We start from the raw sequence: 72,089 nt of genomic DNA, 5'->3' as shown, positions 1-72,089 counted from the left end.
TTAGGCCTAAATATTTCATTAAATTCAGACATTGTATATCTTTTAAGTAGCCCCATGAACACTGCCATGTGCAGTGAAACACATACAACTCCACATGCATTCAAACAATACAATTTATAAGCATCAATAGTTGTATTATAACAAATTATTGTTACTGTAAGTACATGCATACCTTTAGTTACGAATAAGTAATGTATTCACAACACAATGAAATCACATTCGTAGATATAATACTAAAAAATGACACAACGTAACTTCTCAATGTACACACAACACCGCTAAGAGATACGAGCTTTTGAGCACAACCAAAAGTGTGTGAAAGATAAGAGGTCTGCATTACACTGTGCTGCACGAATTTCATGTTCTTAACAGGTTAGGCAGCATATTTTTGTGCACTGGTTACTGAAATTACGAGGTGCTCACAGACGAATGGAGTTACGACATTTTCAGTGTCTACCATCGACGTCCATTTTCATATGATGTGTTGTTGTTGTTGTTGTGGTCTTCAGTCCAGAGACTGGTTTGATGCAGCTCTCCATGCTATGTATGGATTACTGAATCCTCCTACATATATCTTTTCCTGTTTGTGTCAAAACATACAAAATTTTATTTCTTCCTCAGTCAGTTTGGCAATAAGCACAAAGTTTGTTACATACAGTTGTTATAAGCATGCTGTTGGCTTAGTTTTGTTTTGTTTCAAAGTCAACTAACACACTCCCACACCAATGCACTCTACCTCATGAAGAGCTACAATACTTCTATGAAGAGCTCCAGAAATTGCCTATGTGGACATGGTCTTCTTGTCGTCGACCACAATTACCTGATGTGTCAAAAACACAGCAGTGAGATCCTCCAATCCTTTGTTGTGCTATATGTTGGTGCAGTTGTCAGTTATTTTTTTATTTTTATGGTTGGCTGTACTACTTCATCATTGAGTTCATTTGGGGATGAGATGATATAAATGTAGATATCATTCACAAGCCATGACCAGCTTGCTTCCTGGACTAAACTCCTATTGAACATTATTGGCATCTGCATAGGAAGATACAGATACTTGACTATTCATAGGGACTTTTCATATGCTGGCGTAGATTTACTTTTGAAACAGAAATCATTGCTGCAATGTGATCGAATGTACGGATCACTGAGGATGTTTTAAATGAGGAGTAGGAGTTGCATTCCAGGCATTAGATAGATGGGTAAAAGAACGAGAGTTACAGAATAGATTGCTGTTCTACTAGTCTGGGGAAGAAAAATGAATAAATAAAAATGTCATTCTGCCACTCTGGGGAAAATGGTGTGCAAGAAAAATATGGAGCTATATTTCTTGTGCCCCTTAATATCCAAAAGTATGTCCTAGTATTTACATCACTTTATGAGGGGCTGTCCACCCTAGAGAGGTACTGTGCATCACAATGAGGTTTTACTGTTAAAATTCTAAGAGTATACATCTCTATAAGAGTTGATCAGTACATCACTTTTTCCTATGTACATATTGTGAGAAGATCTTAAGGTAAAGTTACAGAGATTTGAGCTCACAAAGAGGTTTACTAACAATCATTCTTCCTGCACATCATTTGAGATTGGAACAGGAAAATGCGAGAGGGGTGGTGGGTGGGGGGAGAAGTGACAGTGATACACAACGTACTATCTGCCACACACCATAATGTGGCTTGTGGAGTATAGGTGTAAATGTAGGTGTAAGTACGGTCAAAGGAAAATATCTTAATGTTACCTTTGTGTGTGTCTCTATTGGTGGATCAGTAAAAAAGGTAAAATCTGTGGTGCAAGCCTGTGACCACACCAATGGCCTGACTTGTACAGGTAGACTGCAGCATTTCTTCACCATGGCAATAGGGAATGGTGGGAGAGGGGATGGTGAGTCCATTGCCCTCACTGACTTTTGCCCCCCCCCCCCCCCCCCCAAGGAAAGATCTTTGGTAATCATTTGCTAGCAGACTGAGTGGACCTGGGATCAACCTGGGGGGTCTGCAATGAGGAAAGATCCCTGCCTCTCTCCAGGTTCAAATGGTTCAAATGGCTCTGAGCACTATGGGACTCAACTGCTGAGGTCATTAGTCCCCTAGAACTTAGAACTAGTTAAACCTAACTAACCTAAGGACATCACAAACATCCATGCCCAAGGCAGGATTCGAACCTGCGACCGTAGCGGTCTTGCGGTTCCAGACTGCAGCGCCTTTAACCGCACGACCACTTCGGCCGGCTCCTCTCTCCAGGATTGAACCCTAAACCTCCAAGGCCAAAACCTAGAATCTAGTGCTGTACATGCTAGACCACCACAGCTGCTCGTGAGTCAGATATCTTTTATAAGCCTAAAACACCTAAGTATGACTTCATGATTACTGTGGGTCATTATAACACAAAACTTAATAAAAAGAGGGTTTTTTATGTGTACTTGGTAAAGACTGCATCCATGAAAAAACAAGCTATAATCACCTGAGAGTAACATAGTCTGTGGCTCCAAATAACCTTAAGGCAGTAAACTCCTACCTTCTGAGGGAAACTATTTACAAAGGAATTGATAAAATCTCATGAAGCAAATAAAACCAACCAAATCAACTATATTCTAATCACATACAGGGATAACAAAGATTGACTCATGAGCTACATGGAGAGGAAGTAGGAATACATTGCATAGGTGAGCAATGAAATTGCGTTAAGAACACATTTTTACACCCAGCACATAAACAATGGGTGAAATTAGCAATAGAAGGAATGGAAACTGGTACATGATGTGTATAGCTATGCATGGAGCAGAAGAAGAAAACACGGCAAAGATGTCTCCAGGGGAATACAATAGACAAACATGTCTTCTACAATGAAAAGAGCATTGAATCAGCAAGAGTGTACACAAGAAAGAAAAAGAGAGGTTCTTAGAAACAAAACAGGAAGCAGAAGAGCACTATTACAGAATGAAATCGGGAAAAATGCATGAAAAGTGAAAAGAAGAGGCCAAGAACACAGCATAAAATGTATTGACTGGAAAGCATGAAATAATGGACAGAAGTGACGAATATTTCAGGATGATTGGAGTGATCCCAAAGAGGATGAAATATTTCTTTATCACAGCAGAATCACACACTGATAAACCTACACTTTAACAAGTACGAGTCACCTAACGCTTGGAAAACTACAAAGCACCTGGAAGTTTTGGAGCTATAGACAAGCTCCTGAGAAAGGGAGGAAGTGCACTTTACAAAAGAATATTTCATCTTTTTTAAGCTGGTAAATGGTACGGATGAAGAACTGCATCAAACAAACTTTGGGGTTGAGCCCAAACAAACAATACAGGAGCAAGAAAATTCCACAGAAAAATGAACCTCTGGAGTCATCCTGCCAATCTATGAGGGTCATTTCAAAACTAATGCCTCCTACTTATTTGTGTCAACTCTGAATGTCTGAGCCAGATTACGCTGATGTAAGACTAACTTTTAAATTCCCAGTGCGATTTCTAGTATATCTTGGAAGAGTCAAAATTTTAAATATTTTAAAAATGTTCATGGATGATTGCCTAATGGCAATTGTTTTAGTATTCTTATTACATAAAAAAAACATTTAAGTAATTTTTTGCAATACTTTAATTTATCAAGAAGATCACACCATAATATAACAGAATGTGCACATTTACATAGTAAGCAAGCAATTCTGTTTCGATGTTACAGTAGTTTCTATGCATTTTTAAGATATTATAGTATCTACTCATTCTTTTTTGAACAAGTTTTACCCATAGTCCATCATCTCTTGGTTGTGCATCAGGGATAGTATTATTTCTTCTACCGATATTTCGGCACGTAATTTCACAACCATCTTCAAGCTGAGTTACTGGAAGACTTTTAACCACTTGACACCATACAATGGAGTAAACGCGTGCACGAGGGACAATATTGACAGCAACAAAGTGTCAGTCATAGATAAAACCTTGTGTCTAAGAGTAAAACAAAGTAAGCACAGAGTCAGCAAATCCACAGTGCCTACAAATTAAGTGGTTGCTTATTAAAATAGATGGAATGTGTTGGAATGCCAGGTAGTGAAGACTTGGAACAATAATTCCTCTGAGAGCAAAGACATGAAATGATTGGTTTCTACGATTTGTCGAACAGCAAATAATTATCTTGGTTAGCAGATTGTCTCCTAATTGCATTTCCACAACACCACAACACATGCCATTCATTCTAATAATCAAACATGTAATTTGTTAGCACTGTGGATTTGCTGACTCTATGCTTGCTTTGTTTTACTCTTATATGTGTCAAGTTTTATCAATAACTGCTCTCTTGTTGCCAATAGTGTTAACTCTGGCACATGCATGTTTCCTTCACAGAACTGTGTCAAGTGATTCAAATTCTGGAAGTGACTTACGCTGAAGAAGGCTGTAAGGTTATCAACCAAAATATCAGAAAGAGAAATAACACTACACTGGATGCACAATGGAAAGATGATTGAATATTCTATCCACAAGGAAAGCTTCAAGAAAAACACATTTTTTTCATCTTAAATAGTCTAGTCCTAGAAACTTACATGTCAGATGTTTGTTCACTGTTACAGTCCACAATTCAAGTATTATACTGCTTCTGGTTTTTGTTCTTATGGCTTCAAAGCTCAAAAATATAGTTTTCTTCTATTTTGCCATCATGTAGTTCTCTTTAAATAACCTCTCTACTTCCTCTTTTGTCTCCAGGACCTTGAGTTATCAGTTGTTCCATAGTGCCCTTTAATAAAATGGCCACTATCATCTGGAAATCACACTGGCTCTACTGTGACTAGTGGTATGGTAAAGCATATACAAAAATAAAAAAACAAAGACAGCTATTTCATTAGACTTGTTTTTCTTGAAATCATTTCAAGCATTAAATAGTGTAATTTCCTAAGCATCAATAATGACTGAACAGATCAAAGGCTTTAGACAGATTTAGAGGGTGTCCGGGAAATAGGTACAACTATTAAAGTGCTATAGAATATATAAAATGTGTTGAAATTTTTTTTTATTTTATTCATTTTATTTTATTTTTTAATAAACACATTAAGTAACCTCTCCCATTTATGCATGAAAAATTACATCCTCCATATGAGACCCCAAGGCCTTGTCGCAACGAGCCAGTGTTCTTGATGACGCATTCACAAACATCTGGTGGGATACCGTTAATAACCCTTTTAATTTCATTCTTCAATTGGTGCATTGTTTGTGGTTTGTTCATATACATTTTTGATTTCACAAATGCCCACAAAAATAGTCACAAGGTATAAGATTGCATGATCTGCTGGCCATTCCTGGTTGCTGCACAAAGAGAGAATTTTTTGAGAAAACTTTTTTTCTTTCAGCAGAGCAATCATTTCAAATGACGTCTGACATGTCATACCATTTTGTTGAAACCAAAAATCATCATTTTCATCAATAAGAGGAAAAAACCAATCAGAAAGCATATTTCAGCAATGGTTGCCATTCACAGTGATGGCACCTCACTCACAATTTTCAAAAATGTACAGGCCAATCACTCCTCCTGCCCAGAACCCACGCCACATATTCGTGTGTTGTGGATGCATCTCATCTTCCACAGTCATTCACAGATATTCGTTACTCCAAATTCTGCAGTTCTGCTTATTGATGTACCCACTGAGTTGGAAGTGTACCTCATCTGAGAAAATTAATCTTTTTCTGAAGTTCTCGTTCTTTGCTTGTTGAGCCAAGACCCATAAACAAATCAACGTCTCTGTTCATGATCTGCAAGTGTCACCTCTTGTGTGGGTTGAATCCTGTACACACGTATTTTCAGATCTTTTGCAAGGATTTCGTGCAGTGAACTTGGTGATAAATTCATTTGTTGAGCTTGGTGGCGAACCAATTTTCTGGGGCTTATAATCACATTGTCATGCACGACAGCAATGTATTCTTGTGTTCGAACAGTATCCACTCATACTGTTTTCTTAACACTTTAAACAGAACTCATGATCTCAAACTTCTGAATCAACTTCCAAACTGATGATTCAGTTAGAGCAGCATTACATCTGAGGGGTAAGGATCACAGATAACAAACATGGAAAAAACCACAGCTACCAACTGTTGTATGACAAAATGGTGCAAAATTCAAATTCATCCTTATTCCACAGACACCTGGTGTATCCATTACACAATTTAGTTAATCTTGGTATACAGCTCAAGAAATTAAGGACAGCTATTTCAGATTTGCTTTCCTTGAAATTATTTGAAGCATTAAATAGTATTTATTTTTACTGAAAAAGATAGATAAGTTTTCACAGTTGACTCTCTCAATTAGTTCAGGAAAATTAAAAGGAAGGTCAGCATTGGCCGTAATATTGATGTTTTATTGATAGCATAATCGATTTTCGATCACATAGTGATCATCTTCAGTGCTGTACAAATTAAACTTAGACACAGGTATCAAGTTATCAATAACCAAAACTCATTGTGATCACTTCTCAGTTTTGGTTATTGATAACTTGATACCAGTGTCTGAGTTTAATTTGTACAGCACTGAAGATGATCACTATGTGATCGAAAATCGATTCTGCTATCAATAAAACATCAGTGTTACGGCCAACACTGACCTTCCTTTTAATTTAACATATATGGTCGTTGTGCGCACAGCACTCCATGGAGTTGCTAATCAATAGTTCAGGAAAGGTACATCATAACAGATTTGCCTATAGATTTTTATGGCTTGCATATCATACTTTTTATGAAATAGCGTTACTATTGATTGTTCTTCTTTCAAAGCACTATTCCTGTAGTAAATGGTACACTGATTGTCTCAATTAAATGTATATTAATTTTGTTTGCACCATATTTAAATGTTGCTATCTGGAATACAATCAGAACCACAGGATGTTTCACTTATTTAGATTACTGGTAGCATTTAATAGCTTTATTTTAATTGTTCGATACAGGAACATGGTAAGATGCTGGTTCAAAAAGTGACATAACAAGTCCTCTGCATGAAAAGGTTCATTTGAGAAATCAAAGAGACACATAATGTTATTAAGGCAATGGTCCATACTACTTTTCCACATAATTGCCATATTCCTCTAAATATTTGTTTCATCAGTAAATCAGTCTATCAAAACTGGCATAACAACATATCAGCACCCAGGCATAGAGGAAAGCAACCAGCAGTACACCCTGCATATTCTAAAAGACTGAGGCTATAAATTTCTTCGCAGCTGCTGTTATACTAAACCACTCGTGAAGGGTGGGAGGAGGGTAAGGGGTGTCTCCACTAACACTGAAGCTTTCTTCATTTTGGATGTCTCATGATGCACCCACTGTTTCATCCCCTGTGTGGATACAGTGCAGGAGTGCAACACCCTCCACATGATACTACAGTAAATGATGGAAGACAGTCCCATTTGCTTGATTTTATTCTTGCCTGAGAATGCAGTGACACCCACTGAGAATATGACATCTTGTAGTCAAATGTTTTGTACAGAATATCAACAACAATGCCAATGAAGATATTGAGTTCATGCGCAATCTGCCTCACAGTGTACATTGGATATGCTTGGCCTCCACTAGCTTTTGCTCATCTCATACATCTGTTCTGTCTTTAATAAAGTCCTGTCACGAAAACCATGTCTGTTTTCATGACCTTACACTTGTTCTGTAAACTTACAACTATCTGGCAATGAAGTGCAGCTGGTGATGTTTTCTTTAAACACAAAAACCTCATAACACTTTGCACTTCAGTCACTCACCACATATTCATCAATGCCTCCATCCTGAAACAGTTTTACTAAGCACAATGCTATAGTTACTTCCCACTACCATGATGTTTGAAAGATTTGGTCATCTCTTCATTAAGTATGTCAAAAATCTGTACTGGATCTTCAACAGTGCTTACTTGACTTTTTATGATGAATTTGTTGTGCCTTACTTTATTTCTGCCCATGTTGTTATCAATAACAGTCCAGATGAATCTCATTTTGTTCCTTCCTTGTTTGATAATAGAAACATTTGCTAACTTTTTTGCTGCTACTATCTTTTCAGTAAAATTTATTCTACATGGTTTCAGAGTTGCATTTTGTTTTGCTATTGTATTAAGCTCTCTAAGAGTGTTTAATGATTTGCTTATTCCGTGTGTTAACCATGCGTTTAACTTTTCTTCTCTTCACTAGAAATATATAATTATAGACAAATGAGTCAATGTCTTGTTGCTATTACCTTGAAACATCTTTCCCCAGTTCCTTTTTATATCATACCACTGAAAATCTGATTGTTTTCAATAATGACTCTTCTTGTGAGAAAGTTGTTATTATTAAACACAAATTTAATTGTCTTGTGATCTGTCACCTCAGAGTCATAATAAATCAGTGTGTTTATTCGTTCATCATTTTCTGCAGTTCTCACCACAGAGAATGCTTAACAAAAGCCAGAGTGATTACAGCTTCGTAGTTCTTACTGGAACCAAGTAACATGCAATTTAACTACTAATATTTTTCATATGCCAGATCTGAAACTTCCATCTCAATTTAATTTTTGCCTTAGTAATACTGAGATCTCCACTGGAATGAAAAATATTTCAAATTAATTAGGATTTTGTTTCTCTTGTAGTAACTAGACCTCCAAAAGAGCAACAAACATAACTCTGAATTTCCATACATCACAGAGTTGTTATACTGATATTTTTCCAAAAATAGACATTATTGAATTTTGCTAAAACCCAGAATAAGACTTCACTTTGGTAACATTATTTCTTTATGTTCTTAGAGGCTCAGACAGTTCTGCAACCATGTAGGTTGCAGATTCCTTGACTTGTGCCATAGGGTGGTGGGGTTTCGGGTTCCGCTAAATAGGTCAGGCGTCCACTACACACAGAAGGCGGCTAGATGGGTAGCAGGGGCTGTGCGGCATGGACCGGGCGGTTTTGTAGGTTAGACAGTCTCAGGAAAGATCAAAAAGGTCTCCAGTCTCACAGGTTACAGGGCAAAGAAACGATGAGAACCGACCAAGCAACAGTCGGTATTGTAGTTGTAAATTGTTGTAGCTGTGCTGGAAAAGTACCAGAGCTTCAAGTGTTGATAGAATGCACTGAAGCTGAAATCGTTATAGGGGCAGAAAGCTGGCTAAAGCCGGAGATAAATTCTGCTGAAATTTTTACAGAGTCACAAACTGTGTTCAGAAAGGATAGATTAAATAAAGTAGGTGGTGGTGTGTGTGTGTCTGTTGGTAGTAGTTTATGTTGTAGTGAAGTTGAAATAGATAGTTCCTGCGAATTACTATGGGTAGAGGTTATACTCAACAGCCGTACCAAAATAATAATTGGCTCCTTCTACCGACCCCCCAACTCTGATGATATAATAGCTGAACGGTTCAAAGAAAACTTGAATCTCATTACAAATAGGTACCCCACTCATACAGTTATACTTGGTGGAGACTTCAATCTACCCTCGATTTGTTGGCGAAAATACGTGTTCAAAGCCGGTGGTAGACAGAAAACATCTTCCGAAATTGTACTAAATGCTTTCTCTGAGAATTACTTTGAACTAGTTCATGAGCCCACACGAATTGTAAATAGTTGTGAAAACACACTTGACCTCTTAGCCACAAATAATCCTGATCTAACAGAGAGCATCATGACGGATACAGGGATTAGTGAACACAAGGTCATTGTAGCAAGGCTCAAAACCATATCAACTAAAACCACTAAAAATAAACACAAAATATATCTATTTAAAACAGCAGATAAAAATTCACTTGATGCTTTCCTAAGAGGCACCTCCATTCCTTCCAAGCTAATTATGTAAGTGTAGGCCAGATATGGCTCAAATTCAAAGATACAGTGTTGACAGCAATTGATAGATTCATAACACATAAGTTAAGAGATGGGACTGATCCACCATGCTAAACAAAACATGTCAGAACACTGTTGCAGAAACAACGAAAAAAGCATGCCAAATTCAGAAGAACGCAATATCCCCAAGGATGGCTAAGTTTCACGGAAGCTCGAAATTTAGTGCGGACGTCATTGCGAGATGCTTTTAATAGTTTCCACAATGAAACATTGTCTCAAAATATGGTAGAAAACCCAAAGAGATTCTGGTCATATGTAAAGTACACCAGTGGCAAAAAACAGTCAATACCGTCAGTGCGTGATTGCGATGGAAATGTTACCGATGATGGTGCCACTAAAGAGGAGTTACCAAATACAGTTTTTCGTAATTCCTTCATGAAAGAAGATGAAGTAAATATTCCAGAATTCAAAACCAGAACAGCTGTTAGCATGAGTGACATAAAAGTAGACATCTTAGGTGTTGCGAAACAACTCAAATCACTTAAGAAAGGCAAGTCTTCCGGTCAAGATGGTATACCAATCAGGTTCCTCTCAGAGTACCGTATTTACTCGAATCTAAGCCGCACTTTTTTTCCGGTTTTTGTAATCCAAAAAACCGCCTGCGGCTTACAATCGAGTGCAAAGCAAGCGGAAATTCTGAAAAAAGTTGGTGGGTGCCGCCACAACTTACTTCTGCCGTCGAATATATGTAGCGCTACACAGGCATGCTTTGTAGGCACAAAGATAAATACTGGCGCCAAAACCTCTGCGTCAGTAAATAAATTAAACAAAAAAAAAGTGAAAGACGAGCTATTTTCTCCGCCCCGACATTCGACCACTGCATTTCCATACATTATCCAACGAAGTAAATACAAATTCTGTATTGTTCATCTTCGAATGTATCAGCATTTCAATGTACTACAAAAATCCGACTGGCAAGAATGTTTGTCAATATGGCCAACTCTACGCTCTGAATTTTTTCCTATCTGTGAGAAGAGATGGTTGCTAATAGGAACTTTTATAAATTGTGAATCACATGCAGTATTCTCGTCACCATAAGAATAATACACATATAAATATTTTGCCATGTATTGTTTCATGTTTGCTGCTATCTCATTTAAATCTGTCTGCCTAATAAACTACGAAACTGGAGTGAGACAACAGCAAACGCGGAAGAATATACATATCATGTCATGTTTATATTCGTATTATTCTTATGCTTAATAGTGATACAGTCAGAAATGAAGCACAGTAATTGACTAGATTTTTAAATTTAAGATGACTCTAATTTCTGTGTGGAATGTAATGTACTAAAGAGGCACCTGCAAAGATTTTCAAACGGAGAAAAATTTTTGTTAAGCTCTCGTTCAGAACATCTTCTATCATACGCAGTCTATTATTTGGTTCTTGTTGATCATTATCAAAGAAAGCAGCAGTGTAAGTAACAATAAATAGCAGTTTCTTGCCATTGTTTCGCTAATGAGACGATTCCTCTCTTGTAGCGGTAGCGCGTACAAAAGGAAGCCATGCCGCGAGCGGCGACAGGCCGTAAACACGCACTATCAGAATGTGACAAACAATGCATGGCACAGTACAGTAATGCATTTTCAGCTTAGAGTGACGTAAACACCTATAACAAAGAAAACTGCGCTTATCAGATCAAAGAAAAATAAGCAATCAATTCAAACCAGACGAAGCACGTGGAAAAGGAAGGGTACCCGTATAAATACGGACGGAGCGCCTGACGCATAGCAATGGCTACCTGGTAAAGCTTTACTGCTAAGCTTATGACTCGAACCAAACTACTGTAGCTGTATCGTCATTCATTCGACCTAAATTGTGTCTCATTTTACAATAGACCAACTTTGTTTCGATTTGGAGATGCGGCGTATAATTTTTTTTTTCCCCTTGAATTTCGAGTCTCAAATTACAGGTGTGGCTTAGATTCGGGAAAATTTTTTTTCCTTGATTTCGAGTCTCATTTTTCAGGCGCGGCTTAGATTCGAGTGCGGCTTAGATTCGAGTAAATACGGTATGCAGACACAATAGCGCCTTTCTTAGCAATCATATACAACCGCTCACTTGATGAAATGTCTGTTCCTAAAGACTGGAAAGTAGCACAGGTCACACCAATGTTCAAGAAAGGAAATAGGAGTAACCCATTGAATTACAGACCTATATCACTGACCTCAATTTGCAGTAGGATTTTGGAGAATATACTGTACTCGAACATTATGAATCACCTTTAAGAAAATGACTTATTGATACATAACCAACACGGATTCAGAAAATATCTTTCTTGTGCAACACAGCTAGCCCTTTATTCCCATGAAATGATGAGTGCTCTCGACAAGGGATCTCAGATCGAAACCATATTCCTAAATTTCCAGAAGGCTTTTGATACCGTTCCACACATGTGACTATTAATCAAATTGTGTGCTTATGGAATATCATCTCAGTTGTATGACTGGATTCATGATTTCCTCTCAGAGAGGTCACAGTTCGTAGTCATAGACAGTAAATCATCGAGTAGAACAGAAGTGATATCTGGCATTCTGCAAGGTAGTGTCATAGGCCCTCTGCTGTTCCTGATTTGCATAAATGATCTAGGTGATAATCTGAGCAGCCTCCTTAGAGTGTTTGCAGATGATGTTGTAATTTACTGTCTAGTAAAATCATCAGACAATCAATTCCAATTACAAAATGATCTAGAGAGAATTTCTGTATGGTGCGAGAAGTGGCAATTGGCACTAAACAAAGAAAAGTGCAAGGTCATCCACATGGGTACTAAAAGAAATCCGATAAATTGTGGGCATACGATAAATCACATAAATCTAAGGGCTGTCAATTCGACTAAATACCTAGGAATTACAATTACGAGCAACTTAAATTGGAAAGACCACATAGATAATATTGTGGGGAAGGCGAAACAAAGACTGCTTTGTTGACAGAACACTTAGAAGATGCAACAAACCCACTAAAGAGACAGCCTACATTAAACTTGTCCGTCCTCTGCTGGAATATTGCTGTGAGGTATGGGATCCTTACCAGGTAGGATTGACGGAGGACATCGAAAAAGTGCAAAGAAGGGGAGCTCGTTTCATGTTATCGTGCAATAGGGCTGAGAGTGACACTGATATGATACGCGAGTTGGGGTGGCAGTCACTGAAAGTCACTGCGGCCAGATCTATTTACGAAATTTCAATCACCAACATTCTCTTCTGAATGTGAAAATATTTTGTTAACACCCACCTGCATAGGGAGAAATGATCATCGTAATAAAATAAGAGAAATCAGAGCTTGAACAGAAAGATTTAGGTGTTCCTTTTTCCCCACGCGCCATCCGAGAGTGGAATGGTAGAGAAGTAGTATGAAAATGTTTCGATGAACCCTCTGCTAGGCACTTAAAATGTGAATTGCAGAGTAACCATGTAGATGTAGATGTAGGATCAATAACAAATTTGATTTTTCAAGTACTCAATATTTTGATGTGACATTTTCCTATCAGTTGGTGCAAATTAAAATGACTACATTCCTATAGCCAACAGTTACTTATCCTATGCAGAACTAGGAAAACTGCAATTATGTTTATAAATTTTATCTGTTCTTTCACAATACATTGCCTTCTACACTTGTATGTTGTCCATCACAAAGCAAAACAACATAGTATTTTATTAAGCAGTGAGAATAGTTTGATGTGAATATCTTCTAGTGGTAAACAGCCTTTCCAATGCTGATGATTTTTAAGACATTTTGATTGTGTGTTCAGTGCTATATGACCCTGATAAGCTGTTGTCCTAGCTGATGTTTAGAAACAGTTGTATTATTTAATAACTCTTGGACAGTTTCAAACTCCTATCCTTGACTACACTGTGTGTTTTGCTTACTGACAGTTTTAGTTAAAATACATTTATGTGTTACATGTGCAGTTATAGCCTAATAAATGAGCTTTACGTTTTTTCAATAAAATTTAGATTTACATGAAAATTTGGAGTTCTCTTTGGATATGCCCAACATCATTTACACTCAATCATACACTAATTTAATGTACTTAGAGCCAATGATTTAAGAAATGAAATAAGTTTCATTTTTATGGCAACTTGCACAAGGAAATCAATACGATACTCGTAAACAAGCCTCTTTCTCAAAGGAAACTCAAACTAGAATACACAGAAATAAAAAAAAATAAAAAAGTCAGGTGTTTGAAAGGAATTTCAAGATTGCTTCAAGCTGTTAAAAATAAGGCAGTGAAACCAAATTCAGGAGAAAACAAATACATGTTTGGGTGAAAAATTACTGCATGCAAAAGTAAGATTGAAAACATTTCCCTAATTCAAAGCAGTAAATTACTTTTTTGACAACAAATGTCTGAAGAAACTTTAAAAAAGTTAATGTAAATCACATCAGTTTGAGGAGTTTGGAAGGAGTTCCAGAAATTATTACGCTGATTCATATGATGACATACATAGCATATGATGACATACATAGTTTTTTCCTATCAACAAAAATTCCTTTGATGATGACATCATTAAACTGAAAACTCTATGGAATGATTTTAAGCAGGGAATAAACAAAGCAGTAATTACCTAATTTAGTTTTAATATACAGTATTCTAAGTACTCTATCAGATTCACACTTTTCGTTTCATCAAGATACATGCTTATGTCTTAAAAATGACGCGACTGTTGATAATTTGGCAACACATCAATGTTTGTATACAAATGCTTCATCAAAGAAGGAAAATGAGTATGTCTCAAAAGGCACCTGTCCTGAGTTCAGAGGAACACAAAAGGTAGCAGAAAATAGTGCAGTAGTTAGTGAGGTGGACTTGCACTGTAGAGGTGTAAGATTCAATTCCTTATCCACTCACTCAAATCTATAATTTCCTTGGTTTCCCAGAATCGCACAAGTGTACTTCCTTAGAAAGGGACATGGCTGATTTGATCCCCATCCTTGTCCACTCTGAGCTTGTGCTCTGGCTCTAAAGACCTCACCATAAACATAATGTTAAACACTAAGCTCCCTTCAATCTGAAATTATTACAAAAATCTGAATCATATAACAAAAAAGGTTAAATTTGTATGGCAGGATTGGCCAGCAATTGCTCGAGAGACATTTGCCATCACTGTTTGCATGTTCTTTCAACTGGATGCCATTTAGGTTTACATTGTCAGCTGCTCCAAGCAGAAGACATGCTTTATTGATGCTCCACAATTTTTACAGTTTTGACTGAGATGAACTGAAGCTGTAGTGTTCATCTTCGGCATGCCAGTGTAGAAGTTGACACAGAATCTGCTACGTAAAAAATCCATGTGACATGCACTTTTATTTACATATAAAAGCCAACTTCTCAAGTTTACTCTGTGTGAGAAAGCATGCGCCACATTCAATTGTGAATTTGAAATTCTAGATTCTAATATTTTATTGTTCATGTCACTTCTGCATAATCCTATACTGACTGTGTCAGTGCTTGCATGTATCGTGATATATTGTGAAATTTCAAACATCTGCAAGTGCTCTGATAAACTCATACTATTATTGTCAACTGTATTCTACACTTAAATTATGCTCTGTTACCTTTTCTTGACAACAGCAAGCCTATTTTCATTTTAAAAAATCGTCCCCTGATTTCACTGTATAATTACGTGAGAAACAGGTCTACTTTGAGAATTTTCATATGTTTACAAAAGTATACTTTTGAAAATTTTCATATGTTATAAGTGTTGTGCATAACTTACTTCATAGCAAATCAGCATTTGTGAGTTATAGTTACTGTCAAAGAATAGTTCACACTGAATTTTAGTGTTTATCAACATGAATACATTTTTGAGAGTTTTTGAAAGTTACGACTGTTGTGTGCATAAGCTATTTCACAGTACATCAGCATTTGTGATTTAGTTACGCACCACATATTATAACTAATATATTGTGTTACATCTAGTTTTCCCTTCTAAGAGGAGTGTATGTTGTCTAATTATCATAGATTAAGGCTGTTTTCAAGATTGTTAGCATCTAAACGCCTCACCTCAGAAAGATTTAAGAAACTAGCAATTTTTACCACAGGTTTTCCTGTCACCTTAATAGAAACCTCATTTTGTGTACTAACTGCTCCAGTTCTTAAGGAAAAATTATTACTTCTTTAAGCTCAGCAGATTGAAAGATAATTAGCAGGCTTAATTTAAAATTATTTGTTCATTGCTCTTTAACCAGCCACAGTGCAGTTCCACTGTGAATACTGTTCTCAAGCATGGGATGTGGTAGCTGATGTTTTTAAGTAGCTAGTAATCGCCCTGACTACTGTCAAAAGATTGATGGCTGCTGAGAGTCATGTACCAGGGGTACCACAGGTTCCTCAAGTACTATCCTCTCCAGCAGATTCTGTCTTCTCTGCAGGAATCATGGGATCTATCATTACTCATTCACTTTGACTGCGAGTGGCATGGTAGTGCTAGGTCTAGGCTTCCTGTACAGGGTAGACAGAGACCAGTGAGGACTCAGGATGTTTATACCAATCTCCGTAATCAACAGGTTCACTGGGACTGAAACTGAGCCAGTGGGACTCATTTCACCCGTTGCGAAACCTTCTTTGTCCTGTGTTGAGGAGGCAAACCCAAAGGGAAGAAGTGCATTAATCATCAGCATTTCAAACATGTGGTACATAATGGTGCCCCTTATGGAAGTGGTTGTAAGGACAGGAAGGAACATCAAATGCACAAAGTACATATGCCTGGCGGCCTTATTCAACATGTTGAGGAGGCTATTCTGGTAGCCAATGATTGAATAAGGTGCAACCAATTGCAGATTGTGTCGCGCATTGGAACAAACGATGCCTGTTACCTGGGCTCCAAGGTCATACTTGGATCATTCCAGCAACCACCCTGGCACATGAAGTTTCAAAGGAGGTCACAATTTGCAGGACTGTCCCCAGTACTGATCTTGGCAACCTGGTTCTGAGTCAAGTGGAAGGATTGAACTATAGACATCAAAGTTTATGTGGCTAGCTAGGTTAAGACTTCCTAGACTTGCACCATATGGTTGACAACAGTAAGATTGCCCTAAATGGGTCAGATGTGCAGTACACATCAGAAGCTATTACCCAAGTAATGGACTTTGTGTAGGGTGCACACAAGGGTTTTTTGGATTAGGTGACTCTCCATCCAGCACAGGTAATAACAGCTGTAGGAAACACAAATATTAGTGTAAGGTCCAAAGGAATTTCCCTCCCCCCCCCCCCCCTCCAAAAAGGTGGAAGTATTAAAATCCTATTAATAAATTCTTGAAACATTCGCAACAAAGTGAAAAAGTTTGACGTGCTCCTGAAAAGCAGTAAAGCTCACATAATACTAGGGACAGAAAGCTTGTTAAAACCTGAAGTCAACAGCAGTGAAATTTTTGGTGAACATTTAAGTGCATCTCAAAAAGATAGGGTTACGGGAAATGGAGGTGGTGTATTTGTCACAGTAAGACAAGACACTCAAATCCACCAAGATAGAAATTTAAGCTGCATGTGATATTGTTTGGGCAAGACTCAGTATCAGGGGTCAACATAAAATTGTAATTGGATCCTTCTATGGACCACCAGATTCACCTCCTGAAGTCAATGAAAGCTTTAGAGAGAAAACCTTAGTTTGCTTGTAAGTTCCCTAATCCTACTGTAGTCATCAGTGGAGACATTAATCACCCAACAATCAATTGAAAAGCTATGGTTTTGGTAGTGGTGGGCATGACAAGACATCCTTTGAAACATTATGAAACGCCTTCTCTGAAAACTAGCTAGAATAAATGTTTTGGAACCACACTCATGACAGGAATATTTTGGCAACAAATAGGACTGACCTCTTTAAGGCAGTCCACATTGAAACTGGTATCCGTAACCATGATGTGGTTGTGGCAACAATGATTAGTAAACTAGATAAAAAAAAGTGGTAGTGTCATATCTCAACAAGGAACTTGAAACTTTTATCACAGGACAGGAACATGTACAAGAACTATGTCTCAAGTTTAAAAGAGCAGTTGACCAAGCACTGGACAAATATGCAACCAGTAGAACAGTTCATAATGGGAGGGATGATCCATGGTATAAAGTCACTGCCAATAAACCTCTAAAGAAATAGAGACATCTGCATAATAGATGCAAAACAAATTGCACAGCTATAGATACAATGAAACAAGTGTAGCTGATAAGAGAACAATATGTGAAGCCTTTAGTGAATACCATGGCAGAATTTTGCCAAATTATCTGTCCAAAACCCAAAGAAATTCTGGTTGTATGTAAAAGCTTCTAGTAGCACCAAGGTTACAGTCCAGATACTCATGGACAAGACAGGAACTGAAACTGAGGTCAGCAATGCTAAAACTGAAATGGGTAACTCTGTTATCAAATGCTCCTTTACTGCGAAAGTCTAGGGGAATCGCTCCAATTTAATGTTTGTACCTCTGAAAATATGAAGAAAATAGTTAAAACTGAACAAAGCTCCAGGGCCTCATGGAATCCTTATCAGATTCTATACTGAATTTGTGGACGAGTTAGCCCCTCTTTTAACTATAATCTGTCATAGGTTCCTGAAACAAAAATCTATCCCAGGAGTTGGAAGAAGGCACAGGTCACACCCGTTTAGAAGAAAGGTGGTAGAAGTGATCCACAAAACCACTGTCCAATATCTTTGATGTGGATTCAAGATTGTTTTCTTTGATGTTTGTATATTTTGAGTGTTTCAGAGATGTCTAGTTTTTTGCCTTTAGGTTGGATATTTAGAATACTGATACTTGTGGTTATTAACGTGGTATTTAGTTTCATACTTTTTTTGATGATGTGTAGTATTTTTTGCTTCTTAGTGCTCCCATGTGTTCCTTGAATCTGTCTGCCCTATGTAGAAACAGCTGCACTCCAAACATTCAGTTTTGTAAACACAGATATTCTTGTGTTGCTGTTGTGAGGTGATTTCTGCCCAGGCTTGTTGTCAGTGGTGAAATATATGTTTATGTCTGTTCTTTTGAACACAATGGCAATCTGATATGCAATACTACCCACAAATGGGATTGTAAGAAAGATCTTATTTTCTGTTTGTATTTTTTGTGCCATGAATGTTTTTCCATTATTGTGTGTTTCAAATTGTCTACTATGTAGATGTTGTAGCCATTTGCAATGGCTGTTTGTTTCACTATTTCCATTTCTTGTTTGTATATAATTTCAGAGGCTGGTAGCTGGACTGCTTTGTTGACCATACACCATTTTGTGGGCAGTGGGGTGACAAGAGGTCTTGTGGATGGTAGTGTGTGTTGTGGTAGATTTCTGATAAACTTCAGATTATTCCAATGGTCACGTCTAGAAAATTTGTGCTGTCATTTACTTGGTGCTGAACTGTGATTTTCATGAAAGCTGTTGAATAGTTGGTTTAACTCATCGATATCATCTTACATGCCACTGATGCTATTATCTACATATTTGTGATAGTAAATAATGTTTTTTAAGGTGTAGTGATTGGAATTCACAATTTTGTTTTCTAAGCTGTTTGTAAATATTTCTGCCTGTAACCACCGGAGGTACTCTATTTTAGTAATTTTACTTTTGCTTTTGCATTTACATTCAATCTGTAGATAAAGACCACCACAGCACCATGCTCTGAAACAGTGTTTTCTTTTTCTCTACCACCACAAATTACCCAAAAGTCATAACACAATACATACATGCCATATTAATCCACACATATCCATCTGATGATGGAGGTTTAAATCTTCAAAATTCACCATGTAAATTAATAAACAGTGACTGGTAAAAGTAAACTTGTTGCTTCATTCAATTCAGTATGCAAACAACTGAATGCAAATATGAAATTGGAGCTATTTAACAACTGAGTTTATGGCAAAGCTCATAGACATCCTTTCATAAAAGATAAATAACAATGAAGGTAGGAGAGCTGATTCACAGACCCACTTCGAGGCTCAGAGTCTGGATGGCACTGTTTTATACTCCTAAACAAAAGAAGCATTACCTAATGCTGTATTACCTTACAGGCATGTAGTGGGAGCTCCTATATTTCTAATGCGTTAACCATATGTAGCAGGAAGCTAACATATCACAATTCATAACCTAGAGGAAACAAATAATTTGGTATCTGTGAAGTGCACTTCTGATTATAGTACAAGGGGCATCAGAAAATAACTGGAATTATTTTATTGCATTTTAATGAACCTGCACTTGAGATAGGTGGTGGCAGTACCGGAGAAGTCTGACCTCGAGTGATGTAATACCATATGCGTCAGTCACCTGGCAGTGCATGGTGGTAGGGAAACAGGGTAAATGTACAGATGCATTCATTGTACCCAACATGGATATCAAGTTGCAGCAGTGTGCGTCAATTAGATTTAGCTTTCTTATTGAAAAAACTCCATCACAAACATTGGAAGTGTTGCAGCAAACCCACAAAGAGCAAGGTGTGGGGAAAATATCTGTTCTTGAGTGGCATAAATGATTTTGGGAGAGTGAAAATGACTTTGCAGACGCTCCACGCCCTGAAGGACCTCAACTTCGAAGACCAATGTCAACACAACTGATGTAATGTTGCAAGAAGACCGTCATTTATCATTAACAAAGATTGCAGAGATTATGAATATATCCTACAGATCAACTGAAGACATTGTACGAAATGTCCTAGCATCTAGAGAAGTTGCAGCAAAGTGGGTGCCTCATGTGAGCAGTGACGAACAGAAGGCTCACTATGTGATTGCGTGCCAACAATGGAAGGGAAGGCTTCAGTGAGAACCAGATTTTTTGGACAAGGTCATCGCATGTGACGCATCCTAATTTCATCATTGTGACCCAGAGACAAAATAGAACAGTGCCCAATGGAAACATTCTTCAAGTCCAAGACCCAAAAAGGCCAAAGTTCAACCAAGTGCAGGAAAAGTCACGCATCTTGTCTTTTTTTATAAGCAAGGCACTGTGTATGATCAAGTGGTGGATGAGTAACATACTGTAACAGCGAATTACTATTGTGAAGTACTGAAAGGGCCATTAAGGGGGAAAACTGCAACAAAAAGACCACATCTTGCTCAAATGGGATGAATCCTTCATAAGGATAATGCACTGGCTATTCATGTCATCAAGACTCAAGAAACAATCACTCAATTAGGCACTGAGGTGATGCCACATCCACCTTATTCACCAGACATAGTGCCTGGTGACTTCAACCTATTTCTTGCAATGAAAAAAGAGCTTTGGGGTCATTATTTTCAGAGTGGTTGAGAGCTAAACAATCAAATTTCGTGTGCAGTCAACAGATTATCAAAAAGGAGCTTCAGGTAGTGTTATGAACATTGGAGTGAATGCTGGAATCATTGTATCATGTCCAAGGGAGATTACTTTGAAGGTCTGTCATGGGATCTGAATAAAGGTGAGCGGTATTTTCCACTAAACAAATAATTGCAGTTATCTTTTGACATCCCCTCGTATATGTACAAAAATAATGCCAGTGTCACTGATTATGATAGTGGTCTTATTAATGGTCAGTTAGAATCAAGAATGCTTCAACTTTTCTCTGATATGGCTATTGGCAGTTTCAATATTCACAAGGGATGCAGAGATTTCTCCAGTTAATGAAGCAGATAAAAAATCATCCAGACTAAAAGGCTTCTAAGTGAGCTAAATCAATTGATCACAATATTAGATTTATAACTGATAATGGAGGTGCTTTGTTCCACATGCATAATCCAGAATTTCAGCAAAGGACATAACCTATTTGAATTAGACATTTCTTCACTTGTGGAGCAATAAAAGCTACTAAAATTACAAGCTCAAGAGTAGATATAGATATGTGTGGCTAAAACATTGTTTACAGCAGGATTTCAGTAGTTATTGAATAATACAGGAGTTTGTAAGTTACTAAAAATATGACACAGTTGATATTTAGAAACATCTATTTTATTTAATAATTTTTGTTCAACACTCAAATTCTGTATTTGATTATTCTGCATCTCACTCTTACTAAAAGTATACTAATATCTTTGTTTTGTGTTATGAATATCTTTTCTTCATGTCATGATTAAACATTATTAAACGTACAATTGTGTGTGTCAATGAACTTATATTCTCTCTGCAGATATTCGATGAATCCCACCATAATTTTGAAAATAAAATTTAAACACCTAGATCATAAACCTTATAAAGAACTTACTTATCAGTAAAACACTTCTCTTTAAAATATATTTCAAGACTTAGTAATTTATGATTTTGTTTTTTGTCCAGGCCTCGAAATGCAGTACTACAGGACAGACATACTTTTTTATACTCCTGTACGTGCAGAAGCTCCAATACTACAGGAATCATTGTTCTCATTGAGAAAAATGTGGAACTATAGAAAAGGATTTATGAACAGATATTACTAAATAAAAATAGCTGAGCTTTATCATGATTCTCATTAAATAATCTGTAGGTAGCTTGTTTCTGGTTTCGATTAATCTCCTAGATTGTAAATATGGAAACATTAAACTGGTAGTTAATGACCAGTGAATGATCAAACTGAAAGCCTACAGAACCTAAACAAGTAGTATACAAAGAACCTTATTGTGAGAAATGATCTACACATTAGAAATGAGAATTGCTTCATGTTTAATATTTTGAGCTTGATGTCCTTCAGAAACAATTTTCGCCCTCCCCTTATCTTTTCTTTTTCCTTTTTTTTCAGTTGGGTGCTTTTGCAAGCATGATCCAAGAAAGTATGAGAATGGAAGTATGCACAGCAGCAGAACTAATTCAAAGTCGACTATGAATGGCCCTTAAAGTATGTTCGTAGTTTGTTCACAGTTAATAAAAGAGATTCCTGTATAATGTTACATCATTCAAATGTATCCCATCCAAATGTGTATCATTCATTTGTGCAGAATACTGGTACAATTAAAATTCTTTATCTTTATTCTTTTACAGTAGTGGAATTGGAAGCAGTCTGTTGTCAAAGTCAACATTGCGTTCAATAAGAACTCTCACAAACTACAGTCCTGAATAATGGTAGAAATTATGTTAAGAGAAATGTGAGAACAAAAATAGTCATTCAATCCTGAATGACTTTCTTCCATAGAGAAATGAGCATTGATACTGTACACTCTTTATCATGTGTTACCAGTTGAACACAACTACATCAAGATGACAAGTTATTTTTATCAGACAACAGATATGGCCAAGTAATATGCTGTGTACCTCTAGGACACCATTCTGTCACTCTTCTTTTTGAGGACACAGATATTTGGACCACACCTTATATTACACGAAAAGGAGAGGGGAATGGATAGAAATCAAATGTTTTGTTTAGGTATGTTTACCTGCTCTGCTTTCATGATGAATTATTAGATGTGATACTGTAAAATGAAACTACCTATAATGAGTTCTTGTAGCATGAAACATTCAGTTGATGTTGTGATGATGACAAATATGACCACCAACAGACATATGCTTAAAAAATCCTAAGTAGATCACATAAATTATAACATTATCTTTTTTATTTTTTCATGGCAGCGTTACCATTAGAATATTAAAATCTTGCAAGAACTCGATAGGGCAACCTCTGAGCTATCTTTGTAATCAATTAATGCCTCAGGATACATTTCCTTAGGGACTTGAAATACTATAAATCTCATCTCTAATTACTGACCCATTTTACAGTTTGTTTGGTTCAAATAGCTTAAAGCACAAAGCGGACTCATTTTTCTAAGTAAAACCATTAACAGCTTCTTAGTTTGGGATCCACATCAGGTTGGACTGAAGGAGAAGCAATTCAGAGGCGGGCTGCTAGATTTGTTACGAACAGGTTCAAACAATACAGAAGTGTTACGGAGATGCTTCAGGAACTCAAATGGAAATCTCTGGAGGGAAGGCAACTTTCTTTTCAGGGAACACTATTGAGAATATTTAGAGAGCCGGCATTTGAAGCGGATTGCTGAATGATTCGACTGCTGGCAACATACATTGCACATAAGGACTACAAAGATACGATACGATGGAGGCATATAGACAGTCACTTTTCCCTAGCTCTATTTGCGAGTGGAACAAGAAAGGAAATGACTAGCAGTGGTAGAGGGTACCCTTCGCCACACACTGTATGGTGACCTGCAGAATATCTGTGTAGATATTCTGATATTATCCTCTACAAAGAAAAGCATGTATAATCTTGCAAATAAACCCTCCTGATAGTATATTCTGTAGGCATTTTGTGGAATATAAAATATTTTATGGCAGCAATTCAATTCCTCTTTCAAATATCTTCACAAAAGAAACCAGATGGGCACACAGGACTAAACTCAGAATAACGGGAATCACAAGTTTTAGTGGTGGGCCTGCTCTATTCTTAACTTACATAAATAATTTTCCAGTGGCTTTAAAGGTGTGCTCTGAACAATCATGTTTGCTGATAACATGAGGACACTAATAAAGAACCCATCTGCCATTACAAAGTACGGATCAGGAATTACTTCAGAGCAAACAAAATTCATAATCTCGTGGAAACTCATATCCAATTTTGAACAAACAGAAAAATAACTTACTGGCACCAGATACAAACATTAATGGTCTTACAATAAATCAAACCTTATGTGGTTCCTTTGGGTCCATGTGGGGAGAGGGGTTAAATAAATAAATTCATTCATTAATTATTGGAGAGTCTGTTTATAAGACTATACATAGTTAAATGTACAGGTTGTATCTGGAGATTTCAATTCTGTCAAATGATACTGATCAACACTTAGAACTGTTGATTTCTAATTTTTGTCTATTTGCCACATTAAAGCTCCCAAATGAACAGAAGGGCACAACACAACTATCAAAAATGTGTGTTGTGTAAAAACTATGAACATTTATTTATTTATTTATTTATTTTTTTTTTTTTGGGTCCTGTTACTTTTACTGATTTTGACGTATGAGCTGTTATAAGTGGTTTATTTGATTATAACATCCAAATGTTAATAATGGAACAATCTTATCTCTTTGGTACTGAGAATAGAAGTACAGCATTGTGTTAAAATAACACAGTGGAAATTAATATGGAAAGTGTTGTAAAATACCGACAAAAAGTAAAGGCACCAGTGTTTGACTGTGAATTAGCAGTTGACCATTTGAGAGAAAAACTACACTAATAAGAGTTCTAATCACCAAGGCAGTATGTAAATACTAGCTATGGATAGCCCTGACATCTAACTGCAGGATTGTAGTAGGGCATATACAAGGCATCATGGGATAAAATGATAGATGTTTAGCTGAAAGCGTGTATATGCTAATCTGTTTTGTGCAGGATTCCTTATGAATTTTGTTAAGGACAAGGTGTAATCAACTGTTCTTCCATGCTGTTAGTGTTGACTTAGGATTTTAGCACAAGCATTACCGTAAAAAGGTAAGTTATTTTGAAGGTCATGATATAGAAATAAACTGCTAGCAGCCAACAATGTACACAGTCAAGCTCTGGTCAACTGCTAAATTAAAATGACAAACTTTTCATTAATTGACCAGGCGGTCAACTAATGGTGAAAGTTGTTATGATTTAGTAATGCTTTAAATATTTTAACTTTAATGGTGAGAAGAAATAGACTAGTAGTTTTATTTCTTGAGACTCTGCATTGGGTGCATCCTGTGGATAACCAGGTGGTCAAGTACTGGTAAACTCAGTGGTGAACTTCTGACGAAATTATATTGTGTCTTTATTTAGAATTTTTTTGTCAGCTGTAGACCTGTCAAGATGGCTCCTATCAAAGGCAAGTTTCGTAATTGCTCAGAAGAAGAAATGAAAGCAGCAGTTGAGGTTGTTCACCTCTATCATACACCAGTTCGAACAGCAGCTAAAAAATGGGGGGGGGGGGGGGGGGGGGTCATAAGAATATCTTTATAATACAAAGTGGAAGGTAAGAAGAGCCTATTGAATGACAAAATTGTTCCATATTCAATACTTACTGAGAAAAAAGAGGAGGGTCTTTGCAACTGGGATTCCCATGACAGTAATACAATTACAAGACAGTGTTCAATGAATCATAAATCAGCTTAATAGAAGTAACCCATTTGCTAATAATCATCTTGGCAGAATGTTGGTGCATGCATTCTTAAAGAGAAATCCTATTACAGCAAAAAGAATCAGCCAGAATTAAATCACAACAAGAGCTGCAGTTAGCAAAGATGAATTAAGAAGGTATGAAGGCTTTCACGACCGGATGACATATCTTCTGGTAAACCTTGCGGGATGTAAGGTCGTGGTCCATGAAACTCTTCAGCTCCTAACGTTTCGTCCAGTGCTTCACTGGACATCATCAGAGGGGTGTTTCTCCTCCGGTGAGTCTTGCCGACTGACGGGTCGGACGTCTGAGAGCGACTTATGTATCGTAGAAAGTGGGCGTGACCAGAGTTACACGTGATATGCAGAGATAACCTTTGTCAGAGATAAAACTTAACTATCGATCGTAATCAAAGGTTATATCTGCATATCACGTGTAACTCTGGTCACGCCCATTTTCTACGATACATAAGTCGCTCTCAGACGTCCGACCCGTCAGTCGGCAAGACTCACCGGAGGAGAAACACCCCTCTGAAGATGTCCAGCGAAGCACTGGACGAAACGTTAGGAGCTGAAGAGTTTCATGGACCACGACCTTACATCCCGCAAGGTTTACCAGAAGATATGTCATCCGGTCGTGAAAGCCTTCATACTATGATCAGAAGACTCTACGGGGAGCAATTCTCAAAATCAGTTAGACGCCTGGAAATTTTACGTAAGAAGAGAGCGCATTTAATTTGTACTTTAACATTCTTGTTGCGTTGTAGGGATTCGTCTACCATACTGAATTTTCTAAAGTTGAAGAGGATGTTCCAGACAGCCCGCGTTCATCGGATATTTGATTATACAGAAGCAGCACTACTTCGAGAGAGGATACATTATACAAGACGAGAGATGGATTCTGTTGACCGTAAGTTACTGCAGTTACATTTATTCCTTGCTAGTAAGATACAGAGAGCCCTATGGAATAAAATAGATTGCCTTACATTTCGATCTATGGAAACCATGATGGAAACGACTACTAGAAGGCATAAGAAGAAGTTCGAAAAGTTACAAACTTATGCAGAATCTACAAATAATATAGTGATGTCCGAAACTGTTATTAATAAGTCAGACAGAGTTTTATCTCAAGACGAAATTTCAGTTCTTGCAAAAGGAGGAAACTACTCTATAACACCTCCGAAAGTTCCTGTTGAGGATATTATTGCAAATGTAGAAGCAGGTATACGTACTCTTCCCAAAGAAACTGCAAATGCAATCCGGATCGAAACCACCAGAGTATTATGCCGCAGTAAACCTCTGGAAAGTAATTTAACCAATGGCGAAAGAAAGGCTCTGAGAGATTTAAATGCAGATGAAGACATAGTGATTGTTCCTGCTGATAAAGGGAATGCTACGGTTGTTTTAAATACAGAAGATTATCAAAGCAAAATTTTGAATCTTTTAACTGCAGGGCAATACAAAAAACTTAAGAAAGATCCTACAGCCAGCGTACTACGGAAAACAAATAATTTGATAAAATCGGCCACTTCTATTCAAAAAGAAGAAAAAAGAGCTTTATTGAAGACTGAAGCTATGTGTCCTAGACTCTATGGCCTACCCAAGGTACATAAGAAGGACCTTCCTCTGAGACCGATTGTTAGTGCTATCAATTCTCCTATGTACGAAATAGCAAGATATCTAACAACTCGCTTACAACCATATTTAAAAAAAAAACGGACTCATATATAAAGGACTCACGTCATTTTATAGAGAAAATTGAAGGTTTAATTCTGACTCCTGAAGATATTTTAGTAAGTTTCGATGTAGTATCTTTATTTACTATGATTCCAGTTAATGAAGTTATGGATTTTATAACGGATATTTTTCCAGAAGATCTGACTGCTCTTTTCAGACACTGTCTTACTTCCAGTCATTTCCAGTGGAATAATGAGTTTTACGAACAACTTAATGGCGTAGCAATGGGTAACCCATTGGGTCCTGCAGTAGCTAATTTCTACATGGAGAAATTCGAACAGTCAGCCTTGGAAAAAAGCAGATAAGAAACCATCTCGCTGGTATCGGTATGTAGACGATACATTTGTGGTCTGGCCACATGGTAGAGAAGCCTTAGGCGAATTTTTTGATTACCTTAATAATATAAATCCAAGAATCCAGTTTACCATGGAGAGAGAAAATGATAACAAAATACCGTTTTTGGATGTTTTAGTTATGAGACAGACGGATGGAAGCTTGAAACAACAGATTTTTAGAAAAATAACGCACACAGACAGATACTTACATAAAAACTCTAACCACCATCCAAAACAAAAAAGAGGTGTGATTACAAGTCTCATTGACAGAGCCAGACGGATTTGCACGCCGGAGTATCTAGACGACGAATTAAAACATCTGAAGCACGCTTTTGAGAAAAATGGCTACTCAAAGAAAGAAGTAAGCAGAATACTGCACCCAAACAACAAAAAGCTTAAGGACAAGTCCAAAAAACGATGGAAGAATACAGTCTCTCTCCCTTTTATAAAGAAAGTAACGGATCAGATTGGAAAGATTTCAAGTAAACATGATATTAGACCTGTTTTTAGACCAACGAAGAAAATTTGTCATGTTCTTCGGTCTGTAAAAGATAAACGCGCTCCTCTATCAGCCAGTGGCGTATTTAAAATTCCGTGTACATGTGGTAAAGTTTATGTTGGAACAACAAAAAGAAGCGTAAATACAAGGTTAAAAGAACACAGAAGTCTTTGCCGATTAGGAAAAACAGATAAATCGGCTGTAGCAGAACACGCTTTTCAGCCAGGAAATCATCAAGTGAAGTTTTCCGAAACAAAAATTTTATCTAAGACGACGAACTATTACCCACGGCTTTGTAGAGAAGCAATTGAATATATAAACATAGGGATAATTTTAATCGGAAAGAAGAGACCATGAAACTTGGTGATATTTGGACAACAGCACTACAGAATTGCTAGACAGTTTTATCCGTGACAAGATTACGATCGATAGTTAAGTTTTATCTCTGACAAAGGTTATCTCTGCATATCACGTGTAACTCTGGTCACGCCCACTTTCTACGATACATAAGTCGCTCTCAGACGTCCGACCCGTCAGTCGGCAAGACTCACCGGAGGAGAAACACCCCTCTGAAGATGTCCAGCGAAGCACTGGACGAAACGTTAGGAGCTGAAGAGTTTCATGGACCACGACCTTACATCCCGCAAGGTTTACCAGAAGATAATTAAGAAGGTAGTTTGCTGGTGTATAAAAATACTTTCAGAAAAAGGATTTACTAGATGTACTGAAAGACCCACCTAGAATTTTTAATTGCGATGAGACAGCCTGTTTTCTCAGTCCTAAAGGCAATAAGAAACTGGCTCGTAAAGGAGATAAAGCGATTAACTAGAAGGTCACACCAGATTCCATTGCAAACTCATTTTATCCATAGTTAGTTGAGGGGAAAAAAAGTTTTGCCTGTTGTACTGTTTGTGGATGGCCATTCATCTCATTTGAGCCTTCATATAAGTCAGTTCTGCGACAAAAAGAAAATATTTTTTTTGGGTATGCACCCAAATGCCATACACATTCAGTGTTTTGAACGCTGCAAGAAAGCAAGAAGAGAAAAGTTCACCAATGGCGAATTTATAGTCCTGAGGCTTTTATTTTAAAGAAGAAAGGTTTTACTAATCTCTGAAAGAAAGTACTAGACAAAATAGTTACACCATCTGTTTTGGCCAGTGAGTTTAGAAAATGTAGGCTCTCTCATGGAACCCACAAACTGAACGTATTCTGGACAAGAACTCAGCTGTCAAGAGAAATCAAGTAGAAATTCACAATAATTATGAAGAGCAAACAAACAAATACTGGAACAGAGACTTGAATTACTGAATTATAGCATTGGCAAGGCAAAATATATTGTCTTCTCAAATTCTATTGATGAATAGCAAGGTGATCCTTGTGATCAGTCTCTTTTTATACTTCGGAAGAAAACAAAGCACCAGAAATCAGCTTCTTTTCAACCTCCCCATTTCCTGAATGACGACAGCAATAATGATGTTTCTATACAGATGTTAAAAATCTCCCATGACTATGAACCAAACCATATACGGTTGTACATGAACATGATGCAGAGCTGTGTGACATACCAGGACCATATAACAATCATCTTTTTCATTCCTTTGAATCTAGTCAAACTCATTAAGAAGAAACAGAGAGAAAAAATTCATTCTGCTGTTCTGATCCAGCAACATTTTGAAAATAAATTAAGGAATGAAATAGAAGCAGAAGAAATGAAAGAAGAACTGAAAGGAAAAGAAAGAGGAGAGGGAAAATGATAGAAAAAATGAGTTCAGGAAAAGGCAAAAATTTAAAGGTATAAAACTGAATTCTGAGTTTTGAAAAATACAGGATGGAATAATGATAATATTATGAAAAGGGTAGACTGCTACTCACCATATAGTGGAGACAATGAAGTCGACAGGCACAGCAAAAAGACTGCTTTCAGTCAAAAGGTTTTCTTCTGAGATAGATAGACAGACAGACAGAGAGACAGACACACACACACACACACACACACACACACACACACACACACACACACACACACATGGCTGTTAAACAAGTAAGCTTTCAATGAAAAGGCCTTCTGCCGAAATAGTCAACAAACAAACAAAGCACACACAAACACACATTCAAATAAACAAAGCACGCACACACACACACACACACACACACACACACACACACACACACACACACACGACAACTGTCTCTGGATTCCACCACCAGACTGCAAGCAACAGCACATAATAGGAGAAGCAATTTGAGTGGTGAGGGTAAGGAGGAGGCTGGGGCAGGGAGGGGGGAGGGATCGGTAGGGGCGGGGGGCAGTGAAGTGCTGCTTGTGGGAGAACACGGGGTTGAAGTGGGGCGAGGGCCAGGCAGCTAAGTGCAAACAATGAAGAACATTGGGGTGGTCAGTGCATTCAGCAGCTGGTTGGTCCAGCTGTTTCTTGGCCACAGTTTGTTGGTGGTCATTCATGTGGACAGACAGCTCATTGGTTGTCAAGCCTAGATAGTACACAACACAGTGGTTGCAGTTTAGCTTGCAGATCACATGACAGGTTTCACAGGTAGCCCTGCCTTTGATGGAATAGGTGGTGGTGGTTGGAGGATATATGGGACAGGGCTAATAAAGGGATATGAGCCATGAGGCCAGGGGTTGGCAGCAGGGGTGGAACACAGATGGACGAGGACATTGTGAAGATTTGGTGGGCAGCAGAATACCACTTTGGGAGGAGTGGGAAGAATAGTGGGTAGTACATTCCTCATTTCAGGGCACGGCGAGACATAGTCAAAACCTTGGCGGAGAATGTGATTCAGTTGCTCCAGTCCTGGTTGCTACTGAGTCACGGGAAATCCATTTCTGTACAAGGTAGGGAGGGTAATTTTGCTCTATGAAGGTCTCAGTGAGGCCTTTGTTAAAGTTCTAGAGGGTCTGCTCTTCACTACAGATGCAATGGCCATGGATGGCTAGGCTGTATTGAAGGGCCTTCTTTGTGCTGAATAGGTGGTAAGTGTCGAAGTGGAGGTATTGCTGGTGGTTGATAGATTTGATATGGACAGAGGTACTGATATTGGCTATCTTTGAAGTAGAGGTCAACATGAAGGGAGGTGCCTTGTTGGGATAAGTAGGACAAGGCCATGTGAATGGGGAGAAGTTGTTGAGGTTCTGGAGGATTGTGAGTAGGGTTTCCTCACCCTTGATCCATATGCAAAGACATTATCAATTAATCTGAACCAAGTGTGGGGTTTGGAATTATGTGTGGTTAGGAAGGATTCCTCTTGATGACCCAAGAATAAGTTAGCATAGGATGGCGCCATGCAAGTACCCATTGCCACACCACAGATTTCTTTACAGATGATGTCTTCAAAGGTGACATAATTGTGAGTGAGAATATAGTTGGTCATGGTGACCAGGAAGGAGGTTGTGGATTTGGAATCTATCGGACAATGGGAAAGATGGTGTTCAATAGTGGCAATGCTATGGGCATTAGAGATATTAGGGTAAAGGGAGGTGGCATCAATAGTGTCAAGCAGGGCAGCATGTGGTGAAGTGAGAGTAACTGTGAAGAGTCGCTGGAGGAAGTGATTGACATATTTATATAGGAGTGTACTTTGTGGGTAACAGACCGAAGATGTTGGTCTATTAGAGCAGAGATCTCTCAGTGGGGGCACAGTAACTGGTCACAATGGGACACCCTCGGTGGCTGGGTTTATGGACTTCATGAATCATGTATGGGTGCTGGGAGTAGAAGGGCAGAGGAGAGAGACAGACTCAGGAGAGAGGTTCTGGAATGGGCTTACGGATTTGAGGAGAGACTGGAGACCCTGTTGGATTTCTGGAATGAGGTCACTGTGGCAGGGTTTGTAGATGGACGAATATGACAGCTGGCGGAGTCCTTCCACCAGGATTATAAGCAGGTAGGATTATAAGATCAGGATCCCATACTTATACTTCTACCTACTAACAAAGGCTCCACCACTGTGGTTTTGAACCACAAGGATTACTAGGCAGAAAGACACCATCAGCTGTCGTGTTCATCTACTTACAAATCCTGACACATTGATTCCATTCCAGAAATCCAACAGGATCTTCAGTCTCTCCTCAAATCCTTAGGCTCATCCCAGAACATCTCCCCTGAGTCGATCTCTCTTCTCTTCCCTATCACTCTCTGCACTCCTACCGTCTACATGCTTTGTCCTCAAGCCCATAAACCCAACCACCAAGGACGCCCCATTGTGACCAGCTGCTGTGCCTCACTGATAGTATCTCTGCTCTCTCAGACCAACACCTTCAGTCTATTACCCGCAACATACCTTCCTATATAAAAGACACCAATCATTTCCTCCACTGACTGTTCACAGTTCCTGTTCTTTTACCACACAGTGCCCTGCTCATCACTGTTAATGCCTCCTCCCAAACACCCACATTGAACACTATCTTTTCCAAAGCCCGATGGATTCCAAACCTACAATCTCCTTCCTGGTCACCATAACCAATTATGTCCTCACCCATAATTACTTTACCTTTGAAGGCATCATCTTTAAAGAAATATGTGGTACGGCAATGGGCAACATCCTGCGCCAACGTATTCATGGGTCATCTGGAGGAATCCTTCCATGACACCTCTGTGACCTGGATCAGGGTGAGGAAATCCTGTCCACATTCCTCCAGAACCTCAACAACTTCTCCCCCATTCGCTTCACCAATCTTCCTCAACCCAACTATCCACCTTTCTTGATGTTGACCTCCACCTCAAAGATGGCCTTATCAGCACCTCTGTCCATATCAAATCTATCAACCACCAGCAACACCTCCACTTCTACAGCTACCACCCATTCTGTACCAAGAAGTCCCTTCCATACAGCATAGTCAACCATGGCCGTTGCATCTGTAGTGAAGAGCAGTCCCTCTCGAACTTTACCAAGGGTCTCACCGAGGAATTCACAGACCGAAATTACCCTCCCTACCTTGTACAGAAATGGCTCTCCTATGCCTTTTCTCTCCAGTCACCCACCACCTCCCAAAATTCCACAGTCCGGCCACAAAGGGGCATTTCCCTTGTGACTCAGTACCGTCCAGGACTGGAGCAACTGAATCACATTCTCCGCCATGGTTTCGGCTATGTCTCATCATGCCCTGAAATGAGGAAAGTCCTACGCACTATTCTTCCCACCCCTCCCACAGCGGTAGTCTGCCACACACTGAATCTACACATATCCTTGTGTATCTGTACTCCACCCCTGCTGCCAACCCGTTGCCCCATGGCTCATATCCCTGTAATAGATCTGTCCCATACCACCAACTAAACTCCAGTCAGGTCACAAGCATCACCTATTGTATCAAAGTCAGTGCTACCCGTGAAAGCAGTCATGTGACCAACAAGTTAAGCCGCGACCACCATGCTGTGTCTACGTGGGCGTGACAACGAATGAGCTGTCTTTGTACATGACTAGCCACCACAAAACTGTGATCAAGAAACTGCTGGGCCAGCTGCTGAACACACTGCCCAACACAACATTCTTCACTTCAATGACTGCATCACAGCCTGCACCATCTGGATCCTTTCTACCAATGCCAGCTTTTCATAACTGCGCAGGTGGGGACTCTCCCCGCAATATATCCTATGTTTCCGTAACCCCCTGAGCCTCAACCTTTGTCACTGTCATTCACCCACCTGTCTCCAACCCTGTTCCCACTCCAGCACTGCACAGCCTTAGATTACAACACTGCACCCACAGTCTTTCTATTTCTCACCTTTTCTGCTCCAAACCCACTCCCCCACACCCTCTTTCTAACCTCTTGTCTACACCTAGCTGCCCACCACTTGTTTACACCTAGCTGCCCACCACTCTCCCACACCCTCTTTCTAACCTCTTGTCTACACCTAGCTGCCCACCACTCTCCCCACTACGCCCCTTTATGCATCCACAAGCAGCATTTCACTGCCCCCACCCCCACACTGCTATCCCTCCCTGTTCCCACCCCAGTCTCCCCATATGTAGACTGCTTCTTTCATCATGTACTGTTGCTTGCAGTCTGGCCTAAGCAGCCAGAGACAGTTGTCATATGTATATGGCTTGTAATGTATATATGTTGGCTATTTCAGAAGAAGAATTTTTGGCTGAAAGCTTACTTCTTCAGCAATCTTTTTGTTGTGCCTGCTTGCAACTCATTGTCTCCACTATATGGTGAGTAGCAATCTATCCTTTTATAACACTGTCGTGATTCCGAGTTTTCTATTTCAGTTCCAGAACTCTCTGATGACCATACTGAAGGCTGTGATGTGAAGTTTAGTGATGTGGAAGAAGGGATAGACTTCAGTTTAAACCATAATGACTATGTCAGTGTTGAATATAGTGGGTCTTACGATACAGGAAAAAATATTAATGTTTTAGATGGCTCTTACAGTGTCATCCATGACTAAGAGTGGAGTTCCTACTTACATATGGACAGTAAGAGAGGACAAATAACATACTCAAGGGATCAAATAGCAATGACGTGTTATCTTTCCGAGGAAAATTGGCAGTAAATGACAAAATTCCCTGAGTTTTGTTAACTTTTGTCAATAAAGGTATGCATGGTTGTACATTTCAGAATGAACTTGTATTATGTACATATTTCAATGAAACAAACATATTCTTTATCCTAGCCTGTTGAATAAAATTGCTGTCTTCATCTACTGCAACAGTTTGTGGTCAACTGCTGAAAAATTTGGATTTTGAGGGGTCAACTATTATAAAAATAGACTTTTTAAAGTTTTGAAAAAAAAATTAAGTTGTCAAATATACAGAGACAAATGTTCCTTAGCTGGTCAACTACTGGTGCCTTTACTTTACCAGTAGACATAGTCTCAGCAATTCTGTCACTGAATATGAATAATACAAAAGAATTCAGAGTCTGAGGAGCAGAACAGCCCTTCAAATACTAACCAAGCAATTCACTAAGCATATTTACTTTCACTTACTATCAATAATGGTTTTAAGTTTAATACCTCATTGTTTGCCGATAATCAGATCATAGAGATAACAATGAAAATCAGTCCTAAACAGTACTGCAGTACTGCTAGATATGGTATGATAGTCTCGACCAATAAAACTGAATTACCACATTTAGAGCATTGGACCTTATAGCACGTAATATCACTATAAACAAATTATTGAACAAACACATAAATTTAAGCATACTGGGCGTTATTTTAAACATATTAAGTTTGAAGATGTGGACATGAAGCTCCACAGATTAGAGAAATCCTTCGGTACAATACAGTGAACACTGAAACATAAAATCCAAATGACTTCATTTGTTGCTGTCATCTCATATGAATAGGACAATTGTTGCACATGTAAATGTTATGAATAAGTTTTTTATTATGTGTTTCATGTGGATTACAATATTCAATGCTTTGTGTTTCAGTATTCATGACAAATGAAATGCTTTACGTGATTTTCATACCATATGATGGCTTACAGCTGAAACTGATAGTAGTAATAAAATCCAGCTAATGCAATTCAGTGTCATGAGTTTTTGAAACATATTTCGACTGCTGAAAATGGCCTGAAAAAAAAAAAAAGTCCTATCCAAAAGAAGAGACTGGTCAAGTTGTATACAGATATTGTTTCATTGTTACTGCAGTATGAATACAAGAACTGGACACTTAACATCTGAACAAATAAGATTGAGCGAATCTTCTAAAATATGGCTTCTTTTTTGTAGCAGGACAGTCATTCAATAACAAGATGAAAAGCTATTGACTTAAAACAAATAGATCATGTACAGCACATGAAAGATGACAGAAGTATTAAAATGATCAGGGGAAATAAAACATGATTAACTTACAAAAAGATGACACGAACAACTTTTAATAAAGAGCATGGCAACAGGTCTAATACTTGAGGTTGTTGCTGATGATGACGATGATGACATACTGTCAAGTGTGTTTGCACTTAGAACTCTCCCATGTTGCGCTGAATTGAGGACAAGGGTACTAACTTCCTTTGCATTATTTACTCCCTCTTGACTAATGGCATTACTTAGCGACAACATGAAGCTAAAGCAAATCAAGTGTTCTTCAGTAAAAGTCAGTAACATAAATAATGTGTGCAGTACAAAGCTGTATGTCTTGCAAATCCCTCTAAAGGATTTTGGAATTCTTACACTTGCTTCCCACTACATTCGCTATTTAACAGTGTTGGTGCTAATAAAAAGAATGAGTTTTAAGTGAAATGTGACTCACACAACTACAATACAAGATACAAATCTGATAATCATGTAGACTTTGCATTTTCGTCTAGTTATGAGTGGAGTTCTGCATTCTTGTGCAAATGTCTTTAATGAGTTGCCTTACTCAGGCAAAAGGGACTCAGTCTGGGAGGACACTTATTTCCCTAGCTGCTCATGAGACAGAGATGGAAACCTCAATGTTTAACCACCCACCTCGAAGCAGAATGGGTGTACTGCTAGTAGGTATCAATACCTAACCCACAAAGAGAGCTTGTGTCACCAGTCCTCCTGATACAAGATTTATTTTAAACCATTCAGTTTATAGTAATAGAACATAGGCTGCTTCACAGAGTGCGGTTTTGATAATTACAAGAAAAGAGGGCAGCTTTGAGACAGTTTCACCTTTATAGATTCAAAATGGTTTACCAGGCATTGCTGGCACCTTAAAATCTATAAAGTAATTGAGGAATGGGACACTGTTAGTTGAAACATCTAGCTTCCAAAAGCAACAAACTTTCAGACAGATAAATGCCTCTGGGAATATGCAACTGAATTCTGCTCAGTGGGTAGTTATTGATGACCTTCACTTCGGTGACCATTTCTCACCTTGAATTTGCTTACCAAATGGGGCAGTCCTCTAAAGGAAGCCACCAAAATTGGGCATGGCCATGGGTATTATAGGCAACAAAATGACAAATGTTAGCAGCCAAAGTGGCATATCACAATACTCAGATAGTTCAGTGTGCCATCCAGCTCCATGCTATCACCTACCTGTTGAGGTACTGAGTCATGCATAAACGGGAAGAGTAGTTGGAAGCGATAAACAATGAGCTGCATTGAATGAGATCCTTCTCACTTGTCTTCACATAGGACATAGCCCTGTGACATAAAGGCTTCTTGCTCCAGCAAGAAGAGCATCCAGTGTGTGGTGATTGTGGCATAAAGATCAAAGTGAACCACATTTCAGAAGACTGTGTTTTATATTCAGAGAAGATGGAAGCATCTAATTTACTGCCAGATTTTAAATAACAATCAAACTAATGTGGTACATATTTTAACGTTTTACGAAGTGTCCGACTTGTTCCCTAAAATTTATCAGGCTCATCCATGTTTCTTGTAAGTGCTCAGCCAGCCACATATTCCTGCAGATCTATTTTAGTCTTCCTCTTGACTTTCTTGTGTTTTAATTGACAATTTTAGAACACCTGACCAATTTAAACGATATCTTACAGGATGTGAGCTAGTGTGCAGTTTATCATGGATGATCTAGGGGGAGAGTGTATGCAATTTTATATCAAAGTGTTTTTACTTCTTTTATCACACTTTTGATATTTCAACTACATTTTTTTCTGCTAAATAAAGGTACTTATAACCTCATCACCGGATGACACCCCCTCTCCCCCGCACACACACACACACACACACACACACACACACACACACACACACACAAGCTGCCAGAAAATATTAAAAAACAAACTGCGAATGTCTGCAGATTACAACCAAGAAACTATCTTAGTAACTGTTCATTTTACAAATTATTAAATTCAAGAATTGAAGTTATTGCTTACTGCATAATATGCGTGAATATAAATGCACCCTGTAGAAAAACCACTTTTTGCGGTTTGAAAAGGATCAATGTAGTCACATCAACACTAAGCATGCACCAGTAGATAAACAACTGCCACTCAGTGTAAGTAAGGAAACTGTTGCGTCTTTTCCTTTGTGCCGATGGTATCATTGCCACATGTCCGATGCCTTTTAATGCCGCACACAACCTTCCCGCGCTGGTACTACAGTGTGACACATCCAGCACCACTCAGGTGTTTTTCTCTACCGACTGCCATGAGGGATGGCCGGAGCCAGCTACGGGAGAACAGTTGCAACCAGGGAGTGAGACGGAAGAGCGGAGCCCCGGACTGTGTCAACCTGCTACACGACGTGTTTCGGACAGAAGATGCCTTTGTTCAGTATCGGTGACACTGTGGATAATACCGATAATTAACGTTTTTGAGTTATAGTGAGCTGTGGTGATTGGAATAGTCGTCGCCCAAGGATCTGAATACCGGGCATGTTGTATGTGACTCAGCTGTGGCGTATATTTAACTAAGAGAACTCTGCAGGAGGGGGAGTCCGAAAACTTGTCATGCTACTCATATGTACTGTATTCATATGGTTATTTTCATGTCCCTTCCAGAGACAAGTTCTGATAGTTTTGTTTTCTTTGGTACCTGTTTGCAAGGAGCAAAGATAAATGAATGATGAACTGCAGTAATTTTGATAGGGTTAATGCATGTGTTATATTCACTTCTGATTGTAAAGTTTTCTTGGCCAAGATACCACATTAATTTAAATAAAATGATTCACTGCAAAGTTTTTTGACATATTGTTTTAAATCAATTATTTTGTGTCATTTTTAAAAGTTTGGTTTTAAGAGTATTAGTGGATTTTACTGGATGGTTAGTTACAATAAAATTATGCTTAGAACTGTTGTATTGCACCTATCTCCTCACCTCCAGCTCTTCCACTTAATGCTCTGTTACACTAAGGTAGCAGAGAGCATCATTGTTATGTGAGGACATAGAAGTGGTATGAATTATATCATTTTTTAATGACAGTTCACTAAGATTGAGCTGTGTTACATTTTGTAAAGCCAATAGTACTTTGGTGTTGTATTGTTTCAGCATGGCAGCCAGAAAGGTGTCGGAGTTGCGGAAGGAGGAACTACTGTACGAAGTAAGTGTCAGGGGTGCTGATACATTGGGCAGTGTGGCTGAGTTAGCGCGGCAGCTGCGGGAAGTCACCGACCATTCAGTTGTACTGCCGCAGGGAAAGCGAGGTGAGTGACGCCGTATCCAGCATTAAGTGTGCACTAGGCGAGATGAAGTCAATAGTTTCCTTCTATGAATTCAGTGAACCGTCATGGTCACAGGTTAAGAGTGAGAGCTCGGATTATACAATATATTGGTAGGGCGCAGGTTCTGTGTACTGTCAGCCCCTCCACGCCCAGTGTAAAGAATTGTCTGAACAGTTAAACACATTATTAGGACGTACACAGGGAATGTTAGTACGCGGAGGAGATGCCATGGACAGGGAATTATCTCAGCCTACCTTAGGACAAGTTGCGAGCGAGGCCCCTTCTATTCCTTCTATAAAAGGTAATAATACTTTTGCTAAGTTGCCCAACCCTTTCAAAAAATTACTACTGGAGGCAAGTACGTTATCATTAGATTCAATTGATCAGGTACTAAGCACTTTGCATTTTCTATCGAGATTAGAGGATAGAGGGGAATTTTTTGACTTGACTGCTTGTCATCTTTATCAGTGATTGAGTCCAATAGTGAGTGGGCATCTGGAACAACTGTTAATGGACGCTAGGCATCATGGGTTGTCATTAAGTGCATTTCGGGAGTTAATCTGCCGTAATTATTTGTCCCCCCGAAAGTAACATGAAGTTATTGGTAAAGGATATCTTGAAGTCCAGCACAATAACAAGCCATTAGAGAAGTATGTTAAAAGGGTAAAGGATAGTGCCAGAAGTTTATGTCTTTAATTATAGTGAAGCGGAAGTAGTCAAGAATATTCTCCAGCAAGTGCGTCCTAGCGACCGTTGCAGAGCTCTGTTTCGTGAATGCCCACAGAGCTTTAGGCAATTAGATGAATTGATCAATAGTGCACAAGCTCTCATCTACGCCGACCAACAATGAGGTAAGGAACAAGTTTTTCAACAGCAAGAGCTAGCCTCATACGACAGGCAGGTTCCATGGGAGTAAAGTACTTTGAGTGTAAGAGCAGTGGGCAATTGTTGGGAACTGTCCTACAGTAAGGTGTTTCAAGTGCAAGAACAGGGGACATATTGCCGAGAATTGCCCTAAAACAGGGAAGGACAAGAATTTATTATGGTACTGTAAGCGGGGATCGCATGTTAGGGGGTTGTGTATAAGAATTGAAGCAGCTCCCAGAGATAGAGTTCCTTTTGTTTGCACAGCACTAAGTGAGGAACCTGTGTGTGCTCTGCTGGACACCAGTAGTTCCACATCTTTAATGGATGAAAGATGGGCGTCGACACTGCATGTTGCCAGACTTATCATACAAAATTGGCTATTGCCTACTAGCCAACTCAGAGCAAATGCAAAATTTTGGGGACAATTAAGTTTAAGATCCGAATTGGTGAGTTTACATGGAAATTTCCTGTCCAAGTGGTGCGTAATCTGTCGGTACCAGCTATACTGGGTGCCGATTTTGTCGGGAAGGTAGGGCTGGTGCCCCAGTGGTGTTGGAGGAGGTTTTATTTCAAGTTAACCAGGGAAAAGCCTTACAAGTTCTGTAAACATCGTGTACATTGCCGGATTAATGGTTCCAGACATGTAATGAATGCAGTGGAAACCATTTCCGTGTATGACCTGGAGCATTTGTTGCCAGAGCAGAGACAGCAGATTGTTGAGTTGTGTACCGAGTTCAGTGATGTACTAACCGATCAATTAGGTGAGATTAAAGAAACTGAACGTAAGACCGGATTAACGGACAATGTTGCCTTAAGGTGCCTACCATATAGGTTATCCCCACATCATATGAAAGCATTGAGGGAAAATACTTGGGAAATGTTGCAGGACAAAGTGATTAGACCATCTAAATCTATATACTCTTCACCTATATTTGTGGTACCTAAACAGCAGGGGGGAGTGCATCCGGTGGTGTATTATTTTTCAGATCTTAAGTTTGAGTGTGTGTATCATTATTTGGGTAGTTTGGTGATTTTTAGTGAGAGTTTTGAAGAGCATGTTCTGCATGTTTGTGAGGTAGTCCAAAGGCTGTGAAGAGCTGGATGTACTGTCAAACCATCTAAAGTTAAATTCGCACAGCCTGAAATATCCTTTCTGGGGCATATTGTCTCGCCGCAAATAGTAATAGCCTCACATAGCAAAGACATGTGGCCTAAATGGAGGCACTGGAAACAGCACATGTGAGGTGGGGTATAGAACTTCACGTCACAATGGTAAACCATAACTGTGACTTTTTCCAGAAGGGCTTCTCCCTGAAAAGCCAAGATGCAAGCACTGGTATCAATACAATTGTCCTTAGGACTTCTCTGGACTTACTGGATGAAATGAACACTATGCCATTGCAGATTAGTCCCGAGTTCTTCATCAGTTTGAAGAAGGAGGTCGAATAGAAAATAATGCCCTCTGTCATATTTAAGGACTGGTGAGGAGTAATGCCCACCAGGATGCCTCCTAAGTGCTTGCAAGCACAAAAGGAAGCCAGCAGACTGATAGAAGAGCTTTTCATCAGCAGGGGACCGGGTTGCTTCTTACTAAGGGAGTCTACTTCAGCAACCCTATCTTCAATATCTTCTACAAAAGAAGAGTGGTTTGGTAATGGCCACAGTCTCCCCATCTGTCCGGGAACAAACCAAGTAAGAGGAAACTTTTGTCCTAAGCTGACAGGCCTGGCCCTCCTACCAGGGAGTGCTGAGGTAGGAGAAGGCCAAGAAAGTAAAAGTAGGAGCAAAGAGAGAACTGATCCTATCTGAAGAGATGCTCACAGAAGAGCAGCCAGAACTGTGAAGCTTAGCATGCTTGCCCTGGTACCACCCACTCTGTTCAGGGGCTCACCCGAGCAGGGCCTTCGTGTTGAAGCAAGGGCCGGCCGCCTGGCATAGTGGTCGCTGCCCCAAAGAGATTAGCAACCACTCCTAGTCATGCATGAGGCAGTGATCGCGCAGGTACCAGAAGTGTGATCCCTTTGTTTTCAGGAGGCTCAGCCAGATGTGTACATGACAGCCCTATCACACAAACTGGCTATCTTACTAGTGACCTAATGGAAGGGAGAGGTGTAGGCAACGGTGGGGGAGGAAGGAGGGGGAGGGAGGGGAATCCATACCTGAGTCGCTAGGGAGGGAGTTCTTCCCCAAAACTGAAACAATTTAGAGAGGGAGGTCAAACCCCAAGAGTGATCAGAAAAAGCTGAAAAAAAAATGGAGAGCAAAAATGCAAGACAAGACTGTAAAGGAATAGCAAAATTGAGGGAATAGATGAATTGTTGTACAGGGAAACACCGAGGAAGAAAGTGGTGTGTGTGTGGGGGGGGGGGGGGGGGGGGAGGGAGAGGGGCTAGGATGGAAGGGAGTGGATATGGGGAAGGGAAAGCAGCCCTGTGGGACTGTGGGATGAACACTTATTTGAAGGCAAAATGTTTAGTACTGCTGACAGACACATATAAAAGCAAAAGTGATGACACACTCCTATCTTTTGGAATTATTAGTTCCTTCTTCAGGGAGGAGAGAAGTATAGGTTGGGAAAGGTTAAGAAGGAAAAGCATTGCTTTCACTAGTATTTTTTTCTTTCACCAACCTCACCATGTTGACTACAGATGGCTCCCTCTCATCCTGGTGTCTAAGTGACTTGCCCTTCCTTCACAACTTTTCCCACTCCATCCCTCTCCCCTCCCTGATGATGGTACAAACAGTTAGGATAGTGTTGTTATTTTTATTTTTATATGTTTCTGATATTTAAACTTTTTGCCTCCTGGAGTATGAGTACTTGGATGTACAACTGATGGAGCTGTAATCCATGAATGCTCAATATCACACATTTTACATACAATTAATATCCACTACACCTGGTATTATTTAAGTCCTTTGTGTAATTCACATGCAGCAGTACCTCTTTGTTAAATATATAAGTAAGTGATTGCATGAATCTCTGCACTATCTTAAGAAGACAGGCTTACATTCTGTGAATAATCATCTACTCTACAAGTTCTGTAAAGAAAATGATGATGTATTTAACTTCTTCTCTTACGCACTAAGTTGAGGTGACTATCACAAGGAATTTTTTTTTTTAAATATACAAACCTTTTGGTACAATAGTTGGGTTTCTTCAGCCAGCTGACCTAAGTCTTGGTGCTGCAGTCAAACTACAGTGCCCTTACACTGTGCATTTAGCAGATATATTGGACAAATTCAACAAGGTCAATACAGCCCTGAAGAGAGACAAAATGAATTGCATTAGCCCATTAGTATTCAGTGTTACATTAATGGACAACAACAAACTTCTATAATCATGTTGCACTTATTTACAGATTATTGAACATCTATTCTTCCATTCCAGTTTTAGTATTTGTAATAAGCAGTCTATTAGAGGGGACAGTTGGCAACTAAATTTTAACATTGTTTCCACAGCTTGAATTTCACCACACTATGGATTTAGAGTAAGTATAACATTAAAATATTTCACATTCAAATTTTAAAAAAAACTCTAAATAGTTTTATAATAACCCGACAATTACATGTCATTTATTTAAATTTATGCTACGTTATTTGTACTGCAGAAACACATGGTACATTTTCTGCGTGACATAAAAGTAACACAAAGCACCAATGAGAGCACTTTAATCATTTTCATGCATTATTCTATGATGCCTATTTAGAGGAGTAGCTGAGATTCTACAGCCAGAGTTTATGGTTCAGAAAGTTTTTGACATACTATTCGACAACAATCATCATGTGCAAAACACTTTATTACCCAACCTCATTCAAACATTTTGACTAATGAAGATCACTCAAAGACAAATTCTTGCAGATGCTGGAGTTAGAACTTCATATGGAGAAGAGGCCGTATCTCAGTCACACAATACATAAACATCAATTTCTCAAAAGGAAATATTTGCTCAAATACAGCTGCCACCAAAGCTTACAATAGTTCAGGACAAGTCATACACTCATTGTGATACAATGGATTGCTGGATTGAAGGAGATTTTGTAATGAATTCCAAAAAAATTTACATTTCTACTTTCCCAAAACAAGACACCAGCAGTGTAGTTGAGTAATAACTCTAAGCTATTCTTCGATAATAAAGATCAATGTCATTGCTAATGAAATGAAAAGGTACAATTCATCTAAAAATTATCCTGATCTTTGCACAGCCTTTGAGGAAATCAAATATTTCTTGGCAGTTGTAGTACTTATTGAGTATGGTCAATTGCCAACAAAAAGAATGTACTGGGAGAGCAAAGGTGACATACATTATGAGTTAGTGTATAATGCAGTGAGAAGGAACAGATTTGACATGATCCTTCAGTTCATTGATTTTTCTGGTACATCTATATCTACATGATTAATCTGCAATTCACAATTAAGAGCCTGGCAGAGGGTTCACCAAACCATCGTAAAGCTACTTCCTTACCGTTCCACTTCCTTACTGTACTGTGCAGGAAAAACCAACACTTAAATCTTTCTGTGTGAGCTCTGATTTATCTTATTTTATCATGATGATCATTTCTCAGCAAAATATTTTCACACTATAATGAAAAGGTCGGTGATTGAATTATTATGAGATGATCCTGCCCCTTTTAATAACTGTCACTCCAATTCATCTATCATATCCATAGCACTCTCTCCCTTTTTACATAGTAATACAAAATGAACTGCCCTTCTTTGAACTTTGTCGACATCCCCAATCAGTCCTATTTGATGTGGATCCCACTCTGCACAGCAACAATATTCCAGAAGAAGGCAGACAAGCATAGTCTAAGCCATATCTTTAGTACGCCTGTTACATTTACTAAGTGTTATAATAATAATGTTGACTATGATGCAAACAATAGTGGTAAACTGTGGAAAATTTAGCCTCTTATTATTCATTGTAAGGGACAATTTCCCAAATATTGTGTGTCAGAAGAGAATCTGTCCTACAATGAAAGAACAGTGAGCTATTTTCAGAGGTGTAGCCTGAAACAACATATCTGTGGTAAACCAATCCGCTCTGGATATAAGGTCTGGTCACTGAATACACCTTGTGGCTACTTTGTGAGATTCGATACCTATCCTGGCCAGATAACTATTCAGATTTCAAGGCAGAAGTATTTTAACAAAGCAACTGTGCGTCTCATAAAAATGATTTAAAATCCACCTCCCAAAATGAAATCACTTCCATTTCACATCTGTTTTGACAACTTGTTTACAAGTTTTCTTTGGTCATTTTTTCTTAGGTTTTGGGGACACCAGGAATGTGATAGAAAATAATATCCCAAAAACTGCTCGCTTCCAAAGAAGAAGGAAATAGAGAAAGTGAATGGTGCTATATAAAAGGAAAATAACCTGTTTCTGTGTAGATTGCATAACAACTTTGCACTGCATAACAACTGTTTCTGCAGCATCAAATACAACTGGTGTTACAGGACATTTTCAGTGGTCATGGAAACACACTGAAGTTCCTTAACCCTCTGTCCTGACAGAATACAGTAAGCTCATGTGCAGAACTGGCTGAACAGATGAAAATGTGAAATACTACAGGATAAATATCCATAACAAGAAATGGAACGGAGATCTTTTCAACTGGATATTGGATGTCGCTCTACACAATGCCTGGATGCTCCACCTCAAAAATGGAAATACAATCTCTTGTGTAAAATTTTGATGAGAAATTTTACTTCAGAAGGTATGCCATGCTACTTAGATGACCAGGACAAACCTCACACTACAGTACTGTAGCAGATGAGCACCCGTTTAATGGAATGAACCACCTGATTGTGAAAATACCGAAACTCTAAAGAAGACAAGGTGTTGGAATAAACTATACATCAGCATACACCAAGTGCAAGATGTGTAATGGGGAATTATGTGTTCAATGTATTATTGCTAATCTTAACAAGCAATTAATTGCTTTTGCTTTGTACTCACATTTAATTTGTCCTCCGAGTCTTCCACAGTGGTACGCTTCAACAAAATCTCGATTTACAAGCCGCATCACTTCGAGTCATACGTCATACGCTTGAGCTTTTGATTGCTCTCTCTGCCTTCATCATCACTGACTGGCAGGGCTGGCATGGTGTTCTGCTTATATAGATGTACTGGCAGTGTCAGGAACCTTCCAGAAAGAGTCAGAGTGACACATGTGTGATAGAAAAATTGGGCAGCTCCTAGCAGCTCCATCCCACTGTGGGACTGAGTGACATCACATGGCTCAAGGCCTGGCACCAGGTTTGAAACTGCCAGGCCCACATCCCTACAAATGTCAAGCCCACGTCTTTGCTTTCGCTCAATGTCCAAAGGCAAGCCCCATGCCCTATTAGGTGTGTACCCCTAGTATTTGTCAAAATTGTTGCCGATTATTCTACTTTTGACCATTTCTTTAATAATAGTATCCCAGTGTGATGGTGTTTCAGGCAATACTCTCATCTTATCAAATTGTATTTTATGCCTGTTTTGTAGGCAATTTTCAGCTTCAGAGCTGTCTTCTCAAGTTCCCTAAGTCTGAGATGTTGTGGATGCTCTGTGCAACACTCAACAACAGTGTGAATAGTTAGACTTATGTAAATGCTAACACATTCACAGGGGACACCATACATGCCAGGAACATGAAGACTTATGTTGCCTCTAATGGGACATAATATATCTCTACCTTGGAGGCAAGTCTTAACACTGGTGTTAGTCCGTGTCTCTTCAGCATGCATTGCAGCTTGCTTTTAGTTGCTCCACAGTATGGAAGGAATGCAGCTGGTTTAGCCTCTTCTGCTGATTCATATGGTATCTTTTGTCCATGCACTTGAAAGCTTTTGCAATTCCCCCTTGCTGTAACCATTTTCTGTAAACATGACCTACAAATGCTGAAATTCAGACTCTAAATGGTTGTCATCCAAAATAATGTTTGTCTTGTGTACTAATATACTCATGACCACTTTTTTGCGTACAGGATGAGGAACACTGTTGGCATTCAAACACCGGCAGACATGAAGACCTGCCAGCCCCAGCAGTCAGTGATTTTAAGTCCTGATGATGATGGCGGACACAGCTATTGAAAGCTCGAATGTTTTACTCAAAGTGACGCAGATTACAAGAAGATTTTATTGACATACTTATTTCTTTCAATTAAAAATATGTACAAGTGCTCTCCACAGCACTTAGCATTACATCATACAGTAAATTAATTAGAAACATTAGCTAAAAATTGCTATTTTGCCTTGAACTGTTCTTTTTCAATGTAGGAAAAAATGTAAAAGTAATAAATATATATATAAAAAAAATTATTTGGGCTCTATAAGGTAAAGGTATTAGCATCTTCACTCACTGACAAAGTGAACCTTCACATCAATATAATTTGAGCTGACACGAATTCTGTCATTCTACAAATCTTCAAGAAATTGCATGCAAAGTTTGGGACAACAGAAACAGACTTAGATGCTTTTCATTCATTAACAGGATTCCTTCAATGCCGCCAAGAAGACAAACATACAAGAAAGTGGATCAATTCACAACTCAAACAAGCCAGCTAATATCATAAAAGTATTCATTCTACAGTGGTGTGCTGTAAGAATACTGTGTAAAGTTGATAACCAAACATCATGCATAAGTCTCTTCTGCGACCTTGTTTTTCTTATACAAACATGCCAGTACCAATATGCCTTAATGACATGTGTGGTTAACTGAAACAGTGAATTTAGCATTCACAATCACAATACTAGAACTAAAAATAATTTTCATACAAACTACACATCCCCATCTAGGATTTAAAATGGAGTTTTATATTGTGGTGCACGAGACTGTAAAAAGTTGCTGGTAGACATCAAGCAGAAAACTAAAAATTCTCAGACTTTCAAAAACAAAGTGAAAGAATAACTTTTTAGATATTCCTTCTACAACTTATCAGAAAATGTGACCTCAGGAGCGTAAATTCCACAGAACCCAACTGTATGTGTTAAAGAGATCTTGATTTTGCCAGTATTCAGACAGCTGATGGTGTTTTGCGTAATATTAATTAATCTCTTTGTTCAGTATATCAGATGAGAGCAGCTGCCAAGAACTCCAAGAGAAAACACAGAGGCTTTTTTCAAAGTTGCAGTTTTTCTCTTAATATACAAGAACCATTTCCCACAATCACCAGTTTGGGCAGATTAGTAATAGTCATAAGTTGTTACTAGTGCTACGTTATAATGACAGCTATGTTTGCTAATGTATGTCTCCATAACATTATATTGAATGCACTTCAGGATGTTCAGTGAACATAACCAGTGTGGGTAGTCATTGGCGAGAAGTAGACAGCAGTGGCAGCAGTACTTAGTTTATATCGAGTCCCTAGTTTAGTCACTTTATTACATGGTTCTCCTTGTAAGTGATGAATAACCGTTTATTGGCTCTGATGATAAATGATTTTCATTCCTCTAATTTTTGTGTATCTTTCAAGTATTATTCTGCTGGTGGTGTTATATGAAGTTGTCATGTAGTTTCACACAGACAAAACATCACAGTTGACTGACTGAATTAGAATTAGCAGCCATCACAAATATTCAGTAGTGCTCTTCTCCTTAGTGAATAAGACATAACTAGGAGCTCCCTAGCTGCAGTATTTAGACTGTATCTAGTGACTGCTTGGGTCAGTAATGTGTTCTTGCTTATAGTTGAAAACAGGTAACGATGGAAAAGGATTGTGTCAGCTGCGCACAGGTGCAAGGAGAACTAGCCACTGTCTGGAAGAAGTGTGAATCTGCATTAGCCATGATCAACAGACTTTCAGCTGCTGCCCTGGGCTGTAGTGGTGGTGGTGGTGGTGGTGGTGGTGGTAGTGCTCTGACACGTCTAACCTGGCCGGTTGACAATCACTTGAAGGTGAATGAGACACAATGACAGTATTATCTCTAAAAGGAAGGCAGAATGAGATACTGGCTGCATTGAATGCCATGAAAGGAAAGGGAATGAGACAGTGTTGCCACATATCACCCATATTAATCAACAAGTAAACAATGCAAGCAGTGAGAAAACAAAAGATAAATTTAGACAACAAACTAATTTCAAGGTGACAAAGTATATACTATAAAGTATATACACCTACATGATAACTCTGCAGTTCACAATTAAGTGCCTGACAGAAGGTTCATTGAACACCTATAAGCTATTTCTCTACTGTTCCATTCTCGAACAGCACACACAAGAAATGAACACTTAATTTTTTTTGTGCAAGCTCCAATTTCTCTTATTTTGTTATGACGACCATTCCTTCCCAAGTAGGAGAGCGCCAACAAAATACAGGGTGTTTATAAATGAACATTGGGGTTTGAACGCTTTATAATATTTATTATATTAAACTTACAGTTTTAAATGATATATCAAATGAAAGAGCACCTCAAACAGTTTTACCAAGAACCTTATAAATGTTCAATGTGAGTCCATTTGTCGCGCAGCACACATCAAGTCTATAGCCGAGTTCTTCCCAAACGTTGATAAGTGTGTCTTCAGTGATCGTAGCAACAGCTGCTTCACTGGTTTCTTAATTCAGGGAGGTCTGCTGGTAGCGGAGGCACATGCACACGATCCTTGATGAAGCCCAAAAGGAAAAAATCGCATGGCGTTAGGTCGAGTGAACGTAGAGGCCATGCAAAGCAAGCCCTCTCATTGCGCCCCTTGCATCCTATCCAGCCCTGGGGTAAGGTGAAGTTTAACCAATCATATACTTCGCTATGCCAGTGAGGTGGCACACCATCTTAGTGGAAAATGAAGTTCTCTGGCTCATCTTCTTCCAACTGATGGAAGAGTCATTGCTCTAGTGTACCACGGTAAGAAGTGCCAGTTACTGTACACAAGTGCTGGATAGGCCTAAGGCTTTACTTTTCTCTTCCCTAAACAGGAAGCCCTTATATTCACTACAATAATTCAGTAAAGATTTTACCACACTCAATAGCTGTCCATCAGATTTAAAAAATTAACAGAAACTTTATGGGATGAAAGACGGTGTTTTCAGTTTTGCCTTAATATAAACATTATCAGAATTATTTATTGACCTAAACAGTAATTTACTGAGTAAAAACATTGTTCAAGTAGAAATTCTTCAAATTCTACTTTAAATCTGTTTTCATCTTCTAACTTTCTGATGTTGGCTAGCAGTATGTTGTAGAGTTTTGTACCAATATGGCTCACATGCCTTTGTGTGTGTGTGTGTGTGTGTGTGTGTTCTTTTTGTTCGCTGAGTATGGAGTGCTGTGCTATTTCGAGTGTTGTAGTTATGCAAGTCAGCATTCGTCCGAAAATCTGCATTTGTATATATATAAAAGGAAGGTATTGTTAGAACTTTACGCTTGTTGAATAAGGGTTTGCATTGTGTCTGTGGATGACTGTGTGGTGTTATTCGGATAGCCCTCTTCTGTAACAGAAAGATTTGTTTTAGGCAGCAAGTGTGGAACCCCAAAATATTATTCCGTAAGTTGCAAGATACTGAAAATAGCCAAAACAAGCCATCCTGGCACCCTCTGTAGTACAAACATTTGCTATAATTCTAAGAGCAAAACAGGCTGAGTTAAGTTTCTGCACAAGTTTCATTACATGATCATTAAAATCACGATTTTCATCTACATGAATCCCCAGCAATTTTGCTGATGCCAAAATTAGTACAGTTCCCTTCTGAATTGTCTCCAGTCCAATCACATCACTACCAATTCCACTGGAATTTCATTTTAGGAAGGGAACACACAATGACTAGTGGAAGAAATTTCTTGTAATAATTCTACAAATGTTTAAAAAATGATAACAATATTGCCTTCACGTTTCTGTGAACTTGGTGCTCTTATTTGAGTAACACAGAGAATACAAAGAAAACCTTGGTTTATTTCATTTAGTAGAAACAGAAAACAAATAATATTGGTAATAAGAATGAGATTCAACCATTATTCATTTTATAGCCATTTCCATCAAATCAAAGTTACTGATTTCCAATATGGTGAGGTTTAATGGAACATCAATTACTTGGCTGAATCACATGTCTGATTTTTTTTTCTCCTGTAGGTGGTTCAGCAGCCACCAATAAGATTTACTGACTCTTTTATTAAAATTTGGACAACAGCAGCCAAGTGCAGTCAAATATAAAACATTAGCCAAAATTTTTGTGTGAATGTAACATATTCATTTAGAGAAATCAGTACTATAAGCAAAAAAGAAAATGTTATAGTATATTTGTATTATAAAATCTGCTAAAATACAGATGACTGTAAGGTCAATATGATCAAATATCAAAATAAACTGTTGGCCAGAGTGCTCAAGTTATAACAATTGTACATTACGTTAATACTTGTACCACAGATCATGAATATGACTTTTTGTAAAGATGTGAAACATGTCAGTTTAAAACAAGCTTTCTTCACATTCCGAAATTCTTTTAATTTGTTTTTAAATCCTGGTTGGCTATCTGTCAGACTTTTAGTGTTATCCAATAAATGACCAAAGACCTTTGTGGCACCATAATTAATCCCTTTCTGTACCAAAGGCAGATTTAACACAGAATAGTGAAGATCACCATTTTTTCTAGTGTTGTGGCTATGCACTTTGCTATTATTTTTGAATTGGGATGGGTTATTAATAGGAAATTTCGTAAGCGAATACACTAGACTCTTGCTAATCCGGCCCTCAGTAATCCAGCCTGACAGTAATCCAGTGCACTTCCAAAAACATGTGCACAATAAATTATCATCCACAACAATGCTTAGTTAAACAATACTTTATATACTTTATTTGAAATTGTAGCTTTCTTTACAGTTCGGAATCATGTCTTTTAAAAGCAAACACGTTACACTAGACCTCAAGCAGAAACTCGAAATTTTAGAGAAGTTAAATTGAGACTCTTCGCAGAAAGTCATTGCTGCTGAGTTCAATGTTTTCTGTACATTAAATGGCATAACATAATTGATAAATGTAGACTTTGAACATAAGCCTGTTGCTAGGCAGAACATTCAAAATTCATGGATGTGTGCATTGATGAGAAATTGAATTGGAAGAAACAGATTGATGATCTTCTGAAATGTATGAGTTCAGCTACTTCTGCTCATAAAGTTATTGCAAATTTTGGTGATGAACACATTTATGATGCAAGAGTTTTATTTTTCAAATGAAAGAGCAGTTTAACACAAGACATACAACACTAGCAATTAACAATAATAACAAGAAAAGATTAAGCAATGGAATAAAAGACTATGGGTTTATCAGAAGTGCCAAAGATAAAAATACATCAAACCCTAAAACATTATATACCTGCACACAAAAAATTTAAGGATAATCGGCACAACAAGCTCCACTACACAACACTCTTACTCTTGTTGGGTGATCTTAAAGACACAATTAATAATGATTTTCAAACAGTTTGAAACTTTTCTTTTGATAATGCTTTTGTAAAAATGTCAACAATTGATCTTCTGGTCTAAGATACAAGAGTGGAACCACCACTTATTTTCTCATGAACATAATGAAACTTAATGTCAAACAATAGAAAATCCAGGATAATGACAATATTAACAAAAGGATAGATTCATACTCATCATGAAGAGGAGATGGTGATTTGTACATAGGTAGAACTCACACTCATCTGATAACTGTCTCTGGCAAATTAGGCTCTCTCTCTCTCTCTCTCTCTCTCTCTCTCTCTCTCTGTGTGTGTGTGTGTGTGTGTGTATTAGTTGTGCTTGTGTGAATGTGCGTTTTTCTATGTTACAAGACAGTCTTTTAGCCATAAGCTCACATGTATAGCATTCTTTTTGTTGTCTCGTCTACACAGTGAGTAGCAGTCTACCCATTTCTTAATGCTGTTTAAACTTCATGTCAATGTTATTAGGCCTGTTGTCATATTCACTGTTTTTCATTAATTGTAATGCACTCTGGTTGTCCAAAAAGAGTTGAGGAGGTTCTTGTACCTTGTAGATATTGTGGGATGCTTTTAATAGCAATCCAATGGTCCAGTCCAGGGTTGTTGAGAAACTGACTTGCTTGACTGACAAAACATATGGTCTCACCACTGTGGCACCACTGTGGCAGCAAACATTAAACAGCCTACAATTTCCAAGGAGTTGCTATCTTCATTAGCAGTACTCCCCAAAATTCAACTGTAAACTGCAATGAGTAGTTGCTGCGAAGGGACTGCAGTTGTTCATCTTGAATTTTTCTCAGACGTGGCTAATACAGCCCAGTTAAAAGATAAACAGTTCTTTACTTTCAAGGTCTGACATGACTTCCAGTCCTACAAAGTAAATGGGATCATCAACTACAGTTCCAAAATGAATCTTGAATTCTTCAAGTATTTTATTTATAGCTGTGGTTGATTTACTCATAATTAGTCCATCATCATTTCAGTTGGCAGAGCACTAGTCCCTCAAAAGCAAAGGTCCTGAGTTCGAGTCTTGGAGTGGCACATAGTTTTAATCTGCCAGGAAGTTTCATATCAGCACATACTCCACTGCAGAGTGAAACTTTCATTCGGGAAACATCCTACAGGCTGTGGCTAAGCCATGTCTCTGCAATATTCTTTCTTGCAGGAGTGCTAGTTTTGCAGGAGAAATTCTGTGAAGTTTGGAAGGTAGGAGATGAAGTAATGGCAGATTAAAGCTGTGAGGAAGGTCATGAGATGCGCTGTCAGTAGATTACCTGACCGCGAAAGGCAAAGGTCCCGAGTTCGAGTCTCAGTCTGCCACACAGTTTTAATCTGCCAAGAGGTTTCATTAAACAAAAATTGTTAAGAACACCTCCTGGCCGTCAACTTGAGTGCATAATACACAATACTGAAATAAAAATTGGTTTGATCTATATTTTACTTTCTTTCACTTTACAAGGAATAACTCTTAATGTACCTGAGCTCACTTCACAGACTGTTTGACATGAAGCAAATGAAACATTACCCCAGTAACAACATAACCTTGGGCAGATTGTGATATCGTGATAACAGTTTCATGATTCAGGAGTATAATTTCATGAATAAAAGAGCACTTAAATACAAGGCGCATAACACCAGCAATTAAAAATGGTAACAAGAAAAGGGTACACAATGGTATAAAAGACCATGTTGTCAGATGTGCCAAAGAAACATGCATCAAATGCATTAAAACATAATTTACCTGCACACAAACATTCAAACATTGGAAGTGTAATTTAAATAATTATTATCCCATATAATTGTTGACTGTACTTCAGAGAAATCTTTGATGATTGAAAACGAAGTCATCTGAGTACATTTCTAGCACACAGTGCACAAGATAATATCAGATCCAACATTAGTATCAAAACTCCTACATATTTTGTTTTATTGTGTGTCAATGGGTGGTACATGTACTCTCCCCACACACTCTAGCACAGTTGTGGAGTATAAATGTTTATGCATCAAGGTTGTATCTCTGTAAAACCAACATCTAATTCCAATTACTTTCTTTTGTGTCACAAATACTTTCAGTCTAAGTGCAAAGTTACCCCAATGTACTAAGCAATAGACATCAGGGAATGAAACTGTACAAAATCTGCTAACTTATTGTCTCTAATGTCCCAAACACAAGTAATTATTCTTATGGCATAAGTAGCTGAAGATAAAGGATATAACCTGTCTGCTGTGCTCTGTACAGCTTAAGCTAGCTATGAATGCTTGTGTAATATGTGTGTGTGTGTGTGTGTGTGTGTGTGTGTGTGTGTGTGTGTGTGTGTGTGTAACATTCTATTGTTTTATCACACCAGTCATCATTTATTGAACTTGTCTAGTTCTAAGCATATTTGGTATGATATACTGAAATTTCCATTAATACCAATGATTAAAAATAAATAGTACATGGTGTGATATTTTCATATCTCATTCTTAATGTAAACTTTTTAAAATGAGTAAGCATATCTTGATTTTTTCCAAATCTTCAAGAGTATCAATAATGAAAATTACAGTTTTCTTAAAAGAAATGTCTGAAATATACACTCACCTTGTAAGAAATAATGTAGGATATGCCTTTGCCCTTGTTCCTCACTAACTTCTCACAATAAATATTGTCATTTGTATCATCAATGTGCAAAAAGTAACTAAAAATAGTGGCTGTAATCACGTAAATCAGAAAATGCAACACTAAGAGCACAAGTAAGACTTTATCAGTAGCATTTTCCTCGGGGACCTGCTGAATGGCGACAGGGAAGAACTGTAGCAATTTTAGGCATTTTCTTGTAGTCACTAGACTACATTCAGACTGGGGCAAATGTCAAATACTTGTCTCCAAGCTAACCATTTCTCCATGACATAATCATTACATTCTGAAGCCAGAAGGGAGCTGGAAAAAAGGGTGCAATACTCACTGATTATAATTTCCATGTACATTTAAACCAAACAATTGTGAACACAGCAGTAACTGAGTTGTCAAATGAAACATTTGCTCAAAATATATTATTTTTTATAATTTTACACACCATAATGGGAAGACAACACAGATGAGACAGCCCGCCACCTATACCAAAATTCATTACACTTTCACTCTTTTGATATATATATATATATATATATATATATATATATATATATATATATATATATATATATATATATACAGAAATGTCAACATGTTTGGAAACAACCACAGTTTGTTCTTTAACAGCACAAGGTATATATCTTATGTTTTCTGTGAATATTATCACATAATACCAGAGGAAATAAAAATTGCTACATATCCAAAATTTAATACTCAACTAAAGGCATTTCTAATAAAGCACTGTTTCTATTTCGTAAAAGAATTTCTGAATATGTAACAAAAGAAGTTACTTAAAAATTAAATTGTAAGAATATGTACCTAAATTTAATTTGCTACTATTTCCTAAGACTATGTATAACTTTAACTTTTCTTTGAGCTATGAAATATCAATAGTACAATTTGTGCTGCGTGATATAACTGCACCAATAAAAAATCAGGCAATCAATCAATAATAAATAGATGCCATTAAATGTTTATTGCTTTTCAAATTAACAATGCCCTTTTAAAAGCTCTAAGATGTAAAAATTCTCTATAATGAAACATCTGCAGAACGGTGTCACACATTTTGTGAACAGCTAAAATATCTCAAGAAATGAGTGCTACTTACAAGTATTTTCAGACAGGAAAACAGAAAAGGATTGCAGGTGAATGGAAGAAACCTTGAAAGGTTCATGTCTTATACATATGTTAGCCATCCATGAACAAATGATAACTGTCCAAGGAATAGAAAAGCAACTGGAATCACTCAATAGAGGAAAGTCCACTGGACCTGACGGGATACCAATTCGATTCTACACAGAGTACGCGAAAGAACTTGCCCCCCTTCTAACAGCCGTTTACCGCAAGTCTCTAGAGGAACGGAGGGTTCCAAATGATTGGAAAAGAGCACAGATAGTCCCAGTCTTCAAGAAGGGTCGTCGAGCAGATGCGCAAAACTATAGACCTATATCTCTTACGTCGATCTCTTGTAGAATTTTAGAACATGTTTTTTGCTCGCGTATCATGTCATTTCTGGAAACCCAGAATCTACTATGTAGGAATCAACATGGATTCCGGAAACAGCGATCGTGTGAGACCCAACTCGCCTTATTTGTTCATGAGACCCAGAAAATATTAGATACAGGCTCCCAGGTAGATGCTATTTTTCTTGACTTCCGGAAGGCGTTCGATACAGTTCCGCACTGTCGCCTGATAAACAAAGTAAGAGCCTACGGAATATCAGACCAGCTGTGTGGCTGGATTGAAGAGTTTTTAGCAAACAGAACACAGCATGTTGTTATCAATGGAGAGACGTCTACAGACGTTAAAGTAACCTCTGGCGTGCCACAGGGGAGTGTTATGGGACCATTGCTTTTCACAATATATATAAATGACTTAGTAGATAGTGTCGGAAGTTCCATGCGGCTTTTCGCGGATGATGCTGTAGTATACAGAGAAGTTGCTGCATTAGAAAATTGTAGCGAAATACAGGAAGATCTGCAGCGGATAGGCACTTGGTGCAGGGAGTGGCAACTGACCCTTAACATAGACAAATGTAATGTATTGCGAATACATAGAAAGAAGGATCCTTTATTGTATGATTATATGATAGCGGAACAAACACTGGTAGCAGTTACTTCTGTAAAATATCTGGGAGTATGCGTACGGAACGATTTGAAGTGGAACGATCATATAAAACTAATTGTTGGTAAGGCGGGTACCAGGTTGAGATTCATTGGGAGAGTGCTTAGAAAATGTAGTCCATCAACAAAGGAGGTGGCTTACAAAACACTCGTTCGACCTATACTTGAGTATTGCTCATCAGTGTGGGATCCGTACCAGGTCGGGCTGACGGAGGAGATAGAGAAGATCCAAAGAAGAGCGGCGCGTTTCGTCACTGGGTTATTTGGTAACCGTGATAGCGTTACGGAGATGTTTAATAAACTCAAGTGGCAGACTCTGCAAGAGAGGCGCTCTGCATCGCGGTGTAGCTTGCTCGCCAGGTTTCGAGAGGGTGCGTTTCTGGATGAGGTATCGAATATATTGCTTCCCCCTACTTATACTTCCCGAGGAGATCACGAATGTAAAATTAGAGAGATTAGAGCGCGCACGGAGGCTTTCAGACAGTCGTTCTTCCCGCGAACCATACGCGACTGGAACAGGAAAGGGAGGTAATGACAGTGGCACGTAAAGTGCCCTCCGCCACACACCGTTGGGTGGCTTGCGGAGTATCAATGTAGATGTAGATGTAGATGTTATTCTGCGATCACTTGTTCTAGATGCCTTTACTCAAAGTTCTCAAAGGATTTATGAAATCTACAGTAAATGTTTCATTTCGAGTAATGATTGCTTATGAGAAATATTGTTTTGTTTTTTCTTGGTTTTGTTGTGCTCTTCAATCCGAAGATTATTTGATGCAACTCTCCACGCTAGTGTAACTGAGCAGCCTCCCCATCTTCCTATAACCACTGCAACCTAAATCCATTTGAAGCTGCTTACTATAGATAGTCCTTGGTCTCCCTGCACAATTTCCCTCCACATGGCTTTCAATTACCAAACTGACACCTCAGGATGTGTCTTATTAGTTACTGATCAGGTCTTTTAGCAAGGTGTTCCATAAACTTCTTTTCTTCTTGATTTAATTCAGTACCTTCTCATTAGATATTCAATTTACCCGTCCAATCATCAGTTCTCTTCCGTGTCACCACATTTCAAAAGCTTCTATTCTCTTCATGCTTGAACTGTTTATTATCCATTCTTGATATCCATACAAGCCTGCACTACACATAAATTGTTTCCGGAAAGACTTTCTAACTCTTAAATTTATATTTGATGTTAACATATTTCTGTATCTTGATATCATTCAGCAAACATTTGAACCAAATTATGTACTTGACTAGAGCAAAGAAGCTACAGTTTATAAGAAGCTTGCTGTACGAATAATTGTGCTCAAGAACAGGAGATGAGCTTAACATCCCATTGATGATGAGGTCATTAAAGATGGAACACAGAACAGAGTCAAGAAGGATTTAAAGGACATTTGACATTTCCTTTTGAGAGGAAATCACAGTATTTGCCTTAGGCAATTCAGGGAAACCACAGAAAACTGAACTCTGGGTGGCTGCAAAGGGATTTAACTATCATCCTCTGGAATGAGAGTCCAGTCTCTAACCACAGTGCCATCTCCTTGGTGGTTATTATCATATTGCTTCCTCAAAGATGTTATACTTCTTTCTGAAGGCTTAACAAACCTTGCATGCACCAGCATGTTGCTCGACATCTGATGTTCCCCCTTGTTGCTGATCAGAACATCAATTTAGACTATAATCTATGTAGGTAGCAACTGTCTGTTAATTTCCTAGATCTTGAAAATGTGGCCAAGTAGTGTAGGACTAATATTTTGCTCCCTTTGTAACTGGATGGCTAGAAGGAACTTGCTTTAACCACGTACCAGTGAATAACAAAGCTGGGAATTGCCTTTCCTCAATGGTGTTGGAATGAAGTTAAATCATGTTGTTGATGGGCTTGGAGAAGGAACACAGTGACTTGGAATGAGTCTGCAGTAAATGCTGAGAGCAAGGTAAGTACAGGACACTTCTTTGAAGACACCGAGCAGTCCTAAGAATAGTGTGAGCTGGATGCATGTGGCTCTGGGAAGCAAAGAATTATTAGTCATACAAGACTATAAGTGAAAGAAACAGACAAAGATGTGTGGAGGATGATCAGTTAACTGTATGTCCTTGCTATCTGAGGGTTAGGTGAGGTGAATTTGTAAATCAAGCTCTTAACAAACTGATGTATCTCTTATTTTTTTCCTACTTTGTGCTGACATGTTCTCTGGCACATCTACATATATTTGAGCAGAGTGTAGTGTGTCATAAATATCGGATACAGAGTGCAAACAATGCAGTAAGGCAATGACTGTCAATTAACTTGCTCTACTCTATGGCAATCCTTTACTCATGGTTCAAAAAGATTAATGATTGGAGAAGAGAGCTGAAGCAACTGCCATCTGTCAGTGAAATCATTTTGCAGAAGAATTATGAAATAATGCCACACAGTAGTAAGCACAACAGACCAAAAGAGCCACAGTTATACAGGGTGCTTCACGTACAACGCAAGTGCTGTCTCCAACACTATGCAGGGACTTGTTCCCTCCACCCCACAAGCAAGCCACAGTCACTACATGACGCTCCAGCTCATTGTTCAGACAGAATGACAGGTGATGCATTATTGTTGCAGCCCCGAATAAACTAGACCCAACTTAGGCATTGCGTTGGAGAGAAGTTTGGGAAAATCTTTGTAGCATTTTGCATTTGAGACTGGTGTGGCAACAGCATCCAGTGCACAGCACAAGCTCACACTGAAACTTTATAAAGTAACGAGTGCACTGATTGACCAACTGAGGTACAGTTGCTCAACAACAGAACCACAAATAGCAGCTGCAGTCTGTGCATGATGGAGAGGTTGAAACAGAAATGCCCTTCCTTTCTGACAAAGCACACCTGCATTTTCTCATCCTGTGAACTTGGAGAACATTTGGTGTTGGAGTTATCAAAACCCTCATAATTTACATTATAAGCCTCCACAAGATGTGAAAACAGGAGTGTGGTATGCAATTAGTGCAATATGTATTATCTGACGGAGCTTTTTACAACATATCATAACTTCTGGTGGCTATGCAAACAATATGTTACAACACTTTTCCCAAGTAACAAGTAAGAAAGCTGTCTGTGATTATTTCATGAAGGACGATACAAGTGCATACACCACCACTGCACCTATGTCAGCATTAGGAATTATTTTAGATAACAGAACTATCCTATCATCATCAAGTTTATTCCCAATTAAAACCAAGCGACAGGCAAGTGCATCACGTAGTAGCCCCAAACTGCCTAAGGGGGTGTTGGTTCCCACCACAAACAAGCCTTGAGGTATACATGAAACACCCTGTAAATGAAGAGAAGCATTGCAATTACAGAAGCTGGCAAACCATGTGTATCAAAAAAATAAATTAAGACATAACTTATCACACACTCTTGCTAAAAATTACAAAGATTCCAGACCATGGTGCAAATCTTTGCACATGATTTCACCAAATGAATGTCAATATGCATATGATCATGGTCTGATAAGGTTGACAACCAACAGTATCAATAGGGCATTGAAAGTAAGCTGCTATGTACAGCAAAATAATTCTTTTAAACACATATAAATAAAATTTAAATACATACATGACATACCAGAATTATAAACAATTTTAGACAAATACTTGTCAGCTGCAGCAACAGCAGCACAGGTTGCATATGCTATCATTTTCTTTGTAAGGCATGCTTCTTTTGAAGATATCACACTCACAAAATGCTACATTTACATAGATCTCTCAAATTATGGCATTCTATTGCTGTCAAAACAAACGACAATACATTTGACTGTTTGAAGAAATTTCAAATTTATAGAGTGACATTTTTCTGATTACATCAATCCCTTTATTATAAGAAATTGTTGAATAAATGATATAATCACTGTTATTTTTTGCAAATAATCTTCTGCAGTCGTCTGCTTGTGCAAATAAATATTTTGCATTTTGTGGTTCATACCAACATTAATTCACACACACTCACACACACACACACACACACACACACACACACACACATAATTTTTTGTAAGTCCCATAACAAATGAAAGCCTTTGGGGATGTGGAACAAGCCAGGTTATACATTAAAAAACACAAGAAACCACTGCTGACTCTTATTGTGTAGTATACTAAAGGCATATTGTGAGTGGCACTAATCTACTCTAACTGATAATTATAGTAATTGGTTCTAGATTACTTTATATACATAGCTGGCAGTGAAAAAAAAAAAAACAGCTACTTTAAAAAAAGCCACTGCTCCTCCTCCCATAATTTTCAGCTAATGTTTTCATGTATACTCCAAAGTATTTATGTAGCTTTAGACGCACCACTATCCGGTATACACTGGTTCTTTTACTTTGTGTTTAGGTATTTGGGGTTTTCAAGTTTCTGACACATTTGTACTGGAAAACTTTTATAGAATTATGGGGGAAAAAAAGGATAGAAAATGAAACTCTATTTGGAACACTAAAGAGGGCTGCGTAGTCTACATTGAAATTATTTCTGCATCTCATGCTGTGGTTCTGAATTGCTGTACCCATGCTAAATTCACTTTTGTTATTAACCACTAATATCATTAGACAGGTATGTACTTGCGTAAGAACCCCAGATCATTTAAGAGGCTTCTGTAAGATGTTCAGTTATCAACTTTACACAACATTTTTGTTGCACATTTTTGTAGAATAAATCCTTTTTTCATCTTAGCTGTATAGTCCCAGAAGATTGTGCCACAGGACAGAACTGAGTGAATGTAAGCAAAGTATCTAGCACTCTTGTCTACAGGTCAACACAGGCAGAGAGATTTCTGAGAGCTCATGGAGGATAACTGAGCTTCTTGGTCAACTTATTCACATGCTGGCATCACATCAGTTAATTATCCGGATACCAAGGGACTTCACATATGGAGCACCATCCAGTGTATGCTGGTTTCTCTTAACCTCTGGTATCCACATGCAATTTTTATTTCTTTGGAATTGCATAATAGGCATTTGTATAACACTAAGGTTAAGCTGTTGGCTATGAGCCAGTTGTAAGCCTCACCCATTCTGGTTGTGTCTGGTATATAAGTGTGTTTTGAGCCTGCAACAGTATACTTGTGTCATCAGTAAACATTCAAATTTTTGAAGAGTCCTCAAAGTTCCCAGGAACATCATTTATGTAGACTAAGAACATGAGCAGGCCAAGCAGCAAACATTGAGGCACACTATATTTCATGTTCCCTCACTCTGTATTTAATTTTATGCCAGTTGCATCATATGCTAATGTGACCTGGATCTTGAACTGGATACAATAGTGTTAACAAATATTGATCTCATAGTTATCTCTGTACACCAGTCATCACATGGTGACTCTGAAAACTTTACTGCACAAATGGAGAACTGTTTATCTCACATTACACACCTTACGGTAAGTGTAAAACTGCATTGTGTGGTGACTTCAGCATACATATAGCTGATGGAAGTACAAAAGAGAGGGTCTTTATGAGCTTAACAAAAAGCTATGGCCCGTTTGTAGCAAAACAGCTTGCAACAAGGAGTGATGCCTGTCTACGCGCAATTAATAACAAGCTCAATACATGGGATTTTAATATCAGTGTAGCTAACCCACGGATTGCATACCACAGTGCATTAGTAATGGAGCTCATGAGTCAATATGAACAGCAAGAGTAAATTGCAACTCAACATACTGAATTCAAATTACACATTCAGTAGAAGGATTATTATAGAGGAGAGACTAAATGACCTGAAAGCAGCACTGTCTGGTGTAAACTGGCTGCAGAAAATTGCAAAGGTGGGGATGAGTGACTCACTTCAATATGCATTCCAAACATTAAGAATGAAATTTAATGACATGTACCCCATTAGTCCCCAACAACAATCTCGTAGACAGATCACAAGGAAGGGAAAGTCTTTTAAAGGGAAGATGTGGTATACAATTGAGTTAGATAAATTAAAATGCAGTGTCAATGTTCATGAAGTGGATAAAGATAGCTTTAGATCTTCCATCTAAACAGCTACTTCAATGTAAACACAGAGTAAAGAGAATTTACAGAAAGGGATTAAAGGATGCTAAAAAGAAGTACAATATCAGGTTCATTAAAGAGGCTCATAATCAATGTAAAACAGCATGGACTCTGGTAAATGGGCACAGGAAGAAGACTACCTCTGCCTTACATTCCTATTGTCCTGATGTCTTCAATCAGTAATTTGCTAGGATAGTGGAAAATATTGTAAATGAAATACCAGACTCAGGCTTAGATCCTAAAGCTCATATAAAAAATCTAAGCTGTTGCACTATTAATAACCACAATGAAGTGCCCCCTAAGGACCTTGTAAAATAGTGAATTCACATAAGCATATAGAGAGTGCAGATATCTATGGCATGTCCTGTACAGTCCTGACGAAACTATCACAGAGCCTGCTCAACCACTAGCAATACTAACCAATAAATGTTTATGCTTCTGTGTCTTCCATGAATTCCTGAAACTGGCACCAGTCTATTAAAAAGGTGACTCATGTGAAGTGTGCAGTTTTAGACCAATTTTAGCTAAAGTCATGGTGTCTGTGATGAAACACCAAATACTAGGTTACTCTGAAGACAATTAAACTCTTCCAGGACACACAGCTTGATTTTCATAAAGAAAAGTCAATGGTTACAGCAGCACTGGACTTAATTACAATGATAATGCAGGGGTCTGAGAGCAGAGAAAGTATAGAATTGGAACTCTGTGACCTTAGCAAGGCATTTGACTGCATCTTGCAAAAGATACTACTTAATGAGCTAAAGTGTCATGGTATTGAAGTGCTGTTCTGGCAACTATTCAGTCTTATTTTGAAAACTGTAGACATGTAGTATCAATTCATGGAACAATCTCACACGAACAAAAATTGGAGCATGGTGTACCCCACAGATCCAATGTTTATAAAAGTATATTATGCACTATTTCATAGCCACATTAATCATGGCCTGCTGTTGGGGACACACTTCAGGTAGCAACAACATGTTAATACACAAAAGTAAATAAATAAACTGTCAGGATCATCACTTCAAACAAAAGACAGGTGCACTGCATGCCTCTGATCACACAGTTAGAAATAATGACCATTTTTATCCAGTATGTGTTTTTGCTCTGCCTCATCTGTGTAAAAGAAAACCAAGGGGCTTGCAGCGCGTGGCAAGAAATACATATTTATGACACGCAGGAGGAGGAACACTGAAATACCAACTGCTGACTGTCTGGAAAAAAATATGGTTTTCCAGTGGTTGATCCAACACACCACCTCAAGAAGTGCAATGTCTGCTGCCAACATCATTCAAAAGGAAAACTGCACAGAACTTGAATTACTATCCTTTATATTCCATTGCAGAATTTTTCAAGTAACCAAAGTGATTGGACAAAATAATACTGTTTTCATCTGTTATATAGCCTATTTCTTAATGTGGACAGTTTTATTCATGTTACCAGTAAGTGAATAACTGTAAAACCAATATGTACCTGCCTTATGTAATTTTGACGCAGCCCATCCAGTCATGACTGTTGAACAACGCAGATCTAGTAACAGTAATAAAGTAATCCTAGAAGTTCGAACAACTTAATTGCTGGCTAATGAGTAGCGGTATGCTTCTTAAAACATATATGTTCCATCTCCCTCATTGTGATGTGCTGTGACCCTTTCCTTCCTAAACTTTCGACCAGGACAGCCAATAACAAATGTAGACGTCAAAGTATTGGTACTGAAATGTTACAAGTAAGTATACAAAGAATTACCGAAGCAACAGCTGTTCTGTGCGACGGTTCATTGCCACACTCCTCGATATTATTGTGTGTTTTCTCCAGAGCGGTCCCTAATGCTTCTTTTAAAATCCAATAGTCGTCTCTCAAACAGCCATTCCAACCGTTATTAACAAATGAGAACAAGAAAGCATCTAGTGTGCACAAAAAAATGAAGTATCAAAGTTTAAACCAAGATGCATATCGTTTCTTATGGAAAAATAATATCGGTCCGAAAATTCCGTCGTAGCTATTACTTATGCCAATCACATCGCTAAACACAGGCAGCAGAAACCTTGGGCTTTTCAGGATAAATGATGTCAAATACGTGTGTAACTGACAGAAATGACAACAACCAAAGAAATAAGTGCTTTATCACGTCATAAACGAGGGAGGCAAGACCATAACTCCAAAAAACCATAGTATGCTGTAAAACGTATGGTGGATGAAAACAATCAGCGTACAATTGCTTCTATAAAAAAAAATTACGCAATATGAGAAAACATTAAGCAAAAAAATTCAGTGAAGACGGCTAATAAGGTGCTGAAATACGTTTTTATAATAACAGACCTTCTGAACAATGTATTTCATTACGCGGGGTTTCTCTCCGCTTTTTCGTAGCGAGCACGGTATACAAGACGAGCTGCAACATCGGAAAGATGATAATCACCAGAAAATTTCAGACACTCCTAAGGCAGTTTTACTTGATGCTTTCATCCTCTAGGTCTCTTCAATATTTGCTGTACTCCACATCATATTCTGTTTCTAATGATAAAATGTTATGTTGATAAGTTATAGTTCAATTAAATACTATACCATATTTATCTAGTGCAAAATCTCAAGGCCATTTTACTTCACTAACAATTGTACAACATAAATCATGGATACATTTTCAGCCTTATTTCATGCATACAGTACGTCCTGCACAACGTGCCGACTTCATACTGTCTGCAAGTTTCGAAAGTTTATTACCGATTAAATCAACTATCCTTTACTAATAACGAATGTAACTGAACACAAACATTCGGGGAATTCCCAGCCAGAGACTAACAACATGACTTCCAAAACAAACATTCCTGCTACTCCATTTAATTCCCGGGGTAGCACCTCCTCTAAAGCATTTAAACTATTTTGCATCTGATATATGTGGAATTACAGGTTCCAGACTTTGTAGATGACAGACAAGTAATTCGTTAGTTTATTACGAACACCAGAAAACCTTGTATTTAATTGTGATATTAGGTATAAGGCCCCCAATGTTACGCTTTTCATACTACTACCGATAATGTAGCGCTATTATTCCTTCAATAAATATTATTTGGTTAGGTAAACTTATACAAAACTAACAATTGGCGTCTCTACATGCTTTGCGAGCATTAAACATTCGCACTTGTGTTCAAAAGTATAACTCGTACAATATTAAAACCAATTTAACTCTATTTGTTTACAATTATTTTCACACGTATATTTGGACAACTTGGCCTATTAAGTTCGTGAATTAACCAAAATCAATTTCCGAGTTTTGCTTCTGTCTTGAGCAGTTGATTGTTCGGTAGTCTAAAATGTGTCACACTGCTCATTCATTAACGCCTGAGTAAAAAGTGCTTGTTTTGTTTAATTACCTTTCCGTATCAGTTCTAGATGTAATTGTTATTTTGCATGTAGGTTTACTGTAATAATGTCACTAGACAATGGTACAGCAGAAAGCTTAATGGAAACGGGAGGACTTTGTCAAACGAGAATTTTATAATTTTTCACCTTTCTCGTGTAGGCTACTTGTTTACAAGTTATGAACTGGCATGTTGTTAAAATGCCAAAGTGCATAAAGAGCGAGGTGGGAAGTCGTAGGTAACAAGATTATGCAGTGGTTGGAAAAGACATGGCTTTGAAAGAAAAGAAAAATCCGGAAGGTACGCACTGCGGTGACAAAAGTTATGAGATACCTCCTAACGTCGTGTCGAATCTTTCTTCGCCCAGCACACTGCAGCAACTCGATCTGGCATGGACTCGGAGTCCCTTGCAGGAATCTGGAGCAACCCTGCCTTTATAGCTGTCCATAACTGCGGAAGTGTTGCAGGTGCAGGATTTTCTGCACGAACTGACCTCTCGATTATGTCCCATAAGTGTGCAATGGGATTAAATGTCGGGCAATCTGGGTGACCAAATCGTTCGCTGGAATTGTCCAGAATGTTCTTCAAACCAAACGCGAACAATTGTGGACTGGTGACATGGCACACAATCATACGTAAAAATTCCATTCGTTGTTTGCGAACATGAAGTTGATGAAAGGCTGCAGTTGGTCTCCAAGCAGCCAAACATAACCATTTCCAATCAATGATCGGTTCAGTTGAACGAGATGCCACAGTCCATTCCACGTAAGCACAGCCCACACTACTATGGAGCCAGCTTTCACAGTAAATTGTCGACAACTTGGCTCCATGGCTTGCTGGGATCTGTGCCACACTCGAACCCTGCTATCAGCTCTAACCAACTGAAATCGTGAATAATCTGACCAGCCCATGGTTTTCCAGTCGTCTAGGATCCAACCGATAAAGTCACGAGACCAGGAGAGGCACTGAAGGCGATGTCGTCGTGTGAGCAAAGGTCGTCTGCTGCCGTAGACTATTAACGCCAAATTTCCCCGTACTGTCCTCACGGATACTTTCGTTGTACGTCCCACATTGATTTCTGTGGTTATTTCACGCAGTGTTGCTTGTCTATTAGCACTGACAATTCTACACAAATGCCGCGACCCTCGGTCATGAAGTGAAGGCTTCTGGCCACTGGGATGTTTGTGGCCAAAGGTAATGACTGAAATCTGGTATTTTCGACACACCCTTGACATTGGGGATCTCAGAATATTGAATTCCCTGACGGTTTCCGAAATGGAATGTCCCACGTGTCTAGCTCCAACTACCATTCCGTATTCTAAGTTTATGGATTCCCGTGTGCGACCATAATCAATTCGGAAACCTTTTCACATGCACCACCTGAGTGCGAATGACAGCTCCGCCAATGCATTGTCCTTTTATACCCAGTGTAAGTGATGTCACCTCAGCAGGGCCGCTTGGAGCGTGCAAGGCGTGCGGCGCACGGGGCGGCGAGCCTAATGGGCGGCAAATTCAGCCAGATCGCTTTGATCGGCTTCATTTCAATGTCTCCATATCTGGATGACACAATTATTCAATCCTCTCCTAAGAATGCAATGTATATCTGACTGTTCGAATTAAAACACGAAACATCTGTATGTTGGAACAACATTAACAACGGCAGGTATTCCTACTTGAGAAGGAATATACCGAATGGGGATATAACTAAGCAGAAGCCGGCAGAGCCGGCCTCCAGATGCCGGTTCATTTACAGGGAATCCTGGTGGCTTCTCGGCGGGTGCATTTGACTGACGAAACTCCGCTCTCCATTCACTTTTCTCAGAGCCGTCAGCGCGATACGCTAAGCCGCACATTGTCCGTTGATTGGTGCTGCAGCCTAAGAATGCTATGAGTTTTACAAAATGTAAGTGGAGCAAGAAGCGTCCATATGGTGAGTACGGTTTTCTGTTTTAATTGTACTAATTTCTAATACTAAATATTCCATGTTTTATAGTCGCTGTTTTAGCACGTTAATTGCTGACGGCAGTGTCTATACAGAACTTTAAACCCTCGGTCGGACGTAGCGTTCTCCCAAAGTGGCCTTTGACGTTAGAAATTAAATTTTCGTTGAAGTTCAATAAAAATGGTTCAAATGGCTCTGAGCACTATGGGACTTAACTTCTGAGGTCATCAGTCCCCTAGAACTTACAACTACTTAAACCTAACTAACCTAAGGACATCACACACATCCATGCCCGAGGCAGGATTCAAACCTGCGACCGTAGCGGTCGCGCGGTTGCAGTCTGTAGCGCCTAGAACCGCTCGGCCACCTCGGCCGGCCAATGACATTCCGGAATCCTTTCAGCAGAGTAGTAGGTCGACGATATTCTGCACCCCATTTTGTTGCCCTTCCGCACAGATGGCCCTTCGTTACCCTTCACGATCTTCTGTTAGGTGGCGAGGAACCCAGAGTGCACACACTTTTGAGTACCCAACTGGTGGACGAGTGTGTCAGCGCTACTAACAGAGACGTCCTGTTGCGCAGCGAGATGTTTGATTGTGATCCATGGATCACCTCGAAAGAGAGTGTCCCCACGTTGTAACATTGTAGGAGTGAGAGCTGTGTGCGGCCGACCGCGCACGCGGGAGATCGGACAGGTTTACGCGACTTTGTTGCGATAATGAGAGACGCCTCACCCAACGAGTCACCGTGCTCTTGTTCACTTCCAGGTCTCCGTAGGAGCGCCTATGAATATCTGCGGAGCCCTGGTTTTCCGCCAAATTAAATCAAAGACAGCTCTTTACTTGGGACGCATCTCCGTTGCAAACACCATTTTGAAGGCTACGCATTGCGCCGCTATCTATCGGAACTTCATGAAACCAGATGGACTGAAACGGGAATATTCCACAATGTCCCACAATAAGTTCGGGATTTTTTCTAGCCGAAATTGGCTGAGAAAAAAAAAATTGTTGGAGTACTTATCCCTAGTACGCTGCTCCTTGAAGAGAGCGAGTTATTTTCCGTACTTTATGTAGAGCCACATTGGTACTCCGTCGGCTTCAGCCCTCTGTTGAGTGATTACAGCTGCTATTCTGACCCGTGGTAATTTATTTCGGTATCTATCATTTCTTCATTTGTCGATGATTTATCTGTCCAGGGCGTGTTGTACAATACTCTTTGAACTTCGTCCTTTGATGCTCAGCATTGTCAGAGCTGCAGATGAAATTTTCTTGTTGACTGCTCAGATAGTCTTAAACATGGCCGCGAAACAGCAACTGTGTAAATCTGAAAAGCTTGAAAAAATCAGAGTGTGATGGCGTTGGAGAGACGATATCACGTTTACAGGTAGTCTGCCACTAGTGCATCGACATATGGATCGTGACAACCGTTTCAGCATCAACTAAGGTTTGAAGTTGGTACGCTGAAGCGCCGAAACTGGTAGCTACACAGTAAATGACAAGATTAAGGGAGGCTGTAGGTGTTTCATTTTCTTACAATAGTGAGCTGCCGTGGTCCACCAGACCTCCTGGCAAAACGATGGACATACAAAAAATCGAGTGGACTGTTCAGACACATCTCACAGCCCAGCTCTCAGATCTGCCAGGACCTCTTTTTAAGTTTTTGAGCTCTACAAACTCTGTGGCCGAGCGTTTCTAGGCGCTTCAGTCCGGAACCGCGCTGCTGCTACGGTCGCAGGTTCGATTCCTGCCTCGGGCATGGATGTGTGTGGTGTCCTTAGGTTAGTTAGGTTTAAGTAGTTCTAATTCTAGGGGACTGATGTCCTCAGATGTTAAGTCCCATAGTGCTTAGAGCCATTTGAACCATTTTTTGAGCTCTACACCGATTCTCCTCTATGTTGTGTGCTGCAATCAAAGCAAGGGTTCCTGTTCGAGTCCCAGTTGAGTGAACTTCTGCAATCTGTTACTAGTTCATAGTCCAGAAATGACAAAAGTAGATGATCATAATAAGTCTAGTGGATTGATGCTCACAAATATTATTGTAGTGTTTCGCAGGGTGCGTTGCGTATCCAGTGACGTACGCTGGGCGTGGCAGCAGGGGCGCGTGCCCAGTGTGCCTTCGCCGTGAGAGCGCAGTTTTGTGACAGGCGAAAAAAGTGAGGAGGGACGAAAGAGAAGGAAAAGATTAGGCCGAAATAGGAGGAGAAAGAGAAGGAAGTAAGAAAACATCAAGGGAAATGACAGGTGGCCACTAAAACAAGAAGCACGTGGAGATGTACGAGGTGTGGCTAGAAAAAAACCGGACTAGTACTGGTGAAACAATAAAACGAATGCAATAAGGCTGAAAATCGCGTGGCCTGTCACGTGACTCTCGCTCCGCGTACTGCGTTTCATCTGCCTCCTGCACTCAGTCTGCCCGTGGCGTCTGTTTTAAGTAGTTGACGTTTTGTCTGTGCGTCGGAAAATGTTGAGTGTACAGAAAGAACAGCGTGTTAACATCAAATTTTGTTTCAAACTAGGAAAATCTGCAAGTGAAACGTTTGTAATGTTACAACAAGTGTACGGCGATGATTGTTTATCGCGGACACAAGTGTTTGAGTGGTTTAAACGATTTAAAGATGGCCGCGAAGACACCAGTGATGACACTCGCACTGGCAGACCATTGTCAGCAAAAACTGATGCAAACATTGAAAAAATCGGTAAACTTGTTCGACAAGATCGCCGTTTAACAATCAGAGCAGTGTCTGAGTTAACAGGAGCTGACAAGGAAAGTGTTAGGCAGATTCTTCATGAAAGTTTCAACATGAACAAAGTGTGTTCAAAAATGGTTCCAAAGTGTCTCACAATTGAACAGAAGGAACGCCGAAGAATGATTTGTTCTGACGTCCTGGAAAACATTGAAAGTGATCCCACCTTCTTACAAAATGTTATTACTTGCGATGAATCGTGGTTTTTTACTTACGATCCCGAAACTAAACGCCAATCGATGCATTGGAAAACTCCTGGTTCTCCACGACAAAAAAAGCACGAATGTCAAAATCGAAATTAAAGGCAATGATGATTGTTTTTTTTTTTACATCAAAGGGATTGTGCACATTGATTGGGTACCAGAGGGACAAACAGTGAATCTGCATTACTACATTAGCGTCCTGGCTACCCTACGTGAGCGAGTACGGAGAAAACGGAACGATTTGTGGAGAAAAAAGTCATGGATCCTTCACCAAGACAATGCCCCTGCTCACAGTGCGTTGTCAGTGAAGACGTTTTTGGCAAAACACAACATTCCCATCTTAGATCATCCACCCTATTCACC

General features: G+C 38.8%; 1 long non-coding RNA gene across 2 annotated transcripts; it reads left to right on the top strand.

Moving 5' to 3' along the window:
* Window positions 1-21,972: 21,972 nt before the first annotated feature.
* Window positions 21,973-47,587, top strand: LOC124610646. 2 transcript variants are annotated; one of them, XR_006979499.1, is made up of 6 exons: window positions 21,973-22,230; window positions 22,487-22,582; window positions 22,726-23,107; window positions 34,631-34,956; window positions 39,290-39,444; window positions 47,301-47,587. It is a non-coding gene; the product is annotated as an uncharacterized LOC124610646 (long non-coding RNA). The 2 variants fall into 2 exon arrangements; XR_006979500.1 differs by lacking the exon at window positions 34,631-34,956.
* Window positions 47,588-72,089: the final 24,502 nt, after the last annotated feature.

The sequence above is a fragment of the Schistocerca americana genome, chromosome 1, assembly GCF_021461395.2.
Source record: "Schistocerca americana isolate TAMUIC-IGC-003095 chromosome 1, iqSchAmer2.1, whole genome shotgun sequence".
NCBI lineage: Eukaryota > Metazoa > Arthropoda > Insecta > Orthoptera > Acrididae > Schistocerca > Schistocerca americana.
This window is presented reverse-complemented; position numbering and strand designations above follow the sequence as displayed.